Source organism: Trachinotus anak, unplaced genomic scaffold (genome assembly GCF_046630095.1).
Source record: "Trachinotus anak isolate AG129_WGS33_773 ecotype Australia unplaced genomic scaffold, CSIRO_AGI_Tana_v1 ptg000025l, whole genome shotgun sequence".
Classification (NCBI taxonomy): Eukaryota; Metazoa; Chordata; class Actinopteri; order Carangiformes; family Carangidae; genus Trachinotus; species Trachinotus anak.
Window position 1 is genome coordinate 22,004,470 of NW_027273876.1, and position 65,531 is coordinate 22,070,000.

A 65,531-nucleotide genomic window follows, 5' to 3' on the forward strand; every position below is an offset into this window, starting at 1 on the left:
GTCATGTGACTGACATGTTTCCACACACATGTTCATGTCCAACAGAGGAAGTCATCACCAGTTTATTACATAACCTCTGTCTGTCGCAGCTGTGTGTCCCGGACTGACACACTCACTCTTTAATCCCCTTCACATGATCTGTTTTCACTGAAACTCTCTCATCAGGACCTCGTCCTACCGGGACTGATCCCAGACCAGTTCTGCACCGCGACACATGCCCTTCATTAAAGCAGGAGATCTCAGACCTGATATTAACTGTTAGCTCCACTGACGGATGAGACCCGGAGCCGGGGCCAGACACAGTGTCAGCCTCGTTATGTAGTGTCAGAATTAAGATCAACCGATGTGGGTTTTTGAGGTCAGATAAGACGTTTCTTACTTCATCATTCTCAGGCTCTCTGCTGATAAATCCTCAGAGTTTCCTCAGGCCTGTTTCATTCTTGTTAGGACTGAAAATAGCTTCAAGAACCAGATGGATTTGAGATGATCACACTGTGGGAAACATTTCACTCAAGTGATCACAACACACACATATTTCACATTTATTTCACAGGAGCAGCAGCAGAAAACACACTCTCTCTCCAGACACACACTGTTCTGCAGCTGAGGTCCAACATCTGTTAATACTGATCTAAACTGGAAAATTTAATTTAGACTTAATATCCCCAAAGAGTCCAGAGCCTTTAGATCAACTGCTACAACCAGTGAAGACACTTCTGTCCTTTGATAGAAGAAAATCAAATATTTGTGGTTTTTATACCTGGAGCATTAAACACAAAGTTCACTGAGGATGATGGGAACGTCTTTAGTTCTGCAGGTATTTGGTCATAAAAGCAAAGTATCAAATAAAACCTTCAAGCAGATGACGATACGAAGTTTAAAAGTCAAGAAATTACCAAACACCATGAGCCTTGACCTCCAGTAACAGATAACAGTCAGATAGATTCATCCTCTGGAGTCCAGTATTGTACTGAATGTACAGTACGATGGTTATCGAAAGTCTGAGACCACAGTCCCATTCAAGGGAAAGTCTCTGTGTCATTTAGAAAAATTCAAGGTCATGCAAGTGTAAGATCATTATTCATCAGGTTGTTTTATGCCTCTGTGCCAGTGACAGCCAGAACTGGAGGTGTGTTTCTTTTATCTATCTGTACGTCCCGTTCTCATGAACTCGATATCTCAGTAACATCCTGACAGAACTTCTTCAAACTTAATACAAACGTTCGCTTGGACTCAAGGATGAACTGATTAGGTTTGGGTGGTCAAAGGTCAAAGGTCAAGGTCAGTGTGACCTCACAAAACATTTTTTAGCCATTACTCAAGACTTCACAGCAATTATGACAAAATTTCTCACAAATGGTTCATATTTGATCTGACTGTGGATAAACAGGATGTGACCTGACACTAGCCTGACAACCATGAGGTGGTGGTTCTAGTTTTCTTCTTCGCCGGCTCAGTCACTCAAACCACCTGCACGGTGCACTCGTGAAACACATCAAAGAGCCCATGTAACAACCCAGTTACTGTTTTCTAAAGATGAAACATCAAAAAAAAAAAAAAAAAAAAAACGGTGAAAAAGAACCAGATATCTGAGATCACCAAATCACCAGCTGAGAAAACTGGTCAAAGTTCATCTGGATCCAGGTTAAGTTTAACTCCACCTGTTAACCAGCAGGCTCCACCACTGTATAACACACATGCTCAACACATCTTAACAACTGAAGCTTTAACGCCTCCTTTTCTCTCTCTCCCTCTTATTCCAGTGTCTTCTCTCACTGTGGGTTTATCTCACTCACTGACTCACAATGATTGGTTGAGTAGCATCATGTGACAGGTGCCTTTAAGGCTAACTGTTCTATTCCACAGGGAGTTTAGATACTATCAAATTCACTTCATATTTCTCAGAATCAGAATCAGAATCAGAATCAGTTTTATTGCCAAGTATGTTTTCACATACAAGGAATTTTTTCTGGTGATTGGTGCAATTGATCAAAAAAAATGCGCACCAAAACACCGAGGCAGCCATCCGCGGCGCCATGGCAACAGAAAACTCCTTAGCTGAAGTAAAAATCTTTCAAGTCTGATTCCATCAGTCACATCAGCACCATCTTCATGATACTGAAGCAGCTGATGAGCTGCCCCGTCACTGTTCACAGTCCACTGTCACTGTCCTCACTCATCTTCCAGCTGTCTCCACATCTGTCACTTCATCACTCAAGCGTCTCCATCAGCCCCCGTCACCACGTGTACTTCAGAGTCCAGACCACCAACCAGACCTCCACCTACAGTCCACCTCTGTTTACACAGCTCTGTTGTTTTTCCTCTCAGCTCCGTCATTTCCTTTTTCTCTGCCTTAAAGTATCAGACCTCCGATCAGTTCACTGTGAAACACAATATCTCAGCCCCCCCCCCCGTTTATTTCCAGGTGAGACATGCCGTCTTTGAGAGATGCTGCAGAGGACTGAGACACACATCCTCAGTGTCCTTGTCAGACGACGTGCAGACAATCTGGGGGTAATTAGGAGGAGACGATGAGACACATTCAGACACATGGAGGGAAAGGGGAGAGTTATTAAGCATCAGTCTGGAGGTGAAAAGAGACGGACGACAACAACAAGCACCTCCGTCAACAGGCATGAGTCTAATGGAGGCAGTTATATCCTGTCAAAACAAGAGAAGAGGTCATGTGCAATACTCTGATTTAACAGGTAACTGCAGCCTCACACATCCCTCCTCCCCCTCCTCCTCCTCACCCAGTCCATTTTACCTAGAACCACCGTCTCCTCCAACCAGACAACTAACAGGAAATACAGTCACAATCTCCCCCTCCAGCTGTGTCCCATTACAGCAGCAGCATCCTCCGGAGAACATGGTCTACGGAGGTGTGGCCTCTGAAAACAGTGTCGGCCACGAAGGCCACACTGAAATGAGACAGTCTGGTCTACGGCGGATTTCCTGTTTTCCTCGGTTTCTGTTTTATTTGTGGAGTCTGTCATATTAGAAGTGATTAATCTTGGGATTGGTTGGGCTGTTGGATCCCTCATTGCCATGGAAACGAAGGATGTTTCTCAGCTCTTTGATGTGGGACTGCTGCATTGGGCCAGTGTGATGCTTTGTGATCAGTGATCAGTTTTCAAACGCAGCGTTTGAAGTTAGCAGGTTAACCATTAGCTTCATCCATGTTTCCTCTCAAATGTCTGACTGATCATTTTTGGCTTAAATTGTAAAACGTAAACTGTAAACTGACGAAGCTTCGTGAGGCGTTTGAACCAGGAAAGCTGGTTTTTATGGATAAGACAGGTTTTTAAACAGATGCTGATATAATGATTCTCACAGTCGTCCAGTCTCTGCTGACAGGTTCCATTTGGGTCTTTTCGAACTTGACAACATAGGAATTTAAAACTGTTGTAGCCACTTAATGCAGCTGTCATAAACTGATGGAGCTTTTATTTCTCCGTCTGTTTCTCATCTCATCATGTGATCAGAGCCTGAAAGGTGAGAAAAGCTGTGCTGGTTAAAACAGAAACACCCCAGGAACACTGGGTCCAGGTCTGGATCGGACAGCATCAGGGTCTGAATCCCAGCTGCTGTCCAGTTTAAGGGATTTAAAGTTATAACAGGGAACTTTTCCACATTCAAATGTCTAAAAATGACTCGACCTATGTTATATATATTTTGAGTTATGCACTTACATCATCCCAATTTCTAACAATTCCCAAAGTCATGGTAACGCTCTGGTCGCAATGATGTCAGCTTCATGGTCCCTTGAATGTTATTTAATAAAGATTTTTTTTTTAATGTTGTGATTGTTTAACTGAAGCTCAAAATTGACATTTTTCCTGTTTTCAGCCACATTTAAGATTCACCTTTTACACTTTGGTGTTTTAAACTATATTTTAAACAAATGAAGGATTTTAATCATCAGACGTCTGGATCAAGTTCTCAGAGAAAACAGCAGCTCAGATCCCATCATTCAAGGATGATCATGCATCAACTCTGAGATGTCCTGTGTCCACTGAAGAGTGTCGACGAATCACTGGTTTCTAAAGTGAAACTGTTATATTCGTTATTTCTTTTTAACCCTTTGGTCCATTTGTTTAAAATAGGAGGAACCTCTGCTGATTGACTGCCAGTAAAACCAGTAAAGACTGACAGGGAGAAGGGGAATGACCTGCAGTGAAGAGTCCCGCCTGATTGGTGGATTAGCGGCTACATGGTGTGTCTATAAAAACATCCTGAACATCCAGTCCATTAGTTATTAAAGAAACAAAGGTAAAGAGTCTCAGTTTCCAGCCATTCCAAGACATCGTGTCCGCGAATCATTGATTTTTAGAGTGACGAACGTCTGTTTCATAAATCATCAGCTAGTTAGTTAGATTAGCAGTCTGAGGTCCCAATCTGTCCCTGATGTCCTGTGTCCACCGGACAGCGTCGCTGAAACACTGACTTTAAATGTGAAACTGCTTTCAGAGCTTTTAACGGTTACAATCAGCTGGTCTGTTTGCTGTGAAGAGGAGGAGACCTCAGTAGATAATCCAGCTCCAGGTAAAAACCTCCTGAACCAGAAGGCAGAAGTTACAGACTGTGTTTAAATTCAATGTTTTCAAGGTAGTTGAGCTTCCAGGACCTCCTCATGTTTAACTGTTCTTGGTGACACAGTGAAACACAGTAACAGCTGACGACGCTACATAATCACTTCACTGACTGAACACAGACTCTGTCTGTCAGTGTTTCTAAAATCCTCTTGACTACAGGAAACTAACACACCCCCTGGCGTCTACAAGGTCTTAATATTTCTGACAGACTGGTTCAGTAAAGAGCAAAAGATCTCACATGACATTTGAGTTAAAAGCTTAACTTTATTATATGAAAGAATTACATTTAAAATCAATGGGAACGTAAAGACTCCAGGACCTAAATTACAACAATCGGGGGACAGTCAAATCTCAAAAAGTCCATCAGAATCAGAATCAGAATCAGAATCAGAATCAGTTTTATTGCCAAGTATGTTTTCACATACAAGGAATTTTTTCTGGTGATTGGTGCAATTGATCAGCAACAGTGGGGCTCTCTAGCCTTGTTGATGAGGCTAATAGCAGATGGGAAGAAGCTATTTTTGTGGCGAGAGGTTTTGGTCCTGAAGGACCGCAGCCTCCTGCCAGAGGGGAGTGTCTCAAAGAGTTTGTGTCCAGGGTGGGAGGAGTCAGCTACAATCTTCCCTGCACGCCTCAGAGTCCTTGAGGCGTACAGGTCCTGGAGGGACGGAAGAAGTCCATGTCCTACTCTCTGGAAACCAAAGGACAGTCCAGGTCCGAGGCGAGTTGTGCTGCTGGTTGGTTGCTCCTTCGGTCCATGATAACTGTACCCAGGGTTTCAATGGACAGACATGTCACACACGTGCACCATCTTCAGCCTTAAGAGTGTGAAGCCCAACCCTGGACCTGCATCCAGAGAGGAGGCCAGGACTCAGTGAGAGGCTGCAGTGTTCGCTGCATGGGACAAAGACACGACACGCCCACTCAGACACACCTGCATCCAATCAGCACCTGATGTCACAACAAAACAGCCACTGGCTCACTGCCAGTGAAACCACTCCACCCCACACAGACACAAACCACTTCAAATCAGTGCCCATGAATGGATGGTTTTTACCCGGAAGTGTGACGGCTGCAGGACAGTTACAAAACATCGACCACCTCTGAGTTCTGATGAAGACCTGGATCACATGATCACATGGTCGACAGACGTCTTTGCTGTTTTCGTGGCGTTTTCTTTGTGCGGAATCAGCTGTTTTAATGACAGTTATCACCTGAGCAGGTGATGATGTTCCACCTGTTCCACACTACGTCACAGACACAGTCACTGCGACGGGGCTCAGGTTGTCATTGGTTTAAAGAAATGTCAACGAGCCGGAGCGCTTTCTTCCCCTGGATGATGACGGAGTCAGATGGTTCTCCAGCTGTGGAGACAGATGTGGCTTCAGTTATATGAATTGGCCCCCAAATCATAATAATAACATAGTAACTGATAAATTCAGTGCCTCCTCCTCCTCTTGTGATCAGAGCAGGTTCTTCTCTGTCTGAACTCACAGGCTTCACTTCTCTGTCTCGTTCTTTACATCACAGTTAAACTATGAAGACAGATGTGATTACACCTGATACATGGTCTTTTATTTATATATAATACACACTTACAAATGTCCATATAAACTGTATGTTAGAGAAAACAAGTACAAACTGTGTGTATACAGATAAACGCTGAACTATGGGTTAAAATTAAATGTTACCAACAAATATTCATTTTACTTTTTTATTTCTTTATTTTAAGACATTAAAAGTAGGTGAGAAGGACAAAGTGTGTGTGTGTGTGTGAAGTAAATGAGTGGAGGAGGAAGAGTCGGAGCTTTTATTTTCTATCTTCTCGTTCACAGCGGCTCATTCAGCAGAGAACTGGTGACGTGTGGGGGGAGGGATCAGCTGTGGGTGGGGGCTCAGTGGGGGCTCAGTGGGGGCTCGGTCAGTTTATCATCAGTGAGGTGATGTCCAGACTGAGGAGGAGGAAACTTATCGATCTCGACTCTGTGACCTTTCGTGCCATCGATTCACTTCACGCTGGTCGTGTTCAGATGAACATTTTTCTTTTGTTTGTCTCTAATTGGTGGAGAAATAATCTGTTACTGGTCACATGATCTCTCCACACACTGAGCTGATCACCTGACAGATACCCAGCAGCCCTGCTCTGACTGACTTTCCACCAGTGATCAGAGCTCTGCTGCCTTCGTTGTTTCCACCACACTCTTCCTCCCACAGGGAAACGCAGCTCGCTCACTTTAATTGAATTAACCGAGCACCAACCAACCAGCAGTACGATTGATGCCGTCGTCTCCGTGTTACTCCATCACACATCAGAGGCCGGCGCCGCGGTGGAAGTGAACTGTAACTAAAAGCTTATTGACCCTCCACAGCTGCCATATTGGCTCATATCTCATCTGCTGCGTGGAGCCTGTGAAGTATGGAGTCATGTGACCCACACATCACAGGAGCTACTGTAACAGAGAAATACTGCAGAGCACAAAGTACACAACTACAACACAACATCGTGTTTACCTCAGGATTGTTGAGTTCAAGGAAAACAGTTCCTTTAATAACTGTGTTACATTTTATCATCAGCCCATAATGAGTTCAACGACCAGTTCACCCATATAAGATTTAATCACTTTCCAGTCGTGGTTCAGTCCATCACTGTTGGCATTTTATAGAATCTGAAAGCAGCTGCTCATCAATTAATCCTTTTAAAATTTGATAAAATTCATCTTCCAACATTTTTAATTAACTACATTAATAAATAACTAAAAATAAAGTTTGAATGTTTCATCACCTTCAATCAAACATGTTTAAGTGGCAGACAAATTAATGTAGATACAACTAAAAAATCACAGGAGCAGCAAACTAAATGTGGATGAATTATCTGACACAGTAAAATAATAAAATAATATTTTAAACAGTGGACTGACTTCATTAATTATCAGTTTAAAGCTGCACTAATCGATCTTTATATGAACCATGGCTCCAGTGTAATTCTGAGGCTGTTAGACTTCCTGTTGTCCGTCAGTTTGACAGACAGAGTCATAAATATTCCTTCATGATCTATAATTACTCATCATTTTAATGTTAATGGTAATGAGACATTTCCTATTTAATGGAATTTAAATTTCAAAAACAACTGGCAGTGATTTCTCATGTCAACATGAAGCAGCTGAAGGATTTTGTTTTCTCTGCAGTGACGGTGGAGGAAGCTAAAAACAGCAGACACTGATCATAAACAGGAAAATATGAACAATAAAGTTTTACAGAATTAAACATTCAAAACAATTAAAATATGAACAAAATCTTTTCAAGAAATCAAACTGAACTGGACTGAGCTGTTGCAGCCTGAACTTTAGTGTCTTTGCCTCAGACAGACGACAGACACACCAAACCTTAACCCACCTGCTTTTTACTGTGACGCATTTAACAACTAAAGAGACAAATACTGTGTCTCCCTCAGGAGGTGGTTCGGGTTAGAGGCCAAAACAGAGCCACTAAATGAATGAAATTTATTCTGTGTCTGAGTGAAGCCAGTTTTATATCAGGCGACAAACCTACTTGAAGTTTTTCCCTCGAGACAAAAACATATATTCTGCTTTAAAATGTTGATTTAATACATAAATGCATTAAATCAGGGTGATAAAGAAAGATAAATGAAGATAAAGGCGACAAACCTGTTGTACAGTAAGTCATGTGACCTCTGTACTGTCGTCTGTCAGAGGACAGACACACAACAGGTTTAACAATGTGCAGATCATTTTAACTGTGAGACTGTGACTCCTGAACGTGGCAGTGAAGATTGATTTTATCTCTGATGTACATAGATGATTCTTCTCCCTCAACATCACAGCCAAAGGTTTCATTAGTTAATTAGTTAATTAGCTGATTAATTAGCTGCAGCTGATATAATCTGCTGCTGGTGATGTCTGTCGTTCAGCTGGTGAGAGAGTGATGGTGGACGACCCCTGGAGACATTTATTACTGTCAGAGGTCTGGAACCAGATTCAAACTGGAACCAGGTTCAGACTTGAACCAGATTCAGACTGGAGCCAGATTCAGACTGGAACCAGATTCAAACTGGAACCAGGTTCAGACTGGAGCCAGATTCAAACTGGAACCAGGTTCAGACTGGAACCAGATTCAGACTGGAACTAGATTCAGACTGGAACCATATTCAGACTAGAACCAGACTTGAACCAGATTCCAACCCCAGCCACACAACCAGTTCTGGTTTTATCAGCCCAGATTTTGAGTTTTCCTGAGATTTGATCCACTCGAGAAAAAGCCCTTCACCTGTCAGTGTTCTTCAGCTCTCGTCTCCTGTATCATTTCTCCGTCTATTATCCCGTCGTGTCCGAACAGGACCTTTGATCTAAACGAAGAACACTGTGCCACTCCAACAGCCTCTGACACAACCATTTATTACTTTCTCTGACTTTAAAAGCTCGGCCGCAGTTTTCATTAAGCAGACGACCAGGCTGTGGAGATTTCAGGGGATTAAGGGATAATGAAATCTCATTAGCCACCCCAGATCTGACAGGTAGTACATCAACACAATAAGGCGGGAAAAATGCTGGTCGATAAGTGATGACAGCTGAAACACTGATGATAAGATCAGACAGTGGACTTTTGCTGTCTAACATTTCCTCAGCTTGTTTCTCTGATAACTTCAGATCTAAAATCCTTCATCTGGTTCAGACACAGAGCTGAAAACCACCAAGGAGGAGAAAGAGGATCTGAAACCTGAGGCTTCAACCTGAGCTTCTGTCAGACAAACACAACACTGACACCTGAGCAGACAGGATGTGACATCACTGACAGGCGACCAATGAGACGGAGCGTTACCATGATAAAAGTCACAGATTTCTGTGTTTGAAGACTGATGGAAACATTAGTGATGATGAACACAACTCAACCACACACAGAACAGAGGTCTGGTCTTTTTAATTATGAATGAAGACCAGGAGCAGAGAGCGGAGGTTCAGGTCCAAGCTACAACAACAGCGCTAATAAAGTTATTCAAAAAAATAAAAATGAATAAATTAAATAGCACTGTTTCTATTGTCTGTACAGTCACAGGTTTTTACTTTAGATACATACTAATAATGTACCACCACCACCACCACCACACACACACACACACACCTCTGCAGCCAGGTGGTCTGATCTCATAAGAAATCCATCTACATCTCATCCTGACCCTCTGCAGTTGTAACCTCCATCTTGGTTGATTTCTCTATAGCTGTTATATATACACTACTCACAATAAGTTAGGGATATTGTTATTTACATGAGTGCTTTTCCTATTGGGTCTGAATTTTAATGAAATAAGTAAATGTTCCCTTTGATATTACTAATAATGAATGAGAAGAAACCATTTTCATTAGTTTAATATTTATTACCCCAAAAATTTAGACAATAACAAGGATAGCCCCAAATGTTTGGATGGAGCATTATCATCCATGAACAGAAAGTTGGGGGTGTGCTGGGGGAATTGGGGGATGATGGTGGGTTCTATGATGTCTCTGAGGTAAGAACGTGCAGTGACTGAGCCATCTACAATAACCAAATCTGTTTTGTGCTGACTGGTGATGCCTGCCCAGACTGTTGCACCTCCTCCACCAAAGCGAATCCTGGGGACCATGTTGACCTCGGCGTATCGCTCACCTCGCCTTCTCCAGCAACGCTGACGACCATCATTTCTGTGCAAGGTGACCCGACACTCATCAGTGAACAGGACGGTAGACCACTGCTGCATTGTCCAGGTCACATGGTCTGGTGCCCACTGCAAACGTTCACGGCGGTGTCTTGGTATCAGTGGAGTCACCTCCAACTGTCGTCTGGCATTCAAGCCAAAGCGGTGGAGTCGGTTGCAAATGGTTTGTCTGGAGACCCTAGTACCCCTCACATCTCGTAAACGGGCCTGCAGCTGTGTGGCAGTTGCATAACGATGTCTGAGTGCATAGGTCCTTAGGTACTGGTCATCGCTGCGGTCTGTCACTCGTGGGGCTCCACTCCTGGGTCTGTCACGAACTCTGCCAGTAGTTCTGTGTCTTGATGCAAGTCTGCTGATGACGCTTTGAGACACACCAAGTTCACGAGCAACATCTGACTGCCTGCCACCGACCCGAAGGCGCACTATGGCCAGGTGGCGCTGCTCGTCCGTTAAGTGACGTTGTGTGTTCATGGCTGATTGAATGATGAACTTGGAATGACTTACTGACAATACCAGCTTTTTATACCCACAGAATGTTGAAATTGATGCCACATTGAAAAGGGTTGTCCTTTAGTTTTTTGGTATTGGCCCCAATATGTAAGGCACACTGTACACAGTGAGACCATTACGTGGAAAACACAAAAGAGGTGTGTCACCCCAATACAATTGCCTCCCTATCCCAAAAATCTCTGAAGTGAAACAAACACCATATGTATGAAATCCACTGAGTCTCTCACAATATCCCTAACTTATTGTGAGTAGTGTACATATATATATATATATATATATATATATATATATATATATATATATATATTGTGGTCTCAGAGGCACAGTCCCTGTCGGCTCCATCTGGCTTCGGCCTCGCTGCCTTGTAACAGCCCGGCTTTGATTTTCTTCCTGTCCCTGTTTTCCTGTTCCACTGTGATCTGCTGTATAATTGGCGAGTGTGACCCAGCACCTGAGACTCCTCTTAACCTCCAAAAAACAAGAGCAGCGTGAGAGGAGGGGACGAGGTTCTTCTCCACAAAATCAGCTTGTTGAAAAGTCTCACACCACCACAGTGAGATGAAGAACATGTTTACAGAATAAAGTACACTTTAGTTTTCTTCTCATGATCAAAGACAGTCAAACATATGAGCTCATATTTCACTGTTGCTGAACCAAACCAGTTCCTGCGCACCACTAACAGTAAATCTGTGTGTAGAGAAACACGTCAGCCATTATCAACATAATGACAAAATGTCACAAAATGTTCCCGCCTAAAGTATCAGCTGAACATTTACTGACAGCCTGATGTGTTTTTCACATGGAGCAAATAAAGGGTGATTCACATTTTCATGATGATGTTCAGGAACTCGATGCTGAAAAAAAGATATTATGTGTTTACAATATCAGCATTTAATTAAAACCACCAACCAGTCTTTATAACGCTGTGATTCTGCAGCCGGAAGCTTTTCTGCTCGGTGACCAAAACAAAACCACTTTCACTGTAAATGTCATTATTACACAGGAGAACTGGGACTCATGGAACCAGTATCTAGAAAACTGTGATTTTCTCTTCTCAGGTTGTTTCACTTGAATTATTCATGGTGGAACAAAAAGGACAGATACAGAAAAAAGAGAAGTCTGAGAGTAAAGTTAATTTTCTTTAGCAGGTTTGTATGTAGCCGATCTCTTTTTACCTGTCCTGCTAATTCCTGTTTGTATTTTTAAACAATATCACAAGAACACTTTTAAGATGAGGAATGAACTGATGTTTTTGACGAAGGTAACACCTCAGCCTCAGGTAACTCTGAACATTACATTACATCTGATAAAGAGCCGCTAACGTTAGCATAAACTAGCACCCAGGCTACCAGAGAGTGGTAAAATATATTTATATACAGTCTATATATCTGGATGTGTTGGTTGTGATTATAGAGTGATTATAAACCTGGACGTAGACTCTGAGCCTTAAAGCTTCATTCTATCTACTGCCCATCAGGGGGCGACTCCACTGGTTGTAAACAGAGTCTGATTGTATTGAAGTCTATGTGAAAATGTCTCCACTTCTCACTGATTTATTACCTCAGGAAACGTTTTCCTGATGAGTTTATGTCTCAGTCTCTAGTTTCAAGTCTTCTTCAATACAACATGAGGTTCATTTTTTAATTATGCTCCTTTTAGAGCATAACATGCATGAGGGCGGGGCTACAGTGTGATTGACAGACTGAACCTGACAATCAGGATAGAGTACTGAGCAGGTCAGCTCCACCCCTCATTCCTCCTCAGCTCCACCTTCTTCTCCAAATATGGTTTCTTCTGGTTTCAAAAATCCAAGATGGCGACGGACACATTACAAGCTGAGGCTTCAGAGCAGCAGCTCACACCCCAGTGGTGATGTCAGGGTGGGTCGACCCTTGGTTGTGACCTATGATCAGACACACTGGTGCAGTTAGTTAAAGTGATAGTTGTTGGGTATTTACCCCACATCAAATAACCTGAACCGTCACTTTAAGGATGTGCTGTTTGGACCAGGAAGTAAAGTTCAGTTGCTCATGTAGGTGTTAGCCGTACATGCTAACGATATGATCGCAGCTTACATTAGAGCAGGTAAACACACTGTTTCATCCTTTCTTTACTGATGTCTGATGACTCTCGTTATGGTTACTAAGCTGTAATTGGACAGTCACTGTTAGTGGGAGGGGTCCAGTGAGGTCTGCTGTGTATATATTTAAATTGTGACGACTTCATGTTAGTTAGTCTCCAAGGAATAATTTTATTGATTGGGTTAACGATTGATTAACGATATGTGTTGAACTGGAGCTCTGAAAGCCTGAGTCGGGGCCAAAGGAGTAATAGCTCCCACAAACCTGCCCAGAGGAGGGTGGCAGCCGGAGCGCTAACGAGGCAGTGATGCACTCTGCACGTTACTGTCAGCTGTAAATCACACTGAAGGGAGGATGAGTTTCTACCTGAGGAGAAGCTCTGACATTCAGCAATGACAGGCACAGCACCAGGGACGCACTCTGTTACAAGCTTGTATACCCGTGTTGACATTTATGGAGTGTACACACACACACACACACACACACACATCAGATGCTTACAAACCAACCTTCACTGGAAATGCACTTTCTCAACCTTGAAAACAATTTTCACCAAATGAGACGCATTAAGACTGTGTGAGTCATTACAGGCTCGTAATCAGCCCGAGCAAGCAGACATCATCATCATCATCAGCATCATCATCATCATCGATGGCGCTGGGAAACATGGAGGTGATGAGATAACGAGGGACTGCAGCGAGGCAGTGAGAAGAGCACGACCTCAGAGACAGTGGTCATCCAACGTGTCGCATGGCAGAGGGCTGACGCTGGACAGGATGTGATGAGCCGTGTCCTCGGTGGAGTGTGTGTGTGTGTGTGTGTGTGTGTGTGTGTGTGTGTGTGTGTGTGTGAAGGGAGCAGTATGTCCACAAACCAGATAATTGAAACAGCCAGTTCCATTAAAACTCAAACAGTTGCTGGTTCCCTCTCTGTGACAGCAGCTCCATCACATGACTGTAAATATAAGGTCTGTGGCATTAAATGCTAAATTAGCATTGAATATTCTCGGGCCACCAAGTATCATTTTTAAAGTGCAGATTTCTATTTGCACAAAATGAACCATGGAATAAATATGTAGCACTTTACTCTGCAGCTCTTCAGCTGCTTCACTCATAAACGGATGTTAGTGACTGTGAGTCACTGTGAGTAAAAGCTTCTGATAAATGAGTGAATGTAGATTTAATATTAACACTTAATGAGCCATGATATATACTTACATGTGGCCACATGTATCAAATCTGAATGTGTTTCACTGCATTAAATCACAATATTCAGCTCTGTGCCACAGTATTTATATGTCTACATCACGACTCTACTTTGTCCCATGTGGTAGAAATTAAAAGGAAATACACTGTGGATGTTTTTATTCAAGGTTCCTGTCCTACATTACTGTCTTTATGTGTGTGTGAAAAACACTGTAACTAACACCAGCAGCGTGGTGCGTTCTGTGCTCACACAGAAGTTCAGATCATGCAGCTCATGTTATTCTGAGGCTCAGACTGTCACAGGGAAAGAACATCAGGAACAAAGGCAGTGATGAATCACTGGTGCACAATGTCTGTGTAACCAGAGTTAACCTGAAGACGTGTTTACGTTTGGTTTTTAGAGAAATGACCTTTTCCTGGTGATGTGTTTGCTTTCAGTCCGTTCATTCCAAAGAGTCTGAGTCTCCAAAGAGCCTCAGTGTTAGCATGTTAGCAGAGCAGCAGCTGCAGAGCTCCACCTGTGTCCACGACAGGTTCTATGAACTATAGGTTCTATGAACTATAGGTTCTGTGATCTATAGGTTCTATGATTTATCACTCAGGGACCAAAACACAGTCACTGTATTTTTCTGCATAAAGAGTCATGGAAAAGAGTTTCCACTTCTCTTTTATGAAATATTGCTTTGTGGAATAATCTGAAAAACATCATGTGAGCGTATCATTCTTTTTGCTACATTTGAAAGTTGTTTTTTTACGTTTCCATTACTTGTTTTTTTAGTTCTTAATTTCACATTGTGCATTAAGCAGGTTAATGGAAACACACCTGCTGTCAGAAAGGGTCAAATCCTTCATACAGAGGCTGTAAATCTGTGTCTTGTTTGGTGATATGTGTTAGAATAAGTGAGCAGTAACAGATGCTGTGGACGCACTAAAAACTCTTAGTCCAGTATTGAGGGTTAAATGTTTGTGGAAGGGGCTGTGTGAGGGTCTGTCCAGCCCAGTTTACCTGGGAGCTGAAGGTTGTATGAGTCTTATATAAAGTTGGAGGTAAGGATGTGAGGATATTGGAGAGAGGCAGAGATACAGAAAATACACACTGATGCTTGAGAGCGGTGCAGAGGAAGAGCAAGTATTTTAGTTAGTTTCTTTCTGCATCTATTTGTTAACTTGTTAATTGAAGCCGATGGTGCGTTCAATGTACAGTTGTCGACATTAGAAGACGAGGGGAGCCACCATTAGCAGGTTGGTCTAACACTGCTGGGAACAAGTGGAGTGACTGCAGAAAAATACACTGTACTGGTAATAAAGTCGTTCAGGACGTGTTGTGGCCTGTTGGTAGCTGCTGGAGCCATAAGTGGTAATAAAATCCATTACACCTAAAAACGAACCATTTTACCTGTGCTACCTGTGCCACCCGCTGTCATCAGGAGGGTGGGGTTTGCAGCCAATAACAGACCTGCAATTAATGTTTTCTATAACTGTAACCTTAACCAACTGTTTCTCATTTTATTTGTCATAGTCACAATTTTTCCTAATCTTAACCAAACCATAGCTGCAATGTTGAGTCTAATTCAACCTTCGTGTCAGTCGTAGGTTTTAGATCTGAGGACGAGGTGAGAGAGGAGGGAGAACCTGGGAGGCATAAATGAGGGCAGACAACAGACAAATAATGTGTCAACGTCATCGTCTGAAAACCTGTCACACACTGACTGATGAGCTCTGTCAGAAATATAAAACCACCAGAGCTACGAGCAGCAACATCTGTGCAGCGCTTACATGAAAACTGTCCTTTTCACACAGTGTGTACACAGCTGTGTATAAGTGTGTGTGTGTGTGTGTGTGTGTACCATTGTAACATTGTAACCACATGTAACATTAAAAACCTGTTGCCAAAGTGTTTTATTGTTCAGTTGAGTGAAAAGCGTCACAGGAATCAAAGAATAGTATAAAACCATCAGATACTGTAGCTCTGGCCTTGGTGGTCCCGCCCACTATAAATCAAAATGTGATTGGTTAATTCACCTGCCACCTTCTGGCAGCTGTGAGGGCTTCAGATCTTCTGTCCCGGTTATGACGTCCTAACCAATGAGTGAGTCAGCTGACCTCAACAGAAAAAAGACAAATCTGATTGGATGACTCTGTTTAATTTCTGAAGCAAACTTGACTGAAAATTAGGCTGAAATGAAAATGGAAGATATTAAATATAACATTTAAAAGGTCCCAATGGTTCACTGGTATTCTGGTTGTTGATTGGTCGGGAGGACGTTCTTCATTGGAGCATCATTTTAGTGTTTTGACCAATCACAGATTAGCATGAAAAAAAAGAAGTTTATTAAATTGATATAAGAAAACCTGTCAAGAGATGATTTCAATTATAATAAAGATTTTCTCCAAAGATGAGAGAAAAATTATTTTAGAAATGATACTGAAATTAATTCTTTATTTAAATTATTCTCTTGTTTATATTCAGACCTCCCTCTTGTCTCAGTAGTAGAGGTTGAACCAGCCTCCTCTGGTGTGTGTGTGTGTGTGTGTGTGTGTGTACTTTACGTGTGCGTGAGCGCTGTCGGTGAAGAGAGAGTAGTTATGTAAATGACTGTATTTCCTGAGTGAGAGGGATGAGTCGGCCGCCAGCGTCTGTCGCAGTCAGTCTGTTGGTTACAGCTCAGGCTCATTCACACAGACATGATAGAGAGGGGGGAAGGAGAGAGGATGCAAGGAAGGAAAGGAAGTGACTCACCTGCCTCGACCATTAAATGTCTCCACTCAGATGAATATTTCACTTCCTGTCAGGCAGCAACACGACAGATTTCTTTATATTTATGGTGGAAATCTGTTTTGCAGATACGTGAGGAACAAGAGTAAAATTCAATCAGCTAAATGAACCTAAAGCTTTTTTACAGCCACATAAACGACCTGTTAGATAATTGAAGAATATTTTGTCTGGAATACTGTTAAACCCCCGACTATAAAACACGATTACCTTTACTCTTATTATCCTCATTATTTCAACCTGTGGCATATCCAGGTGCTGACTACACAGCATGTTTACTACACAGGTGAGTCCTGAGCTGGTCACAATAACAGTCCGGGGGGGGGGGGGGGGGGGCAACACACACTGGTGCATTTAATTGATGGCTCTTTGAGTGCACAGAGATCCTGTGGTGAGATGCTGGGGGCTGCTGTCGTGCCAGTCCTCCGTGCTGCAGCGTGATATCACACCATGTTGATCTGTACTGCTGAGGCCGATGACGAGCAGCCGGTGTTCCACAGGCCACAATCAACCTGATGATGAACAGCTCCATGAAAAACAGATGTGACCGTGGGAGCAAAAACAGATGTGGTGTTTATATTTTGGTTCGGTGCGTCTGCAGCTGTGACTGATGTGCTCACACTGAACAACCGGAGCAGTGTCACCTGAACATGCATTAAACCGCCGACCTGCAGGCTGTGATGTCTGGACCGTGAGATATGAGTTCTACAAAGGACAAAGAAAAAAGCAACATTTCTTCATCTTGAAGGACCTCTCAAAATAAAACATCCTGTCAGGTTGTGATTCAGCATAGGGATGTGGACTTTAGAGGATCCTGACCCTGAATCTGGACCCAGGCCATGACCAGACTGCAGCTTCAGGTGTGAACATGTTTAATGTAAATCAGGGGAACGACACAGTGCTTCATCAACTTCCTGCTGAAAGATAGAAATGTAAATGTGTATAAATAAATCACCTATAAAACTATGAATTTCACTTTACTCATCTCTGCATTTGACCTCACTCTGACAGTCCATCACCTGACCGGACTATGCAAACCAGCCCCCCCTCACATATTCATAAACACAGGCATGAGACACCTGAGATCTTTTATCAAGGTCATGTGACCAGAATCTATCACTGCTCGTCCTTGAGTTTTTCTTCTTTGGCTTTGGGGCAGAAAACGAGTTCAGCAGCAGCATCAGTGAGATTCCAGTCAGAGTGAGACCTCCCTCCTCCTCCAGCAGCTCCACAGATCAGCCTGAAGGTGACAGAGAGTCTCAGATCAGGAGAACCGGCCTGAGGACCAGCATCAGACACACACACACACACACACACACACACACACACACACACACACACACACACCGTGAGGATGTCGGGTGTGATGAGAAGCAGAGGCAGTGAACACATCACTGATATTAATTATGATGATTATAGTTTGACGAACTTGAAGATTGAACAACCATATTGTATCACTTCTGGGGGTGCAGCAGCATGAGACAGTGTGTGTGTGTGTGTGTGTGTTAGGGTTAGGAGGAGGCTGTCGAACTGTAAACATTTGTCCCGTGAGATAAAGAGTCATCATTGTTTCCTCCTTGCCCTCCTCTTCCTCTGACCCACAGCTCTCCACCACACACACACACACACACAGAAGCAGGATATCAGCTCAGAGATAAAACCAGACCAGCGACAGACGGATGTTTTCACCCTCTGTTGTACATGAACATGTTCACTGAACATGTTCACTGAGCGTGCTCATGTTTTTGGTGAACGGTGAACTGACTGTATCTGTTAACAGCTGATGATTGTACACTCTGCAGTTGATTAGTTGCAGAAAACGGTCTGAACACGGAGCAGTGAAGACAGCTGTGCACTTCACACTGATGCACTGTGGTTGCAGGAAGCTACTGTCCTGCTGTCTTATCTGAGGGCCCCACTGAGGGGGGGGTTGGAGCAGACGCGATGCACAGCAGCACCTTTATGGGAGGTTCAGGGGGTTAATAGTTGTCATTGCAAAATGTACTAATATTAGGGGCCCATTCCCTTAGAGGGCCCCACACATTTGACTGGTCGGCCCTTTGCTGATGGTGCTTGTGCATCCTCAAACTCAATGAAGTGCAGATTAAACTGGAGGAAGGGCCCTTTAACAAGTATTTAAATCATTTATAGGCGCTTCTTCATGTGCTGGAAGGTAATGAAACTAATATTAAACCTGTGTATATATTTATATTTATGTCGTTAGAGAGAAGCAACATTTTATTATTGAAGAGATTTTGTGCAGATGATGGTTTTTAAAAGGATCCACGCAGGACAGCAGGAGCCCCGCTGCTCATCTCAGTCACAGGAGGCTGAGGGGAGGCGTGTGTGTGAGTGTGTGTGTGTGCGTGTGTGTGAGTGTGTGTGTGTGTGTGTGAGTGTGAGTGTGTGTGTGTGTCTGTGTGTGTGTGTGTGTGTGTGTGTGAGTGTGTGTGTGCGTGTGTGTGTGTGTGTGTGTGCGTGTGTGTGTGCGTGTGCGTGAGTGTGAGTGTGTGTGTGTGTATGTGTGTGTGTGTGTGTGTGTGTGCGTGTGTGTGTGAGAGAGAGAGAGAGAGAGAGAGAGAGGGGCTGTAGGAGGCGGGTGTGTGTGTGTGAGTGTGTGTGTGTGTGTGTGTGTCTGTGTGTGTGTGTGTGTGTGTCTGTGTGTGTGTGTGTGTGTGTGTGTGTGTGTGTGTCTGTGTGTGTGTGTGTGTGTGTGTGTGTGTGTGTGTGAGAGAGAGAGAGAGAGAGAGAGAGGGGCTGTAGGAGGCGGGTATGTGTGTGAGTGTGTGTGTGTGTGTGTGTGTGTGTGTGTGAGAGAGAGAGAGAGAGAGAGAGGGGCTGTAGGAGGCGGGTATGTGTGTGTGTGTGTGTGTGTGTGTGTGTGTGTGTGTGTGTGTGTGTGTGTGTGTGTGTGTGTGTGTGTGAGAGAGAGAGAGAGAGAGAGAGGGGCTGTAGGAGGCGGGTATGTGTGTGTGTGTGTGTGTGTGTGTGTGTGTGTGTGTGTGTGTGTGTGTGTGTGTGTGTGTGTGTGAGAGAGAGAGAGAGAGAGAGAGAGAGGGGCTGTAGGAGGCGGGTATGTGTGTGTGTGTGTGTAGGGGCTGTAGGAGGCGGGTATGGGGGGGCAGCCTACAAAATGAGAGTGAGCCGCGCCGGAGGAGCAGATGAGAGCAGCGCCGTCAGGAGCGGACGCGCCGCGGTAACTGGCCGCGGACTCAGGACCGGGAGTGACCGGATTACGAGGATTTGAGGAGAACTCGCCAGAATCCGGTGTCACACAAGGCGGGGGTTAAGTTAGACGTCTTCGGTCCTCCGGTCGCCGCTATGGGGATAGACCGGCGGCGGAGAGCGTCTCTGGCGCTCACCTTGAACTTCCTGTCCCTGTTCCTGGCCGTGTCGGCGCTCACCACCAGCTACTGGTGCGAGGGGACCCGGAAGGTGGTGAAGCCGTTCTGCACCGGCCCGGTCACCACCAGGCAGCCGTTCTGCATCAGGTTCAACAGCTCCAACATCAACGACACACGCCTGGTGCAGTACATCTGGGAGACCGGGGAGGACAAGTACGTGATGAGGAAGTTTCACACCGGGATCTGGTTCTCCTGCGAGCAGAACATCAACATGAGCGGTGAGTGTCTGCGCACTGACCACAGTCAGTCAGGAAGGTTCACGGTGAAACATGATGGAGTCCTGATTTCACATCCGCTGGGTTTTTTTGATTAACCTCAGAAATGAATTCAATCTGAACACCTGGTCCCAGACAACAGGTGTGTGGTCATGCGGAGGATTTCAGGTGCAGGTAACTGAGCTTCATTAAATGTCAGAACAGAATAAAAAGCTGACACTTTCAATTTCTTCTTCTCATATTTAGTTTGATATAAAGAAAATATTCACATTTGAGAAGCTGAAACCAGAGAAATGTCTCAAAGTATAAACATATTAATGTCTGTAATTATCAGTTCGCTTTATATGCGTTTAATGATTGCAGCTTGATTTTCTGTGTCATTGTTACATTTGCTGTGTTGACTGGATCTTTGAGCAGCCTCACTGCTCCATGATGGATCTGAGGTGTTGTGGCATCCTGGGGAGGAGGTGGAGCTTGTTATTGCACAAACACAGGAATGAAATCTCTTCACGGATTGGATCAAATATTCTTATATCACAGTTTTATCTTTGTGAGACAAAGTGAAACAGGCTCCCTGTGGCCCTGTGCATCACAGGTGGAGGTGTCAGCGGCTGTCAGTGACATGTCTGATGTTTCTTCTCTTACAGGTGAAATATGCAGAAGTTTCCTTTACGTTGCACCTTCAAATGAAAGAGGTAAGACTATAATATTTAAAAAATGTTCTCACATACACACACAATAAAGATAAAGATAAAAGGTGAAAAATATTTTATTCATCCCGAAAGAAATTCAAAAACATTTTTGTCAATGACATGGAAAAATTCATGCATCCAGCCGCTCACTTATTTATGAGCATGTGGCAACAACAAGCAATCTCACTGGTGCAAAGGGAACATACAAAACTGGATCATTTTGCAGAGATTAGATCCAACCTGACGCAGCCAGGCAGCATCCGTGTGTGATTTCTACAAAGAAAAAGTTCAAGTGTCATGAGAGAAAACAAACCTTTCCAGGTTTCTCATCTTGAGGCCTGATAAATCCTCTTCTCTTTGGTTACAGAGGCTGTTTTCTGACGGCTCTAACTAAGCTGCTTAGTGCTGTGGTGTCCACTTTGAGTGGACTGGACAGTTAAGAGCCTTTGTCTCTGTGGTGAAACGCTGCCAGTAGTTTTCTCCTGTATCAATCAAACAGCTGTTTGAGCATCTTCTGTCCTGTGAAAGCTGCAGCTGCTCCTCCTTTAGTCTCTAATCTGCCTCAAAACAAACACTTCTTCCCTTTTCTATGTCTGATGTAACGAGGGTAACGAGCTGAGGCCAAATCATCCGCATTACAGTGTTTCTGGCAGCGACACAGCAGAGCTGCGGCTGAAACGATCACTTGCACCGTCGGGTAATAAGTTAAGTGGAGTCTCAATAAATCAATCACCTCCTCACTGTCGTCTCTAATCAGCTCCTTCAGCCTGATAATCAGACTGAACTGTCATTTAACTCCACGTCATCACTCAGTCTCACTCACGTCGTATCGATCAAAGCGATGGATCAAGTTAAAGGAATCGTTTGGAAGCTTGTTTGCAAGTGATCAGTTTAAAGACTGTGAACAGGGACGCAGCTCACAAAGGCAACAACACCCACCTACTGTTCTCTAAAGCTCACTAATTAACACATTATCTCATTTCCTTAATCCATTAAGAACTAAAGTGTGAAAACAAGTTGTGGTTTTACTGAGCTTGAACTCTTCAAGAGACTAAATAAGTTTGTTTCTGAAAACATCAAACTGCTCTTTTGAGACTTTTTATATCTCAGAGTCAACTTACAGTTTTCATCCAGCCACGTTTCTGTCGATGGTTTTCTGACTCACACAGGAAGATGACGAACGCATCCACAGATCACGTGGTGATTTTCAGAATTCTTCTCTCTTTACGTCAGAAAATTGCATGAAAAGATAAAATCAACAACAATTTATGCTGACAACAAATCAGGTCAAAGTAAATTTGATACTGTCCTGCTGTAACAAACGAGGTCAGAGGTCATCTGTTAGCAGGTTACTATGACCCACAGTTAGGTTCTGTTGCTAGGCGACATCTAGTGGTCATAGTAATGATGACAGGAGCAAAGGGAAAAGTGCGGTGACGTAGTTTATAGAGCGACAAAGTCCATGTCAGGAGGAGGTTGGGGTGGATGGATGAATATGACCCAGGAGAGCGGTGTTCGATTCCCATGTGACAGGAGCAGTTGATGTTGTTTCTATTATCCATGACCGTTCACTGTTATTATTGTAACCATGACAACAAAGATCGTCTAATGTTGAGGAAAAACTTATTTTAACCCAAATCACCATCTTTTCCTAAACCTAACCAAGACATGACTGTTATTATAGTAACCATGGCGACGATGGTAGGTACGCTGCTCTGGGTACAGTCAGTGTTTATTGTAATAACCATGACAACCAAGGTCCTGTTTCAGGAGACTCTCCTATGGATCGTTTCAGAGGGTTGTTGGTTGTTGAGGGTGGAGGACTGGTTGGTTTATTTAAATAGCCCAGGTTAGGCCCAGGTGATAATTCAATATCTCAATACAGTCCAGGCCAAATATCGTGACATGTGATATTCTCATATCTTCAGTATTACTGATATTATTAAATATCGGCTCAACCCTGGCCCAGATTTACAAATTTGCCAAAAAAAATTGAAAGTTGAATCTTGGAAACACTCCACAGAAACACTCCACAGCTTCTATCTCTACACCTCTAATGTGGATGTGTTATATGTTATGTGAAAAACTACAGGCCACAGCTGTTTCAACATTTTGCTGATCCTCTTTAAAAGAGGAACCTGAGGCATTTTTGAAATCCAAAGGGTGGAGAAGTCAGACACTAACAAATTGTTGGTTCTGGGTCTTTTCATGGGATTTGAGGATGAAAAGGAAAGTGCAGAAAAACTCCATCTCTATCCTTTAATCCTGCCGACAAACCTCTGATTGGCTTCGTTCTTCCTTCAACTGTGGAAACAATAGTCAGTGTGAACAACAGCAGACCTACTGACTGTGAGTCCCTGAAAAGATGATGGCGACGTCTGGAAGCAGTCCACCACTCCATGTTTGTCGTCCCTCAAAGAAAACCAGACTGACCCTGAGATGAAGAGATCACAGAAGATCTTCAGCCGATATCACATGATTAAAATATTAGATATCAAAGCAAAATAAGGGGAAACTGTGAATAAACCAAATCGAAGCCAGTTTAAAGCCTAAAACGTTGTCTAATAACATTTGGCCTGATCCTCTCCACCGTTTCACTCTAAATTTATTTGAACACATTTTTAACTAAATTCAATTTGAAGAAGATAAAAAGGCTTTTTTCGCTGCAGGATGTAACTGTTCATAATTCATACAGGGATATTTTAGGCATATGACTCCAGTCCACCCTCTGATTAATTATCACATGATAACTACCTGCCCTCAGGTGATATATGTAATTACGCCACAGCTTACATTTACAGGTTTTTAAATCCGTTGATATTTCCTTCCAGCACGTACGCGGCCTGAGCTCAGGATGTCGTGCGTCTCTCTGTGGTCGTGTATCCTTCCTCTGACTGTGAAGGTTAATGATATGGGTGATGGGGTCACTGCTCCACCTTTCCCGGCTCATTCTCCTCCGCTGCCTCCTCCTCTCCTCGTCCCTGTCCTCTCCCTTCGCCCTTGCTTACCTATATTTTTTCTCAATTCCCAACCCCCATCATCCTCTCTGTCACTCCATACCTCCGCACCCCCCCCCGTTATTCACTCAACCGTGCTCATCCCCACACCCACGACATAAAGAGTCCTTACAGTTCCTGTGATCTCCTCCCCCCTCAGGAGTGCTGTGGCTGTGCATCGTGGCAGAGTGCCTGTACATCCTGCTGCTGGCCACCGGGGGCATCCTCATGTCCATAGAGGTGTGTCACTTCGGCAACGTGATCGATGGCCTCAAGCTCAACGCCTTCGCCGCGATCTTCACTGTGCTCTCAGGTTAGTGACGTCGGGATATGAAATGGAGCACAGTTACATGTGTTATGATTGGACGGCGTCTGGACTGTGTTGTTTTAGGTTGAACAGGGATTTGACGCCTCCTCACTTTTTGTGTGAGGAAATATAAACTGAAATGATACCGCAGCTATTACATATATTTTTACATTTTTTTAAAAGAAGACAAAGTTTTTTGGACGTTTGTGGAAATGTTGTGTTAACGTCGGTTGGGTTGAGAGCTGACTGGAGAATGTTACAGCCTGTGTGCCTGCCAGTGTCGATACTGTGCATTTGTTCACCTTTTTCAAAAAGCCAACATAGCGTCGGCCTGTGATTTAAACTGTCTGACTCTTTACTGAACGTTCAGACTGAAAGCAGTGAGGGTGAAAAACTTTCTCTGGCCCATCCAGCAAGGACGCTGACGTGCACTCTGAGGAAGATGAAACAGACAGTTAGCAGCTTCGTTTATGGTCCTCAGTCTTTTAATCACAATCACAGTTTTTCCACCGCTTCAGTTTTTAAGAAGCTTTGGCTCCTTGACAGTGCAGACAGTAAAACTATGGATTATGTAACCGCTGTTCCTATGGTGACAGGTTTACATACATCAGTGAACTCTGATCACATGATCAGATGTGAGACTGACTTCCTGGACAGTTTGATCCTGTTGAGAATATGACGCAGCGTCAGACTGACCTCGGCTCAGTGACATCAGACCATGATGCAGCAGGTTGTATCAGCAGCAGGTGAACGTGTTGGAACGAATCATTTACTGACTTGTGTCGAACAAATGAGGCCACATTGGAAACATCCACTCAGAGGAGAAGCTGCAGCAGAGGTCAGACTAAGGCTAGTTTATGAAAACAGAGCTAAGCTAACAGGCTAGGCTAAGCTAGCTGTGATCTCCAGTGTAACAGTCTGAGTCTGTCGTGTGTGTGTGTGAATCCTCACAGATGAAGGAACGAGTGAAGGATGTTTTCTGTCTTTTACTAATGAACCGTTTCATCACTGAGCAGCTCAGAGGCTACCAGCAGCTACCTCTCACTGTTAAGGTGGAATGTTTTCTTCACTGCTACTCAGTGCATGATTGATGTTTGGAAATCAATCAATACACCTTAAATGTCACTATGACAACTTTGAGGATTTCATTTGTTTCTATTAGTTCTTACATCACAGACATTTTAGTGATGGTTGGATCTTCAGGCTCTTAAACATATTTATAAATTAATACATTAAAACATATTATAAATATTAATTTGACCAGATTATGTGAACTGTGGATATTTAATTTCATCAGTGAAATGAACTACACCTATGACTGTGACGTCACATCAGCCACAGTCCTGTAGAGGGCTGTGGTAAGCAGTGTGAGCTGAGCACCTCCGGGAACGTTATCTTCTAACACACCTGTAAAGGTGCAGCATTATCAGGGCCATGTGTGACGCTTTGAGGTGCTAGGGTTAGCTGTCGAACAAGTCAAATCACCTGTAATTCAGAACCAAAGGTTCACATCCCTCGAAGAAGAGCATGTAAAAACCAACACAGGATAGAAAAAATAATTTTATTATCAATTCAATTTTAAAGGAATCAAGTCGTTAGTCCTGCTCAGTGCTGGCAACTGGTCAATCTCATGTTCAGGCCAGTCGCAGCCTCTCAGCCCCTTGAAATTTTCAGGCCAGTTCGCAGCCTGTGAAGGATTTAACAATGACCTTCTCTCTAATCCGCTCTGTGAAAATGATCTCGACCACCACGCTCTGGGCAGTGAATCAGCAGCAAAAGATCCTCTCTGCTCAGCAGCAATGACTCGCAGCATTTTACTGACTTGACAGGGTCGTAGTGAGGAAATGTCTCTAAGAGCTGCAGGCTGAAGATTTGTCTGCCCTGTACAACCTGGGTCCACGCTTTGAACACATTCTTTGATGTTTGAGGTTTGTAACACAGGCACTGTGTATATTTTATTAGAAACACCCAGGTTGTTCCAGTCAGACTGACTCTTCACTGAATTCTTAAGTACACGAGGTCAGTATGGTGCTAGAAAGAAATAAGGGACTCTGTTTTTTTTTGTCTGTCTTTCACATTAAAACTGATGCTTCAACAGACACGACCAAAATGAACAGAGCAATCACACAATCATCAGGTACAACAACAAAAGCTCTATTATCTGTAGGGTTTTCTTAAGATAAAAACTCACTTCTGATTTTCATTAGACTTTTTAAATGAGTTACGTCTTTTTCTTTAACTTGTTGACCCTTCATTTTTAAATGTTAGTGAAATTTAATCATGTGCTAAACAACTCGTTCATTCAGCCAAGTTTTTACTAGTGTACTATTTGTAAGTTTTGCTATTTCTACATAGCTAACTCTAGCATTAGCAGCTGTTTACTCACCACTTTAGAAGAAATGTTGTGAGTTCAGCATCAAACTTCATCCTTTACTCACCAACATCTGTCTCCAGAGGTGGAAACAAACACCAGTGTTAACTCTTGTCTCTATCAAGCCCTAGCTTAGCATTAAGACTGGAAGCTGGAGAAACAGCTAGCCGAGCTATCTCCAGACTTTCAAATACACTTACCAACACCTGTAGAGCTCACTATTTAACATGCTACTGACATGTACCTCATTTGTCTAATCTATTCACAAATAGACATCTGTGGCTTTAGGAGTTACCAGATACGGTCGGCACTGGAACAGGTTTCTGTACCAGTGTGATTGCACCAAACCTGTCAACCTCACTGTGGTTTCCCTGTTCTGGTAGCTGTATTATAAAACTTTAGATAGAACCACATTAACTGTTTCCCCCTACTTCTAGTCTTCTAAGCTAGGTGATTAGCTGGATTTAACTCACAGACAGGGAACCGTTATCAATCTTCTTCTTCGTATTTGTTGCGTTTGGTCAGGCTCAAAGAAAAGTGTTTGAGGTGATTTCTTTTTAGAAAGCTGTTGGAGACATGTGTTCCCAACTTATCAGCATTTTATATGTGATACTTAATCACTTTCATTTGATAATTATTCTCTTCTAATTCAGAAATGAAAGGGTTATTTGTTCTAGGAAGAGAAAAGGTTAGCCGGCTCACTCACTGGTTAAGATATTACCAGGACAGACGCCCCCATAGGCACATGTGTTTGTTTTGAAAATAGCTGGTGAATTAACCAGAGAAATTTTGGTTTATAGTAGATGAGACCAAAGATCATCTTCATACTGCTCAAGACCAGAGCTCTCACACAGGGTTTACCTTTTTCTGTGCAGGCAACCAGATGAGGGCTTCAGTCAGTCAGACAGACAGTAGTAACAGCACAGATAGTGAAGTGATAAGAAAGTCTGCAACAGACTTCACATGACAATAATCACAACCTGAAATACTCTTATGGAATATAAATAACTGAGGAATAAACAGCCAATCGAACTTCACGACCTCTTCAAAGGTAGGGAGTCACCACTATCCCTCCTCTTGCTGGTTTACGATGCTGGTAAGTCTGAATTAATTAGACCTCTGTACTCATGGTTTCTGTAAAATGAACTTAACTGTTGAATTGTAGAGAATCTATCCCAGCTAATGATGTGTAGCATGTCAATATGTCAACATGGCTTAGCTCTAATACTCACGGTTCATTACTGCTGTAAAGGAGCGCCCTGATCAGCAAACAAAGTTTAGATGATCTCGTGAGCTACACTTCTTACTCCCCTGACAAAGGTCTGAAGATACTCTTTTCAGAAACATGGCATATTTAGACTTGACTGAGCCTGAGGCTGCATATTGATCAGTTTGGAGTGAGAGATTTTCTTGTTCTGACAAATGCTTTGATTTTAGACTAAGAACAGAGTCAGCAATTCCCCTTTGATCTTGTCAGAATGTGAAGCAGTGAACAGGCTGTGTCCTTACTGGTTAAATATCCTTCAGGCTTTGTATCACTTGTTTTGTGTCTCATTTGTGTCATTATCTGTCACTGTTGTACAGCAAACTGGTAATTATATTTTATATATTTATACAGTATGGTACAGTAAGAAACAAAGTACAAGAAACAAGTGAATCCTTCAAACACCATCTTGCTGTGGTAAATACTCACATATGCACTAAATGTGTATTAATCCACAGCAATAAATAGTCTCCAACAAATACACTGTTAACTCCTGTTTCAGTAATGTCTGGTAAAAACGCCAGTGCCCAGTTGTTTTAGAGAATTGTCACTTCATGCTCTTGGGCCTGAGAGCCACAGAGAGGCTTTGGTATTGGTTGGGTTTGGGTCTGTCATGGGATTTATCAAATGAAGGGACTTCAGGTACAGCATCATGAACCACACAGGAATACATTGTTACTAACTCCAGGAGGAAATATCTGTCCCTTTAGCCACTAAAAGCTTTACTATGTTCACTGGCAGCAGCTAATTGTCTGTGTTTTGTGCTGGGCAGGTTGTGTTTAATGGACTTTATCTGAGCTGAAAACAGCTGCCTGCTGCCGCTGGACACGAGGTTGGTGTGAGGTCAACAACAGTACAAAAGAGGACAGAAGAAAACAATGAGCTGAAAGATGCTAAAATGCTCCATAGATTTGAATCTAATTTCAGAGTCATGAGATAACTCTCTCTCATAATCTTCACACTACACATTCGTATAATCCATAGTGAATATAAAAAAACGTACATATGGGAAGAGTGTGTCTGCATCTAATCATAGGTTTTCTGAGCTATGCTTTTCTAGAGAATTATTTCAACAGATCCACAGAGGTAAACACTGAACAGACCAATAACGGAGCAGGCTGTGCTGTGAACTTCATAAAGTGTGAAAATCCTTGCTAATACAATCCTTACCCAGATTGTTAACAGAGGCTAATATCATCCCTATTCTTAAAAAGGGGATGGCTGAGTGAAGTTACTATATAATAACCTATTATCAGCTGTCCTCACTGATGGTAAGAGATCACCTTATTTCTGCTTAGGCTGAGGTACAAGACAGGACAAGACAGTGAGACTGAAAATTCATAAAATGTCCCTGTATGCTGATGATGTGATTTTGTTTCTAACTAACCCAGAAGTCTCAGCACCAACAGCTCAAGGTCTGCTTAGTTGCCTCAGTCGATTTTTGGGCGACAAAATAAATGTTTCTAAGTCAGAAGCTCTTCCTTTGGTGGTCTTCATGAATCTAGCACCGCCTTTATCTTGCCCATCCAGATGGGCACCACAGGGCTTCACATATTTGGGAACAGTGATAATACTATTTATTCATCAGTTATATGGAACTAATTTCAAACCCCTAATTAAAAAAATATATATGTGAAGACCATGACAAGTAGACTTCCTTACTGCTGTCTTTTAGGAAGGTTCTCATTACTTCAAATTAATATTTTACCTAAACTTTTATTTATTTTAGATGCTCCCAGTCTTACTTCCAAGAAAAGTAATTGATGAAATAGACAGTCTGTTTAGTACAAAAAGGTGAAATGTTTCCCAGCTACCTCCCACTCTGAGGTTAAGAGATTCCTAAACCTTGCGCAGATTCTCTGAACAAAAGAAGAGCTCCAGCTCCAACATGATAGGACGTGAAAAATGGCCAGAAAATATTTGTATCAGGTGCATTTTACATCTTGCAGGGTCAGTCCATGGATTCAGGAGTTGACACAAGTATCAGTGTGTCACAACAGAGAGGAACTGTTGACCGTCCTTCAGTCAACAGTTGTTGCTGTTAGCTGACAGGAGCTGAACCCAGCCTGCTCTCCTGCTGCTGCAGCCTCTCAAACTCAGGCTTCAGTGAGTTCTGCCTTCACAGCCCTGCCCTGGCATTTAGTCGAACAGTAACTGAACCTCTCAGCCCGTCTGCACGTCTAATGTTTCATTTATATGTGACTCACTGTCTGCAGAAGTGAGATGTTTGCAGAAATGTGGAAAAATCTTTATTTATTTGACATTTTTTTGTGGTATCTGTTGCAGTGTGAGGCTTTTTAACAGTCTCCCAGGTTTATCTTAGGGTTTACTGTGCTTGTAAAATGTTTGAAAGAAGGAGGGCAGTTAGAAGTTGTTTGTTTTTTTAATTGGCTGAATAGACAGAGAGTGGTTATGGTAATGAAGTCCAGGGGAACAAAAGAAAGGACCAGATGAGCCTTTATTAAAGCTGTCAGTCATCTGGGGTCTGAAGGGAGGGTCTGAAGATGATGAGATGACAGAATAAAAATGTGTGGAGGAAGGACAGGCCTCTTTTCGTTGTTGAGGATAAAATTCTGGTGTGGATGATTAATTTTCGATATTTCTGTAAAAACAGCACTGTCTTCAGTTTGTAAGTGTTTGTGCTGTAAAAACACTGAGTGCTGTTTTACAGCCAAACAACCACGTGACGTCTGTGGGACAATTAGTGTAAAAAGTGAGTGATGATGACTTCAGACTTCCTGTGCTGTATTTGCATGTTCTGCACCTCAGTAATGATGACGCTGAAATTCTGTGTAATGCCAAATGGAAATGGAATAGAGCTGTGGCTCCCAGCTGCTTCGTCCCCAGAGTTAATTATGAGTGAAACCTGGTGAAATCTTTGCTCCTCAACCCAAACAAAAACTGTAGAGACAGTTTAACAAGCAGTATATAGAGGGAGGCTAACCCTGAATCATCATCACCTGCTTCCCTCCACAAACAGCCAATAGGATTTCTCCGTTGTGTTTTGGATGTTCAGAGAAAATCAGCAGCAGTTTCTGACCCTGACAGGTTTGGTTCAGCAGGATCATCTTCACTAATGACTCCACTTTCTGATGTTTGAAGCCTAAACACAACCAGCAGCAGTAAAAAGCTCATGTTAGGCTGTAAACCAACGACCCCACGGTGGTGGTGGTGGTTTTCATGTTGGACTGATGACGTTTAACATCCCTGACAACCTCTGTCGTCTCATTTAGACTCTTGTTAGCAACCGGCCTTTTTAACAGCTGGAGAAGCTTCTAGAATCAGGACTGAGGGATTTACTGACGGATCTGATGTCAGAGAATCAAACCTGAACATGTCTGAGCTGCTGTTAAACACAGACCTGACTTCAGTCATCAAGCAGAAACACATTCAAACACCAGAGACTCAGGACCAGGGACAGGAAGTGAGGACATGTGACAAATGTCTGGGTTTTAGGACTCAGTCCTGCAGAACTGTATATGTCTCTCACCACAATCCAGAATTCACAGATAGGTACAGTATGTATATATATATATATATATATATATATATATATATATATATATATATATATATATATATATATATATATATATATGTATGTATATAATATACACACACACACACATTGTAGGGAAACTTTAGCTCAGTTAGGGGAAGTGTGGCGTTACACAGAATTATCTGAGGCTGAGTCAACACAATAAAACTAACAACTGTTTCTCTGGTGATGAGTCTGAGATGCACCAACTAACTTTAAGAGGGAAATTAAGCAACAACAAAGAGAAGATGAAAGTAAGTTACAACTTTGTACTTAAACATTTATTACTACACACAACAACACAACAAACTCCAACTACACTCACAGTGATGCTGCAGTTTATGGATGAATGTAATACCAGAGTTTGAATGGTGAAATATGCAACAGGTGAATAAACCAGGATAATGTGACCTTGTGACTTATCGACCACTCAAGACACTTTACAATGGAAGACACATTCATCCGGTCACTCACACATTCATACAGAGTTATTCTGTCATACACTTACACCCACACACCGACGATACATCAGGGACAATTACAGGTTCAGTATCTCACCCAAGGACACAAAATGCAGACTGTAGGAGCCTGGAATCGAATCACCGACCTTCCAGTTAGTGGACGATCGGTTCTACCTCCTGAGCTCTTAAAACAAGCTCCTAAATAACTGTGTTTTACTATCAAATTATTACTCTAAATGGAAATCTGTCCTCCTGATGTTCAGGTGATTTTAAGAACAAACACCAGATGTTTGTGGTTATAGAAGAATTAACTATAAGTGATGAAAATCTATGAGCCGCAGTAAGAAGAGGACTACAGACATTAAAATGATAAGAACAGTAATAACTTCAAGATGCCACCAAGGCTTAGCTGGACCTGGACCTGACACTAAACTCAGCTGTGAACTGAAGCAGTGGTGCTTTTCATCCTCCTGTTGGAACCAAAGGAGAACAGGATCAACGGCCTCTTGGTTCCATCAGTGGATCTTTTATCTTTGATCAGTGTAGTAGACACAGTGTAGCCGGGACTGGCTCCAGTAGAAGTGAATGAATAGATACGATCCTAAAACCAAATGAAGCAGAATTAAAGGTTAAGAGAAGGCGAAATTTATTCACCCTAAAACAGAGAAAAGAAGCAGAACAATATAAACACAGAGAACTGAGCGGTTCCTATCATGTGATTGATCATAATCATCAGCAACCTAAGACCAGCTTCCATGGTGAATCACTGCCCCCCAGTGACCAGGGAGGAGGACGTCATATGTGTGTTAGTGTCTGTGTGTGTGTGTGTCTGTTTGTGTGTGTGTGTCTGTGTGTGTGTTGGTCTGTGTGTGTGTGTGTGTGTGTCTGTGTGTGTGTGTGTGTGTGTCCTTGTCAGATCCTCTGGTGCTAAAATAAACAACCTGATGACCTTTATTGATTCATATAGAACAAACCGACCCTGTGTGGGCTCATGACGTGAACGTGTGAGGCCTCAGACCTCAGGTTTGTTCCTCTCGTCCCGACACATTATGATGACATCACACTGGGATATAAACATGAACAGTGATGGGGTGAGACGCGAGAGACGGACACTGAGCCAAAGATGAACATGTACAGACAGTAGCTGAGCTCATCTGTAGCTCGTCCCTGTTCAGAGCTGGAACATCCGCCTGGCTCACGTTAGCAGATCTGTCCTCCTTCTCCTAGAGAGCTGAAGTCATGTGACGTGTCGTCTGTGTTAGCATCTGTTCAGCGAGCTTCTGGATCGCACTGTTCCACTGGTGTTTCTGAAACACTGTTCCTGAGCTTTCACTACCATCATTACTTGGTTTTATCTACAGCTGTAATATTCACCAACTCTGTCACTGTCAGTCGTTATCTCTGTGTCTAAAAAGCTTCTACAGTGTTCGGCCCTCTTCTGTCCTGCTGTAAGAACACACGTCTGACTGGAAAGTTACATGAGTAACCATGGTGACTGATCCTCCTGGGGACAGCTGCAGGACGTGGACGCCCTTAAAGACACGTCTCTCTGGGTAACCTTGATGGAGAGACAGTCACTCCACTCAGAGAACCTGGGTTACACACATAACCTCCTGTCCTCTGTCGTGTAGAGACTGTCTCCTCCCTTCATTTTCCATACAGGGACTCTGTCAGACCCCGCTGCTCCTGCACGAGCCTGAAGGGCCCATTAGACGTCAAGGCCACCACAGTGCTCATCCGTGTGCTCAGACAGAAGAACGATTTACAAATACACAAGATGCAGCCACGATGGCCCCCGAGGCTGAGCTGACCCCTCTGTAACTTTGTAGGAAACCTGTGAAAGTGCCAGGTCACAGGTTAGCACTGAAACAAAGAGACGTGAGGTTTGGTTTGTCAGACCACGTCCTGCTGCACCCGGCACAGGCTCGAATGGGGTGGGGGTCAGTCCCTGTATAGGGTGAGATCCAGCTCTGGATCTTTAGTTCTGAGTCTAGTTACAAATATCAGATAGATACTAAATGAGGTTTTCTTCCTTCTGAAACAGAACCTGGTTTAACTCCAGCTCTGTGTTGAATCTGGAGAAACTTGGCATGAGAAGCGACAGCAGCTACAGGGGACAGGACTGAGCATCAGCTGTCTCTGTTCTCTTTGACTCTTTTTCTCTTTATCCCACAAACAAAAACTCTTGGATGTGATTACCATTTATCTCTCAGTGTCCTCATTTCATCAGCTGATGATTCTTGTAGAAATAAATAATTTATCTACATTGTTGTGTACTGACGGACATTTACTGCAAGATTTACTCATCGTAATTATAAAAGAGCATCTTAAACAACCAAGGAAACACAAAACTCTGTTATTCTGCAGCTCAGCTCCGAGCTCCAGATTCACTGTCAGACCTTTTAAATAAAACTGGACCAGAAATATCAAAATCAGCTGCATGTTGAACATGACTCACAACAACAAAGCTCTGCTGCACAGAAGAGAAATTTCAGATCATTTATCTCTGAACAATTGTTTAAAGCTCCACACAGTCTAAAGGTAGATGTCCATGTGTTTGTGATTATAAAGCAGGTCTAGGTTCTATATTAATACTGTGAAAGTATCAAAGCCTCAGTCCACAGAGGATCTGAGCCAAAGAGAGGCTGTGTAGAAACTAATGGTGTAATCTTGAACAATATGTTGTGTTTTATAAGTTTATCATGTGTTTTATATAAAATATGCATCTGTGAATTAACTGAAATACATGTAGGTGAAATGCTGTGAGGTAGAAGCACAAAGAAGCATTACAGTTTTTTACAACCGCTATGACCCGACTTTTAACGCTTTTTCAAAACTCTTCACACAGTTACCACAACATCAGCCTGTGTGGGCTATACAATTAACACAATTCTTCTTCTTTTGACACAAAATACACACATTTTACACGTTTAAAATTAGTTTTAACTCCTTTTACACACAAGCTCAATCAAGACCAAAACAGTAGATGTTAACTGGTGAATTTTCAATTGCTTTCACACGGTTTGTCGAAACAGAAAACCTCATGTGCAAAACTAATGGATTGAAGATTACATTGATCACAGCTGATTCCTGTCTCAATCTTGTGAGGGAAAAGAACAATAGATAAGACAAGGGACAAGGTGGAGGACTTGCAAAAAACAAGTGAGAAAAATGCCTAGAGGTAGAGGTAGAGGGAGAGTTAGAATGCGTGGTGGGGCTCAAAGAAGGGCCAGAGATAGGGTGACAGATGAAATACGAGCTACCATCATCGACCATGTCATCAACCATGGGTTGTCACATAGAGAGGCTGGAGAACGTGTGCAGCCAAATCTCAGCCGGAGCACAGTGGCATCCATTGTCCGGATTTTTCAAGCAACCAACAGGTAGATTACAGTATTCACTGTATTGTATAAGGGCCTTTCCTACTGAACAGTGTAACATGAATTACAGTAACTGTATTCTTCTGGCCCCTACAGTAATATATAACCTTGTCCCTCTAAGGGTTCAACGTTTACGTTCTTCAGGGGGCAGGGGCAGGCTTCTACATGAAGAACAGGAGCTTGCCATTGTCAACATGGTGATTGCTAACAATGAAATAAAACTGAAAGAAATTCGGGCCCAATATTTTACAAGACAACCTTGTCTTTGAAAACATCGGAGCAATCAGCCTTACATCTATTTCTCGGACTCTGGCTAAACACAGAGTCCTGATGAAGCAACTTTATAAAGTCCCTTTTGAAAGGAACAGTGTTCGCATCAAGGAACTCCGTCACCAATATGTCCAGGTAAGGTTATTACTGTAAATCCAAAATACACTGTACTAATTGTGTGTTTTGCAGTAAACTACTATGACCCTATATGCGTAAAGTACTCTAAATCATTTACATACATTTTGTTTGATTGCTTACAGAGAGTCATGGAGTTGGAGACCAATCAAGTCCCACATAACATAATATACATTGATGAGGCTCGCTTCAACTTGGCCAAAAAACGTAGGCGGGGCAGAAACATCATTGGTAAAAGAGCCACGGTTGCTGTGCCAGGCCAGAGAGGAGCCAACATCACCATGTGTGCAGCAATATCTAACAATGGTGTGCTCCTGCATAAAAGTCAAATTGGCCCCTACAACACCGAACGCCTTCTCCAGTTTTTAGAAGAGCTGTATGATAGACTGCTACCTGAGGGGGAGAGGGGACAGGGTGAGCTGGGGGGTAACTTGCTAACATATGTGATCACCTGGGACAATGTGGCATTCCACCATGCACATGCAGTCACAGCTTGGTTTGATGCCCATCCCAGGATGATGTCCCTTTTCCTTGCCCCTTACTCCCCTTTCCTCAACCCAATAGAGGAGTTTTTTTCAGCCTGGAGGTGGAAAGTATTCGATCACCATCCACATGACCAAATGTCCCTCCTGGATGCAATGGCTGCTGCATGCCAGGACATCACAGCTGACAACTGCCAGAGCTGGATAAGGCATGCAAAAAGATACTTCCCAAGATGCCTGGCCAGAGAAGACATCAGGTGTGATGTCGATGAAAATATGTGGCCCAATGCTGACGACCGAGCAGATTAGCTTATTTTTCTTCCTCTTTTACAGTGATTTCTTCTGCTCCTTTTTCTTTTTGTGTATTTGACAATACAGTAATGAATGACAGCTAAATGCTGATTTTTTTCCCTCTTTACTCTACTGCAAGTCATTTTCATTTGCAATACAGTAAAGTGTTTACTGCAAATCCTGTCATTTACTGTCTTCTTCTTTCATAAAAATTCTGCAAAGCTGCTCTGACATGGGTCGTTCACTTTTTGTACTGAGTGTTGTAAAAAAAAAAGGAACAAAATTCATGCCCAACAAATGAAAAATGAAGAACATAATCACAAACATTAATTTACATGTATGATCAATACAATAATCTGTTGATTGTAAAAGAAAAAGGAAAAAAAGTAGATTTGACACATGCAAAGTGATTCAGTCTGTGTTATTCCATCAGTTGTCAGTGTTTTTTATGACACTGTGCTGTGACTGACTAAATGTTTCTGTTGGAAGACAACGTGTGTCAGTGCTTTGATAGATTTGGTGAACTGTGTTAGTGTATTATTGTATTTTGGAAGTGTGTGTCTGTGTTTAGTTACACTGCGTGATTTTGAGCATAAAATTAACTGTTTGGGGAATTGTGTGTTTCAGGTGTGATGTGCGTTAACAGTTTTGAAAAAGTGTTTAAGGTTCTGACAAACCATAGCGGTTGTAAAAAACTGTAAATGGAAAATACTCTTGTAATGTACACAAACCTCCAACCTGAGCAGAGGTGGGTGTCGTGTATGGAGGACATGTGGTGATTGACAGATTGATTTCTGTTGATTGGTTCACAGAGAGCAGGTCCACACTGTGTTTCAGTGAATCTCCAGCTTCACATTATGCAACACTGCCACCAAGTGGTGACCAAGGGGAAGTGCAGTGATTAGTCTGAGGAGGAGGAGGATGATGACGGTGTCTTCTTCCTCCAGTGTGATGACCCAGTGTTCCCTCTCTGTGTGGCAGGTCTATTGGGGATGGTGGCCCACATGATGTTCACCACTGCGTTCCAGCTGACGGTCAGTCTGGGCCCGGAGGACTGGAAACCTCAGACCTGGGACTACAGCTGGTCCTACATGTGAGTGTTTGACAGATACGTACAGAAAGACTCTGTGCTACCTGTCAACTAAAATGACCTTAATCACCTTAATTAACGTGGACAAGTCGACAAAGAGCTAGAGAATAATAATCATTTCAGCTCTAAATGAACTGTGAGTAGTTTGTTATACATACAAACCAGAACATGTGCCCTCATGATGGACAGAAGTGTAATGTAACATGTACCTGGGTTCTCAGTCTGGCACATATGCTTCTACATCTGGGCAGATTCCAGCTGTTATCCTCTGGTGTTGACTGACAGCTGGGAGATTTTCTGTGTGTGCAGCAGAATTGGTCCAGATGTGGAGGTAACATCTGACGATCATGATCTATCTGGGCCAGATTTCTGGCCATGGAACTGGGCGTATCAGTACTCTGTTAAAGACAGTACACAGAGCACAGCTTTTTACACCATATAATCTACTATATATCAAGTATTCAAGTATTCAAGTATCAAGTATATTCAAAGGGCCTTCAAAATAAGACCAAGCTACAGAATATTAAACTACATGTCCAAAAGTATGCAGACACCTCAAACATTATATCCTACGTGACAGCTGAATCTTATTCCATGTGCTGAGTTAACATCAGACTAAATGATAAAATAATGTCTTTATGTGGACATCGCCTCGTGTATGGAGAGATTGTTATGTTGAAACTGTAAAGGAAAGGACATAAAACTGAAAACACACCAGTCACTGTGAACTGGAGCATTAAGGTTTAGTTGGAACTAAGGCCTCACTTAGATTCACCTGGAGGAAACAGTAGATCATCATCTATGTATTTTACATCCATCCAAGAAGAAGAAGAGCTGCTGCTTATTCTTTTAAAGATGAAGTGTAGAGGTAACAAGTTGGTGGGAAGGCAGACGTCCGGACCAGAGCCTTTTGAATGGCCTGTGATGACGAGCCTCAGATTCAGAGCTTTTATTGTCCCTCGTGGGGGGAAATTTGTTCTGCAGTAGGTAGTGAAAAACAACAGGACAATAAAAACAGTAAAAACAAGAAAAACAAGAAAAAAGTAAAGTATATTAAAGGAGGACATAAGAACATAAACAACCAATCTTGAGTGAAAACAATAAGAACAGTCAATAAGTGAGTGCAAATAAGTGAAAGTGCAAATCAGGAATTATGTAAACTGATTGAACTGATCGCACATGGAGTGAAGGAGCATTTGTATCTTTGAGTTCTGGCTCTTGGAGCCTGTGTCTCCATCCTGAAGGAAGAGGACTGAACAGTACTGACTGAGCTCCCTGCAAAACCTGTCTGTCATAGGTCTCTTTAAGAGAGAGCTGCTGTACACCAGTTATTTTACCGGCATCCCTGATGATTGACAGACGATTTTTGTTTTGTACAGAGAGAATGAAATAAAAAGAGATGAAACAAAAGGTTCAGACTGACTCAGTAAAAGATCTGTAAAATAAAACCATCAAAGACCCTCATGGACTCATGGATGCAGGAAGTGTAACAAGGGACCCCACCCAAACTGAAAAACAGCCTTAGAACAAAAGTGCACACATCTTAATATGATGTAATAAACATTACAGCTTGTCCTCAAAACAGATGTCATTATTTTTTTATGTTTTCTTTGTCTTGTGACCACTTATCACAACAGCCTTTGTTTTCCTGTCACATATTAATTATCACTTCATCAGGACGGTGCAGGTCCTGACAGCTTGGGCTAATTGTTATGTCAAGATAATTAAGTAATAAGACAGGCTACAGGCAGAAATAATTATCTGGAAATATGAAGAAAAAGGTTTTTGTGTCAACACCATGAAATAACTAACTCTCTGGCCTCTGGTTCATAGAGTAGTTTTTAATGTTGTCTAGTCTTTATTTCCATATATAATCATGGAGGAAGGTTTATCACCTTTTCAGTAATCGATACATTATCCAGGATATGTTTTTACATTATCAGCTGATATATCTGAATGAATAATGTACTAGTTTGAATAAAGAGGTGGAAACTGTTTGTGTGTTTGCTTTAGTCTGGCGTGGAGCTCCTTCACAGCCTGCATGGCGTCCTCAGTCACCACCATCAACCGCTACACCAAAACCATCCTGGAGTTCAAGCACAAACGCAGAAACATCGAGAAGAACCTGAAGATCAAGCAGAAGCTGCTGGAGCTGGACTCTCCGGAGCAGGTGTGGGACATGTACATCAGCTCGGTGCCGAGCACGGCCGAGGAGCTTCTGGACCTGTCGTCCAACGGCCGCAAGCTCTCCAACACCTCCATCTTCCTGGACCTCAACGACCTGCCCGACCCGCAGGGGGAGGAGTACTGCTAGAGGAGCAACCGTTCAAACAACAGTGTGTCTTTATGTTCAGTCTGATGATGATGGATCGTTACTGTAAACACGAGACCACAGCTGAGAGCTCTGATTGGCTGCATTCATCAGGTTTGACATATTATGATCTCTTAAAGTTGACATAGCTAACATGTTAGCTCTTCAAAACAGCTGCTCATTCAAACATGAAACTGTTGAGCCTGTCTTTACACACTCGTGTATATGTTCAGTTTATTTTACAATTTGTCTTAAAGCTGCATTAAATAGATCCTCGGGTCATTGGAGGCCACTAGGAAACACATCTGACATAGTTGAAGCTAATGCGTTAGCTGTTTAAAACAGCTGCCTATTTAAACTTTCAGCAGACATTTAGGTAACATTAGCCCTCATTAGGAGTTGTGTCTCTGGGCTCCTGACAGAGGTAAGTCCAGTATTTATTCTCCTCTCAGCTCCGTTCTGGTCCACGCTCGCCTGTGGGAAAGTGTTTGGCTCTTTGTCCGGCTGCCTCTCGGTGCTGGGCAGCTGGAGCACAGTTAGTCTGTCAGAGCTTTGTTACTGAAAACCGCTGCCTGCTGGAAACAAGGTCGATGTGAAGCGAACCAGTGAAGCTGAAAGATGCTAAAAAGCTGTGTAGAGCTGAGGGGAGCTGCATCTTTGACGCTACACATAATTATTGTTAATATAAAAATATTTATTAGTGGTTTTTGATTTTCTTGTCTTCAATCAAAGTCAAGGCTGCAGCTACCACTGAGGACACGTATGTGTGGGACTTGTGTTGACATGATCTTCCATCTAATCAGTGATTTAATCAAATTAAGTTTTTAATTTTATGCCTCGACTCCAGAAATACACAAAACAAGAGAACCTTTGTTTTTCTTAATGGAGTTGGAAGAAGTGACCATAAAGAGTAAAGACTGTGTATAATACACTTCACCATCAGCATGATTTTAACGCAGTCGCTGACCTTTTTCAGACTGTGTTGGCAGCATTGTTGCAGACTGACTGATGTCGGTGGTGCCTCACAACAGACGTTTCTCTATTGCTACATAGCTAATGTTAGCATCAGCAGCTGTTTACTGTTTGCCAAGAGCTTCAGCCATTGTTGTAGTTACAGTACAAGAAGTTAGAATACGTCCTCTGAGCAGCTACTTCTTCAGGGCAGACTTGACGCTACAGTGACCGAGCAGAGGCTAACTGTTAGCATGCTAACTTCAATGGAAGAACAGATGTGGTAGAGACAAGAGTTAACACTGGTGTTTGTTTCCACCTCTGGAGACAGATGTTGGTGAAGAAAGGATGAAGTTTGATGCTGAACTCAATGTTTCTTTAGAACAGCCACTAATGCTAACGTTAGCTATGTAGTGGAGGCAAAACTTACAAATAGCTCCTTTAGGTAGGTTAAATATTTGGATATTGTAGCACGTTACCTCCTCCAAAGATTCTCAAACTCTCTCACCTGTTTTTGATTTTTACTCATGTTACCTGTCAGGGTTGCAGCAGCAGTTAGCTAACTAGCAACCTTTAACTAGCACAACACACACAGATGCTAATAGACTGATAACCTCCCATGATTCAAAATGAGTATCCCGCTGTGGGCTAATGAGAGACAAGGAAAAATCGAGTGAGGTTATTACCACAAAAATACCCAATAAAATGTAAAGTAAGTAAGTACATGTTTCTGAGGAAATGCTCTGTTGTCTTGTATCTGCCAGACGCCAGGAATTAACAAACTTTCTTTGTTCCATACAGTTTTTACAGGTTTTTATAATCACATTTGGGCAATGCTGAAACCAAACCAGGCAAACAATAGTTCTAATTCATAATTAATTTTAAAAAATCCTGGTTACAGCCCTGGTGAAAGAACAACTTTCCATAGAGGACAGACAGAGTCCTCCAGAGTGTTTGGGACAAAGACAGCTCAGCTCTGCAGTTTACAATTTAAAATCAAACCATCCACACGTGATTCAAGTTCACATGCCAGTCTTTAATTTAAAGGTATTTTCATACATTTCAGTTTCACCATGTTGAAATTACAACGCTTTTTATTCAGGGCACTTTGATGTTTGGGACATTTGGCTGCACGGGTGTTTGTGATTACTCAGGTGTGTTTCATTGCCTCGTTAGTGCAGGTATAAGAAGCCTGGCTTTGTTTCTCAGCTTTCAAACACCTTTGGAGTCTGTAGTTGCTGTTTCAACATGAAGACACGTGCTGTGCCAGTGACAGTCACCCTGTCGCCTTCAGATAATGTGTGTTGTGATTTGGCGCTATTGAGAAAGCGGAATAAAACCAGTAGAGACATCAGTCAAACTTTAGGATTACCAAGATCACTAAGGGGCTGGTGGGCCACACGGCCAGACTACAGTCCTTCTGAGAGCCTGCAGAGGTCTTGAAGAAGGACGTGTGAACACATTAGACCAAGATGAACCTGAGTCAGAGTGATGGCAAGAGCAGACTGTGTTAATGTGTGATGATGTAGGAAAATCTTACCTGCTCAAGTTACTGTAAATTCCTGAGTTCATCAGGCAGCGCTTGGTCCTGCAGCAACATGCTGCTGAGGCGACACAGGAGGTTTTCACCCGGCCCAACTTAACATGACTGGTTTAATGGACCAACCACTGCTATGTCCCAAACATTAAGGTTCCCTGAAATGACAGGACCTCTGTATGAAAACCCCTCAATTAAAATCTGGACTGTGAACTTAAATCACATCTGAAGGGTTTGATCCCTGATTTTAAACTGTGGAGCGAAGTGTCTGTGTCTTTGCCCCAAACTTTACATTATTTTCTCAAGCAACGTTTTTTAACTTGCTCCAGTGACCATAAACTGTTGTGTTCCTGCTGTTGTGGAACAGTTCAACAAATCTTCCACCAGACTCTCTTACTCAGTCTTAAATACAAGATCAAGGTTTGCAGTGGTCTCAGTTTTTTACTGTAAACTACACTAATGTGTTGACGCTAAAATGCTACATGTAGCACTTTTGAGAACTAGTCTGAACCACCTCACATGTTGCTGGGTCTGAAGGTTCAAACCCTTTGAGTTAAAAAGACGAAGGTGAGGCCGGGACGACCAGATGAAGATGAAGAGGATCAACAGCTGACTCTCAACACGCACACTGATGACTCTGAGGCCTCCTGGCTCCCTGCCTGCTGGGTTTTATCATCAAACTGTGTGTCCATGACTTTGAGCTGCAGATCCACATTTCTGGATGATAAGCAGCTCGTACTGGTTCTGACTGGGTAGCTTAAAACACACCTGTTCAGGTGTCTCTCCCTGTCCTGCTGCAGACTTTGACGTGTTGGTGTCTCACTGTGGAGTAAGTGTCCAGGCTGTAGCAGCACAGGGTCAGGGACCTGAGGACTGCTGCTCCGCCCACAGAGGAGTGAGTGTAGAGGCTGGTGGTTACGTGGGTGGAGGACGCCTGCAGGTCGTGCTAAGTGCCTTCACTTCCAGCTCCTGATCAGACGACGCGCTCTGCACCACACACTCACCACATCTTAATGAAGGCGAAGCTGTTTCTCTGACGGCTTCAGGGGAAACATGCAGCTTCTGCAGACTGCCAAACTCGTCCCTGATGAAGCTCAGTGTTCATGCCTCCCTGACAGAGGGGACTTCTCATATTTATTCACTGAACTGTGTTGACGAAGATGGGATGAAATTGTTGTAATATACAATACTTTTATGTGCATTGAAAAATGTGTATTATATTTGTATTTATTTGTTCCGATGAAGTTGTGTTGACAACCTTCAGTTTAAATCCCCTGGTTTTCAGTGAGCACTGAAGCATGGACTGTTGTCTTTGTGTGTGTGTGTGTGTGTGTGTGTGTGTGTGTGTGTGTGTGTGTGTGTGTGATTTTTGGTGGTGTTCTTTAGATTTCTGTGGATCATTATTTCAAACCTAATGTATTATTAATATGCATAAAACTTTCTATGAGAAGATTTGATTTCAAGGTAAACGAGTCATAATAAAGCAACATGTTTTTACTGTTTTCTGTTCATCTTTCTCCCAAAGTTTCATGTATTTCCCACAAGAGGGAGCTGTTTCCTCACAGTTACTGCAACGACCCAGCAGCTACACACATGAATGCTTTATCATTTTAAATGGATAAATAATAAAAACAATCATGAAAACAAATAGTATAATCAAACCCACTTATGTCATAAAATTAATTTCATTGTTCACATTATTACTGGGTCTGTTTTTCATCTCTGATCGAAATTAATTTACAATCACGCTAGTTTCTGAGCTCATTCACATAAATCTTAAGATTTGTTAGTAAGGCTGAATAAAATCATTTTGTCATAAACAAAGAGCAGGGGTGGACAGTAACTAAGTGCATTTACTCGAGTACCGTACTCCAGTATATTTTTCCAGTATCTGTACTTTACTTGAGTATTTTTTGTTGTAAACCTTTTGACTTTTCCTCCACTACACTTAAAGACAAATTGTACTTTTCAACTTTGACACTACATTTCTATGAAGTACTCTTACTGTGAAACAAAGCTTTTAGTCAGTGAATGAATTTCCTTTTATTTTGAAAATCTGACGGCCCAGACACTGATCACAGGAGAAAAAGACAGTCACAGTCAGCTGCTCAACTGTCAGTCTGTCTGAACCTGTCAGTGTCCTGATGATGATGATGTTCGTTAAAGCAGAGACCGCGACCTGATCTGAGGTCTGTGTTTGAAGGGTTAGAAATAAAAGGTTCCTTTACTTTTAAACGTTTGACGTGTTTATCACGACCAAACTTCATCACTGACGACAAAAAAGAAAAAGAAGAACGTCAACAGCTCCTGTTGTTGATTCAGTTGTTTTTATGTTCATTTCTATCATCATATTCACAGTCTGTTCTCCAGGTTCCACAGTCTGTTTGTTCTACAGTCTGTTTGTTCTCCGGGTTCTTACAGTCTGTTTGTTCTCCGGGTTCTTACAGTCTGTTTGTTCTCTGGGTTCTAACAGTCTGTTTGTTCTCTGGGTTCTAACAGTCTGTTTGTTCTCCAGGTTCTACAGTCTGTTTGTTCTCCAGGTTCTACAGTCTGTTTGTTCTCCAGGTTCTACAGTCTGTTTGTTCTCTGGGTTCTACAGTCAGTGGGTCTGCAGGTTTTCTCAGAGACATCAAGTTCTGTAAATGTGGAACATGTTGACATAAAAAATGTACTTTTAAATATTAAGGTATTTTTAAAATCAAGTACTGCAGTACTTGAACTCAAGTAAAAATGTGACTGAACGTTTACTTGTATTGGAGTAACAACATGTGACCAGGAGGATCTGAACTGTGACTCCAGTGATGGAGCTGTAGACGTGGACAAAGTCAGGGGCCACATCCTCCAGAGGACCTGGTCTACAAAGGTTTGGCCCTTCATACTGAACCAAAAAGAGAGTCTGGTCTCCTGAGGTTTTTCACTTCGTCGCCAGCTGTTCCCGCCCTGTTGTGTTGCAAAGTGCAGCTCCTGTTGCCTAGCAACCTTGACAACACATAACTTAGTTTTGTTAAAACTTGAGGTTTCAGGCATTTGGTTTTAACAGTTGTACTGCTGAAACACAATACTTACATTTAACGGTGTGATCCTCAGGCTCTCTGTTGGTGTTGTTTACTGCCATTATTTACATTACCTGTGTGCAGTGAATCCTGGGATATGCTGGGCGATGACAGATCCACCTGTTGTTGTCCAGGAAAAGGAAAACGGAGCTTTTGAAATGGGACAGTGTCGTCACTTCACTGTGACGCGATCAGATGCAGCCTGTGACGGATGTGGCCCCTGAGCTGGGATACAGCTGATGGGTAGAAGGAACTGTGAGAACGGTCTATGCTTAAAAATACTTTTTATTTTTTTATGCTTTCAAACTAGTGCAAATACATGCAAACAGAAACCGGATGACCCTGTAAGCAGACCCTCACAGACCTGAGAGCTCCCTACATCACATCTGAGAACTGGCCCCTGACAGGCCGACCCTCTCCCTGAGGTGACTGCTCTTGTTTTGGTTGTCTCCAGCAGTCCCTTCAGTCCACGGTGCACCAACAGGCGAGGGGGCGTGTCCACACCAGTTCCCCCACATCCATTTATACACATTCATTATTCAGGAGTACAAAACCACTCGGTCAAATCTGAGCTCAAAGGTTCTCTCTCACCCTGCTGCTGCTCGCCACATTAAAGCCCCCCCCCCACCGTGTTCAGGAACAATACTTGACAGTAATGATGTACACACTGATCGCCCTTAAATTATTAACCAGTGAAAAGCACACAGGTAGAAAAAGAAAGTTCTGGAAATACAGGAATGTGGAAACTGTTCTGGGTTCACTGTGATCTACCAACTACAGGATTAAACTGCAGACCAGACACTAAATGTTACACTTCGTTCACCAGTCTTTATACAGCGGTAACCTATAGCAACCACAGTCTCAGCCTGCACACATAGGCTTTATGTGACCACCTGTTAGTGCAATCAGCTCTTTACTGGACATCTATGATACATGAAATGACGCTCACACACGTGAAGAAGATCACTGATTGGTGGAGGTGAAAGTGTTGACACTGGGTTTTATGAGCACGTCTCTGAGATGCAGCTCTGCTGGTCAGAGGCAGATCATTGGCTCTGGACCTTTTTGTGAACTGAGTCTTTGCATCTGTTTGAGTCAGATGAAGATTAACATCAGCTCCTACCCAAAGCAGTGTCATCCTGAGGGTCACTGCCACCCAAAGTCCTGTCCCACCATCTGGTAGAACCGCTGGTTATGTGGCTTGTAGAAATCCCTCAGTCTCTGCATCACCTCCGGGTCGATGGAGGCGTGCGTCCTCCCTTTTGTCTTCCCCAGGCAGTGAGGCTTACTGCTGCCCTCCGGCTTCTTCAGGCAGGGGAAGCCTTTCGTCTTGTTGAAGTAGAAGTGCTTGTCCGTGATGATCCTCTGGAGGCCCAGAAAGTCCTGGACTTTGCCCAGTTCTCCGGCCGGGTCGGAGATGAGCCTCTCCCCGCTGACCAGATGGATCTGAGTCCTGGGGAACCAGGCGAGCCAGCGCTCCAGGTGCTGGGCGTACAGGCCGATCCACAGTGGGCTCCACAGAGAGTCGATCTGACCTAGAGACAAACAGACACAGACCAAACCTCTTCATTCAAAACCATCGTTGTTAGTGTCAACCTCAGAACCTCATCCAGCTTTGATATTTAAACTGTTATCCTTTGTCCTGACTCCACCCCTTATTAACTGTTGTTGTTCTGTCTCTCCCTTTGAATTGTGGGACAATCATCAACTACAGTTCCCACAGTTTGTTGCCTGTAAACACAAAGTATAATATCATGGAGCTACAACCTGAGCTCCATGTGCTGATGTAGTCTTCATTTGTTGTGACAAAGTGCACCTGCTACACCTGCTTCACCTGCTGGACCTGCTACACCTGCTGCACCTGCCGATCATGTTATTAATCACATGAGTGGTTCCTCTGACAGGTTGCTGTAGAGACACATTATCATTATCACATTATATATAACTTTGTTCCTCCTAAAGTGTCTGTTTAAAACATTGTTGAAATTGGCCCAGGTAGAACACCTGTAACGGTTCTACCTGAGGCTCGTTGTCTCGTGATGATGACTTGTTTCATGCTGGGGCCTGGTCAGTGTCTCTTTCTGTTTCTGTCTGTATTTGCTCGTGCTCAGTGAGGGGAACAGGGACACCTGCAGATGAAAGTGACCTCAGGGTCACGTCGTACCTGTGCTGTGGTTCTTGAAGACGAGGCTCTCAAACGGAGGGATGTTGGGCGTCTTGGAGATGATCTGTGTGTAGTCCGATATGGCTCGGGTCACAGGGTCACGGACGACCACGATCAGCTTCACATCCTGCGACATAGAGTGGACTCGTTCTGGTGTTTCCATGGTAACAAAGTAGCGAGGCGTCTTCTCCATAACAATCTGACCGTCCAGGGCTTTGGGCATCATACTTCTGTAGAGCAGGAAAAATATGCTCACGTTAATAAACACGTTACTGCAGCAAATACTGTCTGTCCGTCTGTCAGAGGTTTTATATGTATGTTGTTTTTTTACCAGAGTGCATTTAGTGTCTTACAGTAAAATATGAGGGGTAGTGTGGCTGCTACAGATATATGATATGATATGATATGATAGACAGGCAGCATTAAACAATGATGTAACAGCAGATTTTCAGACAATGAAGAAGAATTACATTTCTCCATCTGTTTGATATGTTTCATTAACGCAGGTTTCAACCTCCTTAGCTCCACAGGCCTCGTCTGATCCAGATCCAGAACCTTCACTTTTTACTTCACTTTCTTAGTGAGTGTTTGAGAAGACGATTGAAGTCACTTTCTAAGTTGGAGCCAGGAGATGGTTAGCCTACCTTCTGCAAGCAAACAGCTAAATAACATTTATGCTAAGCTAGGCTAGTTGTTTACCCTGGCTTCCAGTCTTTATGCTAAGCTAGGCCGGTTTATTTAGGCTAAGGAACAGATATCAGAGTGGTCTCAATCTTTTCATCTAACCTTCAGTAAGAAAACAAATAAGTAAATTATTAGCCATTAGCTTAGCTTTAACTTTACAGCTGACTATGGGGGAATTTAGAGTGAAAATAAGAATTTGATTTGAATGTAATGATGCAGGTATTTGTCTGAAAATGCGTTAAATGGTGCCTCAGTTTATACAATGATCAGAAACACACAGACACACACTCTCAGGTCATTTAGAGACACACACACACACACACACACACACACAGTCTGATCAGTGAGCGTCAGTCGGTGATGCTGACTAACAGACAGGTGACAGCAGCGCTACACAAACACAGGAGTCTTTCCCTGAACAATGTGTTCACCTCTACCTCGGCACCAGAAGCTCAGCAGATGGGACTCATTTAGAGATAAATGAGTCCAGAGGCCCCACAGGACCATCTGGGGACTGGGGGACATCTGCCAACACACCTGCCACACACCTGACTGACTGCGCACACACACACACACACACGCAGCACCTCAGAGCAGTGATTTTACAAACTGTATCTCTTCAACAGTAAATCATCTACTTTATAGTTTTAAATAAACGATGCAGAATGTATTTTCCACAGCACTCACAAACAGTATGAGAATTACTTTTAAATCAGCAAAGTTTGGTGTTTCTTGTGATTTTACATAATTTAAAGAATTTTATTTTGAAACATTTAACTACTATTCAGCCTTTAGTCTCCAAAAACCACTGACATAGGATTTCAACTGATATGGATTTTCACATTTTTCTTCTGTTAATCAAATCATCTTAATAAAATCTAATAAATTCATCTTAATACATTTTTAAATACCAAAAATTTCAACTGAAATACAAAAATTACAACTGAAATACAAGGAGTTTTTCCTCTTCACGGTCAAAAAGGCACGAACCAAATTTTAAAACTAGTCAGATTTTCATTTTTTATTTCTTATAATAAAAACCAAATCACCAGAAACCAGACCAGGTGATTTACCTGCCTGCTGAGAACTGCACACCTGTCACAGCAACGTGCTCACAGCCAAAGCTCAAACTACTGCTGCACCTTGTAATGTAGCTGTTTAGTAATTTTTAGCTTTAAAGTCATAGTTAAATGTCTGAAATTCAAATTGTTGAGACAAAATGGTCCAAACATATGAAACCATTTGATTCGTGAGGCTCCAGAAACAGTAACATCATGGATGCAGGAGTTTTTCACTACGTCCCTTTGCTGAGTGTCAGATGTTTGAAATTCACACCGTCGAGCTCAAATGGACTAAAATATGTCGACTACTTGGTTTCACATTTGATTCCTGTGTGGACGAATCACTGAGCTGAGCTGATTTAGTTGCTGCTGAGATTTTTTATCCCCTGTTCATCTTCACCCAAGGTGACTGTCTCATGTGTGAAATTCACAGTGTTAAACTAAAACAGGCCAAAATATAATGTGGTGACACCATGTGACCCTTATACTGTCTGTAGTGAAAGACAAACAGGGGCGGGTTTGTCTTCTGTTTTCTGGTGATTTGAAAAACGTTCACATTTAAAATTTTGTTCTTCACTTTTTGATGAAATGGTTTGTATTTCAATTTAAATTTTGTATTATAAAATGAAATTCAACTGTTTGACTTTCATTTCTGACCAACTACTAGTGCATTCATCAGTTTAATTTAATTCTATATTTCTTTATTGTTTGGTTGCCTTCTGGGCGGGGGTGAGCTGTAAACACAGCACTGACATGTTAAAGTTTCGAACATGAACAGACTGTTGGTTATTTCCACGTCCAGCAGAAAAACATCAGCCTTCATTTAGAGTTTTTTATTTGTCTTGTTTCCTCACTATGAACATGTGTCCTGCTCCGTTTATCTCTGCTTCTCCTCCTGAAGAAAATACTGGATCTTTTGCTGGTAAAAGCTCCACCATGTTCACCAGCTGGTCACTAAGTTACCAGGTGGTGGACAGTGGGTTAATCACTGAAAACATCTGGAGTGGATGAGAGCAGAGAGACTGAACCACAGCCATAAAACTGTAAAACCAAAACAATGAGCTGAAAGACCCTGAAGCACAGAGAGCAGAGCCTGGTCATGATTCTCTATAACACCTTTCACATTATCCATCAGTCCTTTTTCTATCCTGCTTATCCAAACCTGGTCGTAGGGGCTGGAGCCAATCCTCTCCCAGTGTCAGCTGGGAGAGGGCGGGGTTCACCTGGACAGGTCACCTGTCCATCACAGGACTGACACCAGCGCTCAGACTGTTTCTGTCACCAGGTTATAAGAGGTCCCAGTGCTCGAGAACTCAGAGGTGACTTTGTTTTATTCAGTCTCTATTTTAGGGACGTGGGACGAAGCAGAGTCAATAAAAATGTTCCCAAAGATTTTAGATATGAGATGTTAATGAAAGAAGGACAGGGGGAGACGGAGGAGAGAGGATGAGAGAGGGAGAGACGGAGGAGAGAGGGGGAGAGGAGGAGAGAGGAGGACAGAGGGGGAGAGAGGATGAGAGAGGAGGACAGAGGGGGAGAGAGGAGGAGAGAGGGAGAGACGGAGGAGAGAGGAGGACAGAGGGGGAGAGAGGAGGAGAGAGGGAGAGACGGAGGAGAGAGGAGGACAGAGGGGAAGAGAGGGAGAGAGGGGGAGAGGAGGAGAGAGGAGGACAGAGGGGGAGAGGAGGAGAGAGGAGGAGAGAGGGAGAGACGGAGGAGAGAGGAGGACAGAGGGGGAGAGGAGGAGAGAGGAGGAGAGAGGGAGAGACGGAGGAGGGGACACAGTGAGGACGAGATGCTGCAACTGTCCTTTGGCATCAGCTCAGGTTTCAGATGAGCCTGCAACATGACCCCCCTGTCAATAACCCCCCCCCAAAAAAAACAAAAAAAAAAACGCCCCCCCCAATACACACACACACACACAGTGATTTGATCTAATTGGCAGCCTTCACCACAACTGAGCCTGAAAATTTACCTTTTAACTCCAATATCCTGATCAGCTGCACAGTCTGTCACACACACACACACACACACACACACACACACACACACACACACACACACACACACTGCACAACAAAAACATACACTTATTATTCACTCATTAGTCAAGCAATTGCTATCATGCTTCTGGTCTCTCAGTGGGCTGTCTTACACACACACACACACACACACACACACAGATTAAAAAATGAGTCCATACACACTCACACACTCTGAAGTCATAAAGGATGGGAGTGGGTTTTTACTACACCCTTTAAAGATTGTGTATGTGCTCATCCAGCTGTGTGTGTGTGTGTGTGTGTGTGTGTGTGTGTGTGTCTCAGAGCATTTGCTGGAGTGTTTTAAATGAGGGGGGTGGGTGACTGATGAAGGAATGATGGGAGTGGACACAAACCTGCCTCCATTAGCAATCTGCTCCTGGCCCACAGCCTCGTAGCATTACCACAGCACAAAGAGCTAATTACTGGCCCCTGAGAGCCCCATCAAAAGAGGAGCTCCTTCAGAAATATGCTTCTTTGCACAGACGCACTAATTGACAAACAAAATAGCTTTTTAGTTTTTCTAACCACTGAAAACGCCTTCGTCCTGGTTTTGGCGTGGAACACTCTGTGACACGTGTGAGTTCAGCTCCGCCCTGAATAAAGACTCTGGTGTTTCACTGCTGGTCGAGTTCAGCCAAAGAAAAGTCTGAGTGACTCTGATCTACAAACTCATAAAATAATGTTATTAGTTATTACAATTCTCCACTGGTGTAATATTTTGGTCGTCACTGACTGGATGTTGAGGAGAGATTCAGTAAAGTTCAGATTCAGTTGATGAAGTTTTATTTTTTTTAACAGTTTAAACTTTATCCAGTCAGTGTATATTTTCTGTATATAAGGGCTGGTCTCAAACTTATTGATGGGTTTGATACTGTCAAGGGTTGAAAACGTCTCGTCATTCATCTCGTCACGCAGCGTGCTTGGACCAGGATAATGCTGGTGATTGGCTGTTTATTTACAAGAACAGGTTTGAGTGTTTAAAGAGACTGAGCTTAAAAATAAAACTAACATTTCAACCATAATGTATATTGTTATTTTCTTTTTGTTAAAATGAATCAGAAAAAATTGGTACCGAGAAGAAAAAAAATTTAAAAAATAAAAAATAAAGTATTGTTAAGAATCAATGTTGAAGTCAAGTTACTCTACAGACTGTCAGTTTGAGCCTCAGACTTTGTCAAATGTTGAGACCAATCATCAGCCTCCAGGTGTGAAACCTGAAGCTTCAGCAGTGAAGAGCTGAGAGCTGCAGTTCCTCTAATGACCACTAGAGTCTGGCTTCAGCAGTGAGTCAGTCCCAGAGACTCCCATGTTCAAATGTCCAACTTTACAGCAGAAAGAAACATGTTTACAGCCTGGTACAGAAACTGTTCTGGTCTCTAGAGATCATTTCCTCCTTCATGACACCTGTACGGCTGAATTTATACAACTCACCTGTTCACATTTTATTAAAGACTAAAGGTATGGAGAATTGAGGGCGTGGCTTCTTTGAGTGACAGGTGGGTGAGCATATGTTTGACAAGAGTCTCATCTCCACACAAGCCCCACCTCTATGACCATTTTTGGATTAGCCAGGACTTAGGGGTGGAGTCAGGTACTGCCAAGATGGCAACAGTGGAGCAGCTCACTCTGAGCTTCAGAAACCTGATGGTGATGTCACAGAGGCTCTGCCCATCTTCATTTATAGTCTATAGCTGAAACAAACTCATCATCTGACAGTTTCCTTAATGATTTGGTGAATGTAGCCTATTTAGCATTATGTTAGCTTCACTGCCCCAGTGTTGTGCATGGAGAAAGCTTTAAAGTTTAATTTAGCCTCTTCACGATGTCAAAGTCATGAATTAATGAATCAATAAAGAAAAATACAGAATACAGTTAGTTTGACAGATCAATATTCATAACATTTTGTACTTGTTTTATACATTTTGTAACTTCAGGTTCATGGATTAATCTGTTGACCAGTGGCTCAACTGGCACCTGATTGGCTGCAGCCTCCTCTAATCATGGCCACAGCGAGTTACACAAGTGTTTCTGCTACATTCATCCAGACTGAGAACTTGCACTGACACTGTGGACTGACAGTGTCACTGTATGACCCAAGTTACTGTGAACGTTCTCCGTTAATTTGGAGAACGTTCCCCATCAGGAGTTCAGGGTTCCAGCTGATACCACTCTCCTGGTTCGGAGGCCGTATTGTGTGTGAACACTGAAGGGCCTTCCAGCAGCTGACAGCTGAATCTGAAAAGAACCCACCGGCAGCACCATGTGTTCGAGAGGAAATCCCTCCAAAGAAACGATGCTGAATTAATTGGCAGTTTAAAAAGGCTGTTTCAGTAACATCCTTACACTGCTCATTTACCACTGAGTGTGAGATCAAACATCCAGGATGATGAACACAGGGATTATCCAGGAGCTTATAATAAGCCTCTGTTTGCCTTTGAGGGACCTCTCCTCTGTCGGCCAATTCCCAATATTTCAGCAGCTCCCTGGTGAATTACTGGGGCCAGCCAAGGCCACCGGCTATTGATCCTGTGGGGGCTTAGGCTAACTACACATAGGCGGATATGACTGGAGTACAGCCGGGAACAGAAGGGATGATGGGTATTGGTATGATGGAGCAGGAAGGTTGTGCATGAATGTAAGAGCAGAGATGGAGGACGTGAAGCAGCTCAGCTGAGACCAGGAGGGTCAGGTGGAACCTGGGGGGGCCAGGATCCATCGCTAGCGTGTGTGTGTGTGTGTGTGTGTGTGTGTGTGTGTGTGTGTGTGTGTGTGTGTGTGTGTGTGTGTGTGTGTGTGTGTGTGTGTTCGTCACATGTACAGCAGAGTGGGGGGATGTGAGGGTGCACTGTGATGTTTGATCCAAGGAGGAAACAGCCAGTCACAGAGCAGAGGACTGACTGTGTTCATTATACACACCTGACTGTTTATTTGTGAGTCAAATATGAGATTTGAGTTCATTTGAGGCTGTGCCCCATCCACTTCCAGGAGACATCCATCACAGAGGGTCCCCAGACCCCCCGCCTCCGCTCTCCAAGCCCCAGGGGAGGGCCTTAATGAGGGCCAGATCGCCCCACCCATCTGGGCCTCATGGTGATGACTTCCAGTGCAGTAGTGGGGCAGGACAGACCACACCTGAACCCCAGCTACACACACAGCAAACAAAACCTTTAATCACCTCAGACTTTATCATGGTGGGAAAATGTGCCAAAACTGCTAAAATATAGAAATATAATAATATCAAATATTTGAACCCTCTTAGTTTCCCTCCTGCAGGTCAACAAATCTGATTCATCAGAAAATCCGGCTTTCGTGTTTGTGGCTAACACCCGCCCACCGAATCCTGCTGAACATCGGATGTTTTGGCAGCTATTCTTCTGTGATTTGCATGGCAATTATATTCTATTGTACCGACACAAAAACACAAGTAGCACCATGTGCTGTGTCATGACAGGACAAAGCCGCCAGTGTGTGGGTATGAATTTAAAAGCCTCCCTTAACGAGTTCAATATGAATTGCAAATTATTTGGTGCCATCGCAGCAGATGACTCTGAAGACACGGACTCATGACGTCCCTCCTTCTAGTCACTGTGTCCTGAGAGGAAAATTAAATCAAACTGAAGCCTCGTAAAATCATCCAAATATATAAGTTCAGGAGGTTCAGCCTACACATCTACGAGGACGGCAGCTTTGGACCAGAACAAAACACAGACACAACAAACTCAAGACAGGAATAAATAAATAAAATATTAACATAAAATATATAATATACAGGATATAAAATATATACAAATAATATAAAATAAAACTTAACTGAAACCTGAAATGTCAGGCTCTGTCCACACTGACACGTTTCAGTTTTAAACTCATCTCTTCTTCTACATTTTAGTTTTAAACTTCTTCTCTGTTTCCTCCTCCGTCCACTCTCCTCCAGAGTCTGAAACCAGCTGATTCTAGACTGAAACCAGTTTACACTGGACTGAAACCAGCTGATACTGGACTGAAACCAGTTTACACTGGACTGAAACCAGCTGATACTGGACTGAAACCATCTTATATTAAAGTGAAACCAACAGTTTTTAACCACATCCTCAGTTTCACACATTTACCACACAGTCAGACAGATACAGCACTCGGTTTGGACCTGGTCGTGTTTCATGTTGTGTTCTCTGATGTTTTTGAAAAATGTGATTTCTTGGAAATGAGCCGCAGCTGAAAACACTGACGATGCATCCTCTCAGGTTAAAGCTGTGCTGGTAACTCAGAGTCGATAATATATCAATAAATCTCGCTTCACCTCAAGAACAAAATACAACCAGTCTCCCTGTCTGGAGGACGCAGCAGTCTCCAGACTGTGACAGGACCTGAAGAAGTCAGCATTTACACACACACACACACACACACACACACACACACACACACACACACACACACACACACACAGAGACCCAGCTCTGATGACAGTCGCTGGGTTGAAGCGAAGGTCAGCGGAGATGTGTGAGGTTGTGGTAACACTGACTTCACCCTTTAACCTCTAGCTCACCCAGAGTCTTATCTCCTCACCCTCTAATTTATCTCTGTTGTATTTCTCCATCCACCTGTCGTCCGTCTCTCTGCAAGAAGCCATCAGGACTGAGATGTGAATTTCCAGCTGAGTAATTTTAATGGATTCCTCCAGAGCTGCAGAGAGAGAACACGCTGTGTGCAACATGACTCCGTGTGCAGGGGGGATATGCCAATGTAGGATAAAGCTTCCTGCTAATTGTAACAGAAGCCGAGCTGACCAACGCTAACTGCTCTAATGCTGGAGTCAACCCAAGGTCAGAGCGAGGAGATAGATCTATCGATCCCGGCCAGCACAGAGGAGGAAACTTGCAGCCCATCTCGGGCTCATCGCAGCGCTCCTCCAGATCCAATCTCCGCTCCAAACACTATTAGTGGATCTTTGTCAGGGGCTCTGATCTCAGTCAGCCTGGTGAGGCTAAATGTTATTTTACTCTCAGAGAGGCGAGTCTGAGGAAGATGCACCATGTTTCATCCTCTGTTTTCTTCTACACAGAAACATGATGTGAACTCAGTGAACACCACAGCTGACCCTCTGTTTACTGTGGGATATGAAAACACTCTGTTGCCTTTCAGAATAATCTGCTTTATAATAACCTGCGTCTTCTTTTCAGTGATATTGACACTGTACTAAACAGAAATCTGACATAAGGGAACCACGGTTTGAGACAGATGAACTGAAACTAAGGTGAACAACATCATTATTACCTAAACTGTCAGTGGTAAACCACAGACTGTAAATAAAGATGGACGTAGCCTCTGCGACGTCACTCACAGGTTTCTGACAAGCATACACTCACCCACCTGTCACTCAAAGAGACCACGCCCTCAATTCCCCATCACTTTAGTCTTTAATAAAATGTAAACAGGTGAGTTGTATAAATTCAGCCGTACAGGTGTCATGAAGGAGGAAATGATCTCTAGAGACCAGGACAGTTTCTGTACCAGGCTGTAAACATGTTTCTTTCTGCTGTAAAGTTGGACATTTGAACATGGGAGTCTCTGGGACTGACTCACTGCTGGAGCCAGACTCTAGTGGTCATTAGAGGAACTGCAGCTCTCAGCTCTTCACTGCTGAAGCTTCAGGTTTCAGACCTGGAGGCTGATGATTGTTGAAATGATGTATCACAGTGTGGAGGACTACAACACAAGGGGAAGTGTGTCAGTGAACTACGAGCTCACACAGCCTGAACACGGTTTGTTAATCAGCCTGTTGTCGTCTGTTTGTTTAGAACCAACTGTTCATCAGGAATCAATGGAAAAATCCCATGTAAAGAAATAAACTAAAATGAGATTTGGTTCAAGCTAACCTCCTTTGAATCCAAATGAATATGATTATAAACACATTGAAGGATCCACACTGTAGGAACATCCAGTTAAGATCACACAGCCTGAAGCTTGTGCAGAAACAAGTTCATATTCAATGATCGGTTCCTGCTGAGGTGTTTTCCTACTCAGTAAACACTGGTCAGTCTGCAGTAAACATGCTAACAGATTAGCCCACTGGTACTAGGGTCAGCTCCTGTGACTGAGTCAAATATACATTAGTAACATGCAGTCATATAATAACAGAAAATCTGTGTAAGTAAGTTATAACCTGACATGTTTGGTCTCCATGTGGAGGCCCTAAGTACAAGTCTGTGGGGGCCCAACATGAAGGGGGCCCCTGCCAGAGGTCTACCTACATGACGGTGACTGACCGGAGGATTTTGTTATTTAGCTCTCACTTTAAATCTTCCCTGCTCCTCCAGGTGTTCAGTCACCTGGGGCGGCTCCTGTTCAGCAGCTGCTGAGGTGATGTTCACTGACGACTGTGCAAAGAGGAAATCATGAACCTGATCCTGAGACTCAGGAGAATATTCTGACAGTTGATCATCAGGAGGAAACATTTGGACGTCTGTGTATTTAACTGTGAATGTGTGTGTGTGTGTGTGTGGTGTGTGTGTGTGTGTGTGTGGTGTGTGTGTGTGTGTGTGTGTGTGTGTGTGTGAGCTGTGTGTGTGTGTGAGCTGTGTGTGCGAGCTGTGTGTGTGTGTGTGTGTGCTGTGTGTGTGTGTGTGTGTGTGTGTGTGTGTGTGTGAGCTGTGTGTTATGAAGTGAACACATCATTAACTCCCAGTGTAAAGTGACCTGGAGCCAGAGGTCAACTGACAGAGCTGACAGCGATGTCAAGTGGCTCGACACGCAGCGGGGCCCATCTGGCCTGAGGGGGGGCGTGGCTATCTGTCACAGTCACATCACCTGGTGTCGCACACACACAGCAGACACACACACAGCAGACACACACACAGCAGACACACACACAGCAGACACACACAGCAGACACACACACAGGGCAGACACACACAGCAGACACACACAGGGCAGACACACACATAGCAGACACACACAGGGCAGACACACACACAGCAGACACACACACAGCAGACACACACACAGCAGACACACACAGGGCAGACACACACACAGCAGACACACACAGGGCAGACACACACAGGGCAGACACACACACAGCAGACACACACAGGGCAGACACACACAGCAGACACACACAGCAGACACACACAGCAGACACACACACAGCAGACACACACACAGCAGACACACACACAGCAGACACACACAGGGCAGACACACACAGCAGACACACACACAGCAGACACACACACAGCAGACACACACACAGCAGACACACACAGGCTTCGCCAGGTTCACATCCTACAGCTCTGACGTGTTTGTGTTCACATACAAACACCAGGAGGCAGAACTTCTTCCTTCACCTCTGTCACAGGTTAAATTGCTGCTGATTTGCCAAAAGGCTCCCAGAGCTGAGGCCCCGGCGCCATCCAGCCGCCGTATAAACTGTGAGCAGGGTGACAGGCTGTGAGTCTGAGGCCCACACACCTGCACTCCTCTACTTCCTCTCCCCACTCATTCTCAGCTCGTTATGAACCACTTGTATCATTCAAAACTGGATCTGTGTGTGTGTGTGTGTGTGTGTGTGTGTGTGTGTGTGTGTGTGTGTGTGTGTGTGTGTGTGTGTGTGTGTGTACTGAGTATTTCCAAGTTTTCATGGAACAGGCTGAGACCAGAGCCACATGACAACAGTAACATCTGTCTGCGGCTCCAGAGATGATTACTCTGCCGCTCTGTGAGGACTCATCCTGTAAGGCCCCTCTCTCTGTGTCTGTCCCTACTGTACACACACACACACACACACACACACACACAGAGCACTGCAGGCACACACACGCACAGATTGGCAGAGCCAGATGGCAGCGTCTCTTTGACTGTCACCTAACCCTCAGCGGAATAGCTGTGGACATGTCTGGGTATGCAAACAACACAAAGACACTCATGTCTTCTGCTGCAGCCTGGAGGCTTCTGATTGGCTGCTGCGGCTAAAACCTGCTATTGCACAGGCTCCACACAGGAAGCTGGACTCCAAGACACTTCTGTAGAACCTGAGGGAACTGAAGTGAGAAGCCCCCCCCCCGTCAGTCACAGGTGACTCAGGAGAGCAGGAACACGTCACGGACCCGCGCACTCACCTGTACCAGTCCAGGCCTCGCGCGTAATGCCGGTCGAAGAAGTGCGGCTCGTGGCCGAGCGCGCGGACGTCGGGGTGCAGGCGCAGGAACTCGAGCAGGGCTCTGGTCCCGCCCTTCTTCACCCCGATGATCAGGGCCCGGGGCAGCCGCCGCCCGGACCCCTCCCTCCCCGGGCCGCCCGGCGCGCCCTCGCCCTCGTGCGTTCCGTTCCTCTCGCGCGCCCATCCCGACCAGGACACGAGGAACTCGCGCGCGGGAGCCTCGCTGTCAGAGCTTCCGGTGAGCGCGGGCTGGCAGCCGCCGGTGAGCAGGTAGAGCAGAGAGAAGCAGAGCAGGCTGAGGGAGGAGGCCACGGTGAGCCGGTGGAGCAGCCGCCGCGGCTCCGGGTGGAGCAGGTGGAGGCGCAGGTGGAGGAAAGCCGCCATCCCTCAGAGATCCGTGTGGGGACGGTGCCATCCTACCACAGGCTCCGCTCCCAGCCCGGCATCCTGCACCGCCGTGGGCACACTGAACTCAGCAGAGCGCCGTCAGTGCGCTCCCTCCTCCCCCTTCATGCTGCGCGCCAACCCGCCGGTCCCTGATGGATCTGTGAAACCGGTCCCTGATGGATCTGTGGAACCGGTCCCTGATGGATCTGTGAAACCGGTCCCTGATGGATCTGTGGAACCGGTCCCTGATGGATCTGTGAAACCGGTCTCTGATGGATCCGTGGAACCGGTCCCTGATGGATCTGTGGAACCGGTCCCTGATGGATCTGTGAAACCGGTCCCTGATGGATCTGTGAAACCGGTCCCTGATGGATCCGTGAAACCGGTCTCTGATGGATCCGTGGAACCGGTCCCTGATGGATCCGTGAAACCGGTCCCTGATGGATCTGTGAAACCGGTCCCTGATGGATCTGTGGAACCGGTCTCTGATGGATCTGTGAAACCGGTCCCTGTGCGACCCCCGGGACGCGCGTCCACCTCCTCACCCACACCGCCAGCGTGTGGAGATGAACACAGCTCTAATGCCTGAGCTGCAGGATCTCTTCCTCCCCACTCACCAGGATTACACCGCGGCTCAACCCCCACCCTCCGCACCCTCCCCACCCCCTCAACTTTCTGCCACCAAACAATAGGTCCACATCTAATAATGTTCCCTCTGTGATGACGGCTCCCTCAGACGCTCACAGACCCGGAGTTAATGGCGGGATTTGATCCACCGGAACACGGACAGCTCCGAGTTTATCACACTCAGCTGACAGCGATCACATAATTGGCTTAGTGGTCAGACAGCGTTGGTCCACACAGAGCAGCTGCCCACAGATAACCTGACACACACACACACACACACACATCAGCCCACAGATAACCTGACCCCGGAGGACCCGGCTCCCGGCTCCCGGCTCCGGGCCCCTGACAGAGGCCACCTGGTGAAGGAACAACTGAAGTTTGTTCATCATCAGTGTGTTGTGTTGTGTTGTGTTGTGTTGTGTTGTGTTGTGTTGTGTTGTGTTGTGTTGTGTTGTGTGTCTCTGGTTAGGGAGCTCTGCAGCTTTTATTATTGCAGAGTGCGGAGCTGAGGTACAGATAATAGCTCAGAGGAGACTCATTAGTCCACCCACCCCTTCCCCTTCCCCACACACATCCACTCACACTCACAAACACGCACATCCTTCATGTTCCATTTGGCTTACCCCGTCATTATCCCGGAGCAGATGTGACCCCGCCATAAAACCTCTGCATTGTCCTGCAGAGACCGAAGAGATGCGTGTCTCTGCCGCAAAGACACAACTTGTGTTATTCCACTGCCCTGAACCTGCTGCTGCTGCTGCACATCGCCGGACTCACACCTGCAGACATGAAGCAGCAGCTCTGTGAATGAAAAGGGAGAATGTGAACATGTGGCACCATCACTGTACTGACCAGTCACCAGACAGATTCAAGGAGCAGGAGGATTTAAATCATCAGGACAAATCTGAGCTTCACAGTAAAATATCCTCCTCAGCTCTTCACTGCCCGCTGCTCAGTGAAGTGGTGAAATCAGTCTCTAACAGACCTGGAGCCAGTTTTTTACACCTCTGTAGTTCTGTGCACCAAATGATGATGTCATCGCCGTCAGGAACTTGACATCAGAACCTCACCTGACCAGGTGAGAGCAGGAAACCAGTGGCCAGAAAATCACTTTGGGCCTGTTTCAACAGAAGTTTGCAAACTTCTCCACTGACACATCACCTTGATTCACTTGTGGGAGAGAAACAGTGAAGTTTTATTGAATTTTTTTTTTTGTTTCAATTTTGTACCAAAACTGAGCGTTGCCCTGGAAAACTGAAAGTGCTGTCAGGACAATAAATCTAATACCAGTCTGTTTATATTTGTGACATTAGTTATTTGTTATAACAGTTAGTTTTTGATATTTCCAGTGAAAATCAGGTGAATCATGAACGACACTGCTGTTAATAATGAGTCAGAGGCTGCGTTTGAGTGACGGAGCAGCTTCTATATAAAACTGTGTCCTGACTGAAGAGTGTAAAAAATACTTTATTTTTCATGTTTGAATACACGTCAGCAAAAACACTGTGGAGCTGTGGCACTAAAACACAGATGGCACTGTTGTATTTTTAATAACCAGTTCTTTATTTAATTATTCCTCTTTTTTAAATGTGTCTCTTTTTATTTTAGATGGGAAAGTTTTGAATTTTACATATTTTTCATCCATAAAACAAAGATGTGAAATTTGATCTGAGACAAAATAACTTTGACTGTTAAAAATGAACTTTTAACTAATACCAGACGTTATCACTCAGTTTTATATTTAAAAAACTGGTGTCAGCAGGAAATAAAGATTTGATGTTATTGCCAAAGAGACTTAAAAAAAAAAAAACAGTGATAAATGTCTAAACCAGCCGGGACTGCAGAACCTCTGTCCTCCACATGTCAGACCTTTATGAAGTGGAACCACAGACGTTATGAACCGATGAACAGCTATAAGTCGACGTCTCTTTCTTCTTGTTATTTCCTGTTTATTTTATTCTCCGACCTCCCTCCACGGATCACGGGGCGAGGTCATCAGAGGAGGCTGTGTGTCTTTTGTCTGCAGTCGCCCGGCAGATTGTTGTGTGATGAAGTGGTCGTCTATAAAAGCGTGACCCCGGGGTCAGGGCCGGGGCCCGGGCTGTGATTCATTATCCTCACAGGGCCACAGAAGCTGATTGATACGCTCCTGCATCACAATGTTCCACATGAAGAAATGAGGAGGTTTATTTTTTAAATATGAGTCACTTTAAAATTCACTTCCTGTTACTCTGATAATGTTTTGTGCCTTTACCTGTTTCTGGAAGCTTCACTGTGATCGTCTTTAAAAACCAACATATTTATCCTCAGCCTCACCCTCCCCCCTCTGAGTGACAGTCTAATTAGAGTTAAAGTAATGGTGTAAGTAATCAGGGCTAAATTACAGCCATAAGTCACTGAGCAGAGAGCCTTATACCTGCGAGCCAACCACAGCCACAAACTAATGAAGCGCCCTCGCTGACCGCTGACCTCACCATCCATTTCAGGCTGAAGGACCTGCAGTGAGCGCCCTCAGCTCCACGGGCCGTGCTGAAGTGGTTTCTGTGGTGCTCTTAAAGGATCAGTCCACCAAATTACAAGAAACACATTTTCCCTGGTGGCCCTGAGACATGCAGATACATGAGTCCAGTTTGATGCGGCCTGGTTTGAAGTGGGGGTGCTGCACGTAAGGATATGACAGATTTCAGTGACCCGTAAGTGACCCGGTGGGTCAGGTGTCGCCGCTGCACGTCACCACGTCTCAGAAAAAGAATCTGATTTCTTTAAAAAAGGCTCAAAAGGCAAACAGCAGAAATCTGTGGACCCCTGTCACCCCAGCAGCCCTTAGGAGGAGGGGTCAGATTAGCACCAGCCAGCTAACATCAGTGCTAATCTCAATGCTAACCCCCTCTGGATGGTCCTATGGCAGCTGATGGGCGGATCCCAGGTGGTGTTAACACCCGGCACTTTGGAAAAGAAAACTTTAGCTGATCTTTCAGGTTCAGGTGGTTTTCTGGACTGTTCAGGTTAATGTTTGAGCCCACTGTACTTGTGGGGTCTGACAGCTTTGTGAGGACCAAAAAGCTGGACAAGTTTAAAGGTCTGTTTGAGGGTTGAGGTTGATGGTTGTGATGTTAAGGAGGATTTAGTGATCAAGCCTCGGAGCGTGCCCCACAGTCAACTGGTTTTTATTTTATTGAAGCAGCTTTAAGGCTTTTAAGCCCCATTCGGATTTGAACCTGGTTTTAAAACGATATTTCTGATGAGGAGTCAATCTCAGGTTTTGTTTTGGTAGATTTTGACTTTAAGATTTTGTTTTAAAGACGTTAAAAACCTGGATCAGGTTTTGTTGTAATTTAGTCTTGTTTTTAAAATAGTATTTCCTTTTTGGATTTTGTTTCTGCCTTGTTCCCCTGTACAGGATTTAGTTGGGGGCCAGGAGCAGGTCCCCACAGACACAGGTGTATGAGAACATGTTGGTGTTCAGGTGTAAATGTTCTGAAACTGAAGCAACACAACATGAAACAGCTTTAAACATGACGTCAGTTCAGACTCTGAGTGATGACCAGCATCTCAGCGGCTTTATGGGAAACAGAGGTCATGTGACGAGTGAGCTCATCAAGGGGTTAAAACACATTAGAGCTGATGAGGAGATCAGCATCAGGACCAGGTGGAAAATAATGCACGAAGAATCAGCTGCTGAGGGAGGTGGAGAGTGATGCCTGTCTGTGCTGTGTGACGGTTTTTGATGAAGGTTGTAAATGTTCGTCAGAGTGACGGAGGTTCAGTGTGGGATCTGACAGCTGACTCCACCACGTTTCACTTCAGCCTGAGAAACCATCAAATCAAATCCTCCTCTTCACCTTCACTTCTGTGTGTTCTGTGTTTTCACCGTTTACAGACAGAAATGTTTCCTATAACTTATTCATTATCACACCTGCTGCAGAGCATGATGGGATGTTAACTGTGTAATTGCACCATGCAGTTCACCTGCATTCATTTATTCCGATTTCTCAGCTTCACGTTTCTTTGTGATCAGTTTGCTGCAGGAGTTTTATATAAGCTAACGTTTCTTCTTCATGTTGTTGTGTTAATGAGGCTTCTGTGTTATTACCTTGTTTCCCATTGATCAGGTCTGTCTGTGTGTAGCCTCAGGTAGGGTTATTATGAATCATGTTAGTGACACAGAGCCAACAGATTCTCACCTGTGACCCTCAGTGTTCAGAAACACAAAACCATCTGTTTTAATGTGGATTTTTTTATCTGTGACTTCACCTGAGTTTGACTCCAGACCAGGTATTAATAGGTGATGTAGTGTCTACAGTTCTCTTGATCTCCTGCTCGTGTCCCTGGTTTTGAAGCCTGCAGGGTCACTGAGTCCTGCCAGAGCCACACCCAGATCAGAGGCCTGCACCTCCTGCTCCCCCAGCACCTCCTCCACCTGTCGTCAATCCACACACTGGCCAAGACACCACACAGTGCCCTGATGAAGTGTGTGTGTGTGTGTGTGTGTGTTTGACCCATAGGGTGAACAGGGATGAGAGGTGGGTGCCAAGTAGATCAGAGCACTCCAAGAAGGGATAAGCCCTACTTATGCTGCTTTGGCGAGGGCTTTGTGTGTGTGAGTGTGTGTGTGGGCTTGTGTTACCATATTTATAGGGTTCAATAACCAGGAGCCCACTGTACGTGAGGGGACCAGAATGCTGGAATATAGGTTCAGTGTCTGTGTGTGTGTGTGTGTGTGTGTGTGTGTGTGTGTGTGTGTTAGTGAGTGAGCCCCTTTTAATGTGTACATGCTCTTGGTTTTAAGGTG

At 43.8% G+C, this 65,531-nt stretch overlaps 2 protein-coding genes and 1 long non-coding RNA gene across 4 annotated transcripts; 1 reads left to right on the top strand and 2 right to left on the bottom strand.

The window, feature by feature from the left end:
• The first annotated feature begins 19,979 nt into the window (after nt 1-19,979).
• gsg1l2b (gsg1-like 2b) lies at nt 19,980-44,077 on the top strand. Its single transcript, XM_071462706.1, has 5 exons — nt 19,980-20,493; nt 21,138-21,185; nt 24,339-24,491; nt 37,659-37,770; nt 39,781-44,077. Exons 1-5 carry the CDS (start codon nt 20,193-20,195, stop codon nt 40,079-40,081), a joined length of 915 nt encoding a protein of 304 aa, XP_071318807.1. The 5' UTR covers nt 19,980-20,192; the 3' UTR covers nt 40,082-44,077.
• On the bottom strand, nt 21,198-24,328 carry LOC139608710 (uncharacterized). Of its 2 annotated transcripts, XR_011685079.1 has the most exons (4): nt 23,976-24,328; nt 23,460-23,616; nt 22,304-22,404; nt 21,198-21,455 (listed from the first exon to the last, which is right to left on the bottom strand). It is a non-coding gene; the product is annotated as an uncharacterized lncRNA (long non-coding RNA). The 2 variants fall into 2 exon arrangements; XR_011685078.1 differs by having other exon boundaries at nt 23,460-24,328.
• A 1,029-nt stretch (nt 44,078-45,106) lies between the features above and the next one.
• hs3st3l (heparan sulfate (glucosamine) 3-O-sulfotransferase 3-like) lies at nt 45,107-60,737 on the bottom strand. Its single transcript, XM_071462707.1, has 3 exons — nt 59,685-60,737; nt 47,784-48,013; nt 45,107-47,154 (listed from the first exon to the last, which is right to left on the bottom strand). Exons 1-3 carry the CDS (start codon nt 60,107-60,109, stop codon nt 46,766-46,768), a joined length of 1,044 nt encoding a protein of 347 aa, XP_071318808.1. The 5' UTR covers nt 60,110-60,737; the 3' UTR covers nt 45,107-46,765.
• Between the last annotated feature and the right edge of the window lie 4,794 nt (nt 60,738-65,531).

Coding starts and splice junctions, on each gene's coding strand:
- gsg1l2b (XM_071462706.1), top strand. CDS start 20,193: ATGGGGATAGACCGGCGGCGGAGAGCGTCTCTGGCGCTCACCTTGAAC. Junction 21,186..24,338: donor TGCACCTTCAAATGAAAGAG/GTAAGACTATAA, acceptor CTCCCCCCTCAG/GAGTGCTGTGGCTGTGCATC. Junction 24,492..37,658: donor GATCTTCACTGTGCTCTCAG/GTTAGTGACGTC, acceptor TCTGTGTGGCAG/GTCTATTGGGGATGGTGGCC.
- hs3st3l (XM_071462707.1), bottom strand. CDS start 60,109: ATGGCGGCTTTCCTCCACCTGCGCCTCCACCTGCTCCACCCGGAGCCG. Junction 48,014..59,684: donor CGAGGCCTGGACTGGTACAG/GTGAGTGCGCGG, acceptor CCTGCTCTACAG/AAGTATGATGCCCAAAGCCC. Junction 47,155..47,783: donor CTTCAAGAACCACAGCACAG/GTACGACGTGAC, acceptor GTTTGTCTCTAG/GTCAGATCGACTCTCTGTGG.